The 72,089-nt window shown below is 45.0% G+C and overlaps 2 long non-coding RNA genes across 2 annotated transcripts; both read right to left on the reverse strand.

Moving 5' to 3' along the window:
- Window positions 1-45,796: 45,796 nt before the first annotated feature.
- LOC121079838 lies at window positions 45,797-56,387 on the reverse strand. Its single transcript, XR_005825188.1, has 3 exons — window positions 56,166-56,387; window positions 52,059-52,151; window positions 45,797-47,838 (listed from the first exon to the last, which is right to left on the reverse strand). It is a non-coding gene; the product is annotated as an uncharacterized LOC121079838 (long non-coding RNA).
- A 6,688-nt stretch (window positions 56,388-63,075) lies between these two features.
- On the reverse strand, window positions 63,076-66,358 carry LOC121079781. Its single transcript, XR_005825178.1, has 3 exons — window positions 65,950-66,358; window positions 64,203-64,351; window positions 63,076-63,642 (listed from the first exon to the last, which is right to left on the reverse strand). It is a non-coding gene; the product is annotated as an uncharacterized LOC121079781 (long non-coding RNA).
- Between the last annotated feature and the right edge of the window lie 5,731 nt (window positions 66,359-72,089).

The raw sequence follows: 72,089 nt of genomic DNA on the forward strand, positions 1-72,089 counted from the left end.
CCTGTTTTTCAAGGGTGCGGGAAAGAGAATTAAGCAGCGCAAGCACAAGGCATGCCCTCGGCATTGGAAAACAGGCACTGGTTTGTTTTTATTTGCTACTGTATAGATGTGACCTCGAGCACTGCTTAGACAACTCAGCTCTGCTCCAGTCTTTCTGTGGATCTAGTCTGTTCTGCCCGGGCACCTCCCAGCAATACTCATTTGGGTACAACCTTCAGGCATTTTTAAAACTTCCTCTAATGCTGCTGTGCCAAAACACCAGCACCCTCATTAGGAGCAGGAGCAAGTCTTGATTTTTTTCTTTCTCTTTTTATTTTCTAAAAGAGGCTGGAAAGACTTCTGGCATTCTTTAACACTTGAAGCTCAAAGAACAGCTAGCATGCATTCACAAAGCCGAAGTGGCTGCAACAAAGACCTGAGATGTCTGTGCCTGTTTCTGATCCCATTGCTACGGACAGGCACATCACTGTTGGCTTTTCTAGGGGCAGATGGGCTACACAGCGAGCTGGCGGCCAAAAGACCTGCTCCAGCTGTGTGCTCACACAGGTTCAGGGGGAAAAATGAGTTTTCCTACTATTTCACCTCAAATCATCCCCAAACCTCCCCAAATCCACTGGGGAAGGCCCCAGTCACCACCCACAGTGGGGTCCCAGGAGAGGCAGTAATTGCTTATATGGTCAGGATGCCCACTCTCTGGGCAAAATTTAAACAGCTGGAATGAATGATTGTGAAATTATGGTAAGCCAAGTGAGGAAAACACCCACAGCGAGCAGCAGCAGCATTAAGTGTACCCTTTAATGGTTCTGTGGGTGACCACAATTATTCTTCCATCTTCTCTAGAAACAAATAGTCCAGCAAAGCCACACAGCCACAGATCAGTTCATTCAGAGAGCAGCACCAAAACATTACAAAGTAATGCACACGAGACTTCCTTTTCTCCACCTAACACCATGACCCCACCATGTTGCTGCGGCTCATGGTTCCTAGGTGGTGGACATTTAGGGACTTGTCCCAGTGGTGGTGCGCACTGCCCTAACATTTGACCCCCTCCACCAACCCACAGATGGGAGCACTCAGCACCAGCATCCTTCTGGTCCCTGGCACTGGACTGCCTGAAAATGCCTCATTGCCGCATCCCGGTGGTGCCAATCCAACCACTTAATATTGGTTCCTGTACGCAAACCACGAACTGTGGAAATACTGTGTTACCTCCAGTCCCAGAATTATATCAGTGTGAATAACATATACTTCCTAATTAATAATTGTGGCATTGCCAAGAAAATCATGAAAGCTCAAGTTTTGTCTAATCATGGCCTGATATTTTCACAAGTTTTAATAAGTCACATTTCAGTAAATAGCACCACTTCTCTTGAACTCCTGAATCTGTTCTGGAATAATTTAGGGTAAAGATCTGTAACTTGTAATTCTGACTTCTTCATTCTATTTCCATGCTAGGTCTATCCAAGGATAACCTGTCAGTAAATTGAAGAGACACAATATTAAACTTCCAGTGAACTGAAGAAATACGGAAGAGGGAAGAGAAAACCTGCTTGCAACAACAACAGCAACAACAAAATGTAATTGTTTGGATTAATTAATGGCTTAATGTAGCCCAAACCTACTTAAAAATAGGAGTCGTCAATTTGAAGATGAAATACAGAAATTTAGTGTTATAAAACAGTCTAGGTTGAGATTGTTTAATACAAATACATGGGGGACATGCTCCAGCTCAGACTGAAGCAGTTCACAAGTTGGATTTTGGTTTTAGAGGCCATGTGCAAGGCGCCGTAAATTACAGGCTAGCCACTTTCCCAAGTGCTGCCATCACTGCCGCCAAGGGAAACAGCAGTGGTGCTACAAATAAACCCTGTAAAATGACAAGGTAGGTAAACGCTGGCAAGATGGAGGTAAGCGTTATGGAAATAGGTCAGTTGTCTGCAGCTTCTCTCAGGGGAAAGCTGAAAAATCACTCCGGCCCCTGCAGAGATCGTCTGAACCCCCCTGATTTCAGAGCAGTGTTTCCATGCTTACAGATCAGAGATTGCTTTGGAATATGGTACAATATATGCTGCCTAAGGCCTTGGTATCAGAGGTGAATATCTTGTTATAGGTAATTGAATATCTTATTAGAGCTAATTGCATGACTGCTAATCAATAGAAGATGTGCTCTGAAAAGACAACGGAGGTCTTAAAGCTCCTTCTGAATCCTCAGCACCCTGCTCCTTTCTCAAATGCTGTCACTGAGTGACATTGCCACTTTCAAAAATATCGCCCACTTACTTCCTCGGCAAGAATTGAGAATCATGTTCGCACTTATCTTCAGGGATCACAGACGAGGTAATTCGAGAGAAAACGCAGTGACAAAAAGTGAAACTTGAATTTCTGAACCGAGAAGTTACTTTTTCTCTCAGGACAGCCTGAAGTTTCACCAGGGCATGCTGCATGGCAAGAAGACAACCTTCGGTTTCACCTTTTGTAAATGTCTATTTGTACCTCGTTGGCAACGGAGCGCCTCCTAAGGCTCGACATATGGTATCATCTGAAGCACAAAATAAAAATATTTCCCCCATCTGTACTCCTACATGGTTTTGCTTGCCAATTTCCACACTCATGAAGGCAGATTATTTTAATCTTACATTAAAAAAAAAAAGCCTCAAAACAGTGTTCCAAATCTACTTTCAATTCTGTTTATCTAAAGTACTTGATCAGAAGAAATACTTCCAGAGAGAATCACATTTACTCTTGGGCTATTATCCAAGACGTTGTTAGGATGAATAGTCTCTAACATGGAATTAAATGCAATTAATGCCTATGGCAAGGTTCATTTACATTCCCATGAAATAAAGAAATCATTCCTCCTGTAATAAACCTACTCAAGATCATTAACCGCATCAGTTACTCATATTCTCAGTCCAGTAGCATCTGTCAGCTCTTTTAATGGTCCAGAGTCCAGGCCAATTAGAGAATGAGACTGCAACAACCAGAGATAACTTCCTTTGAAAGTCCCAGTTTCTATCTGCTGTCGCCTTACCATCAGAAAGCACTTAAGTGGAGCAGGCATGCAGCCAAATGCTATCTGGGGAAATTCCCCCTCTCACAAGTTATCAGCTATTTAATTCCAATGGCACTCTTTTACATCGGCCCTCCCTGGTTGGTTCCCTTTACTTCTCAACCTGGCCGTGCCAAAAAAGTTCCAGCTTTTTTGTTTTGATTTATTTATCTTTTTTTTATTTTTTTCCCAATTCACTAGACAGTCCCCTAGTCTTTGAAAACCCAGGGCTATTTCTAGATGTGTTAGTCAACAAGGACTTCTAGGGGAAGGCTTATCTCATCAGCTATAAGCACTATTCCTACCTGCCTCTCTTGAGAACAAGACACATTGGCTGCTCATAACTCACACAAATGTCCAATGTTTCGTGGCAAAGAGAAACACTCTGAATTATTTTTATCTCCTCTCCCGGAATAAATCCCTGCACAGTTCATTTCCAGACATCCATCACATCGCACCAGAGGCAGAGCCCTGCCAAGAGGGGAAGATCTGAGGGGGGTGGCCTCCGGAGCATTAACCTGCAAACTGCACCGTGGCCGGCGTGCCCCGAGTGGGGCAGAAGCAAAGTAGGGCTGGTTCCCCCTCCAGAAGCCAGGCTTTGCCATGCATCTGTAAAGGGACAATTTACCAACACGTGCTCGCACCTATCTGCGTAATTAAAAAGGGCTGGTAGCAGTGTTGTTCTCTGAGCTGGAGTGGGTCTGCTTGGAAGTGTTGGATATCAAGGATGGATATGAAACATAGCACGTGTCAAGGAGGGCTACGGGGATGACTTGAAATGAATGTTTGAAACGCAACAAATTTTGTCTCTATTTGCTCAGGAGTGTCCACAAACTGAATTGCAGTTTTGCTTCATATTATCTGCCTTTTAATCATTTTTTTTAATCATTTATCATCACCTTAAACGATTTTTGGTCTGCAAACTACGCAAACTCAGGTAAATAATGGTTATCTGGTCTGTGCTGATCAGCTCCACATCAAACACATCAGGAAGTGGTGTGTTTGCAGCTTCCCTCAATGTGCTGTTGCTGCAGCCCTCCAAAATGAAAGCTTAATCTCTTAAAAGCTTTAAGAAAGTGTCCCTATAAAATATAAAAGCTTTTTTTTGATTGCTGTAGAGCCAGTGTTCAATACTTGGCATAGGTGTAGGGGTAGGGGATACGTCCATTTGCCTGGCTCACATTTGTGTGTGCCAATGGCACAAGCCAGGGAAACAGTAAAAAATTAGCACGTGTTTGGCCTAAGAAACCAGAGCAAGGAGCGAGACTTGAAGTAGTCTCACTGGTGCTAAACCTTGAGCTATCAGGCACGGGGAAAGGAGTTTTAACAAAGTGTGATTCAAACTGCACCTCTTCACAGAAACAGAGCATGACAAGGGTGTATTTCTTGGCTATTAGTGCACCCATTAGCCTTCTTATTAATGTCTCTCAAAGAAGTGGAGGCAAAATTTGATAACATAATAACATGTGAGATAGCTTGTTAAAGTGTTAATAAGCCAATCAAACAGGAAAAGTGTCTTCAGCTAGAACTGCAGGCTCAGTTTGGGTGGTTAAAGCTTGGTACAGTGTTAGATTACAGAGGCTAACACACTGCTGCCAAAATGCCATGAGATTTTAGCTGTTTTTATATAAAGGCATTTGCTCCTATCTGTTGCAAGTTCCCAGGCAGAAAGAGCAGTTAATACAATTGGTTAGGAAAGCAAAAATCTTTTCCAATGCTGAAATAAGGGCACCGATTAGGGGGGAACCTCTCCTGCCCTCTCAAAGTGTTATAATTAAGGCAAAAGCAAGGTGAGAGAGGAAAATGAGGTGTTAACAAAAGATTGTTCCTGCAGCCTTTCCTGTAGTCAAAAACAGGGCTTCCTTGGGTAGCATGGTGAGGCGTCATCCAGGCCTTGAGAGTCCAAAGATGTTCACTGGATGTAGCACAGATTTGGGATACCCGGTGCTGGGTGCCAGCAGGACACTGCCCCTTGCTTAAAAGCAGTGGTGATCAAGGCAAGGGAAGGTGGCCTTGCACCAGATGTGTGACTTGTCCTTCAGGGACCAAGACCTGGGGCAATTAGACACACCAGGACCACCACACTCTGTCATCACACGCCAAACCCCCCAAGAAAGATCTGTATCTGCTTAGAGCTTGACTTGGCGATCTGGAAATCCTTCACTTTCAAGGTAGAGCCAGGGCTTTGAGAGCTCCTGGGCTCCCTGCCTGCTCCAGGGCCATAGATCTCTCTAGTCCTGGCAGGTCTTTGTGAAATTGGCACTGTCCATGGCTTCCCAGCTGCTGTTATTTATTTCTTTAGTAAACAGCCTGTTTCGGTACTATTAAAAAGTTAATTCCCAGTTTCTGGGAAATAGGAATAAAATTAAATTAAATTAAACCAAAACTTTCACAAGATTTCCCATGAACCAGAAATTCTATTTGCTTGTCATTTTTCATTAGGAAAAAAATAGGTCTTCTGTGCTGAGCTTCAGCAAATGGGAGTGGAGCTTGTGACTTCAGTGGCTATAGCTGAAAATTTAGATCTGGATTTGAACTTCACTCTGAATCCCTCCATCTTCTTAAATATCTCATAGATAACTTTTATAAAAATGAGAAGTCAAGCCCCGTGGGCCTTTCAGACTTTTAGTGTATGCATATTTTTGAAGCAGCACATATACATACGTATATATATTATTGCTCTGTGGATTCATCCTACCATCCATCACAAGTATCATATCAAGTGTCTGTAAGGGACTTCAGAGATTTAGCACAAACAGGTATGAAGTTACTCCCTGGTGGACATTGTCTGCTCCTCAAATACAGGATTTGCAAATCCCATGGAAATATGAAAGAAAGGGGAAAAAGATTAAATGAGCAATTAGTTGTGTTTTAAAGAAAAACAGAGCTTGTCTCAAGTACTGGAACTGGGAAGTCTCAGCCCTGCAAGGATGGATTGCCCCGGTGAGAATTGGGCAGTGAGAGTAGAAGGACAACGGGGACCAGACAGGGGAGTGATACAGGGCATTTAGCCAGCTGGTCATCCTGCTTTCACCCGCTGTATTTGAAAATTGTGATTAATAAGCACACTAAGTATAGAAACAAAGCAGATGCCAAAACAAAAGAAAGGGATGGGCTGATGAAATTCATGGAGTGGGCAGCTCATCCTTGTGCTCAATGTTCCCACTCAGAGGGCAATTGGGCTCTTCCCATCAGCCTTGTAACAGAAATTCCAAGAGTAACCCTGAACTGGGCTTTTACCCAAACACAGATTGATGTACCCTTTGGTTCTGGTGTCCCCATGTTGGCAGGGACAGCGAAAGAGTGAAGATACAGAAAACCAGTTCCCACATCATAAATACCCACCAGAACAGAACTATATCACCCATGGCTCTTGGCATACAGCAACAGCATGGCTGGGATGGCATTTGCACAAGCCATGCCATAAGCATGTGGCAGATGCTGTCAGCAATCAGATCTGCTGGAACCAGCAATCAGATCTGCTGCAACCATCCACACAGGTTTGGATAAAGCTACACAGTCTATACCCATCAGTCTCATGGAGGCAAGTTTAAGCCTAATTTAAGCTCTGACAACTTTCAATGCTCAAGTGTGGTAACATCAGCTTTGGTCTTGTATCTTGCACATGAGATGGTCGTATGGAGTCTCCAGAATCCCCCTTTTAAGATGTTATTCCATTATCACCACCATACTGTCTATTTTTTAAGAGGGGTTAGTGATCATAACTCACACCTCAGAAAAGTTGGAGCCTAACTTCTAAAATTTTCTCTGAAAAGAAGAGCCCTGAAATATGTACCTGTATGCTTATTAGCTCTTGAGAGTTTCCTTCCTAGTTTTCCCCTCCACGTTAGTCTATCTAGACAGAAATTTATGGTTTTTGGACATTCTGCACTATGTAGTCCATTATACAGACAGCTACATTCACACCAGACTGACCTGTCAAGACAGGAAATGAAACGCACCAGGCCCAGCCCCATTTTAACTTGTCTCATAACGCATTTTTCCCTTTTTGTTTCTCAGAGTCAACAATTCATGACCTTTGGAAGAAAATGAATGCAAGAAAAAGTGGTAGTATAGCATTTTGCTTTCCCAATAGTCAGGAATATGTCTTCAGAAGCATAAAAAACAATAGCAGCACAACTTTCCTTGGTGAGCTCCAGAGTAAATGGCCCTGAGAGGAGCAGCTGGGGAAGGGAAGACCAAACATCTCACAATATGGGGAGCACCATTGGGTGGAGCACGCACAGGAGGTGTTAAAATGCTGATTTTAATTCCTAATGAAGCTTAAAAGAACAGCCAGTTAATGAAGAGGGCTGGCAGAGGTCTCTTCCATAAATCAATTGTCTCAGGAGAAAAAAAAAAAAAAAAAAAAGATACCCCTCCACAAAGAAACTCAGCAATAACTCATGATCAAGATTTTTCCCACAGTTAATAATGTTTTATAGAATTACAATACAGAATCTCCAGGGAGCACGGTTGCTTTGTAAAGCAAAATATGTACTTGAAGAGGATCTACACTAAATTGTAATAGAACTCTAACTTTTGTACACTGGAAAAAAAATATATCTCTAAGAGAAGATTTTAAAGAAACATTGCTTTAAAGAAAGAAAGAGGAGAAACAGAAGAGAAAAACTATCTTCAAGCACCAATGGCAACCCACTGAGAAGTCTAGTATGAAAGTATCTAGTTATTTACATTATTACTTGATTAAACATTGTGATGAGGAAGGAAAAAAAGGGAAGGGAAGGGAAGGGAAGGGAAGGGAAGGGAAGGGAAGGGGAAGGGAAGGGAAAGGGGGGAAGGGAAAAGGGAAGGGAAGGGAAGGAAGGGAAGGGAAGTGAGGAAGGGAAGGGAAGGGAAGGGAAGGGAAGGGAAAGGGAAGGGAAGGGGAAGAGAAGGGAGGGAAGAGAAGGGAGGGAAGGGGAGGGAAGGGGAGGGAAGGGGGGGGAGGGAAGGGAGGGAAGGGAAATGGAAGGGAAGGGGAAGGGAAGGGAAGGGAAGGGAGAGGAAGGGAAGGGAAGTGAAGGAAGGGAAGGAAGGAAGGAAGGGAGGGAAGGAAGGGGAAGGGGAGGGAGGGGAGGGAAGGGGAGGTAAGGGGAGGAAGGGGAGGAAGGGAAGGGAGAAAGGAAAGGAAAAAGGAGGAAAGGAAAGGAAAGGAAGGAAAGGAAAAAGGAAAGGAAAGAAAGGAAAAAGGAAAGGAAAGGAAAGAAAAAGGAAAGAAAAGAGAAGAAGAGAAAGAAGAAAAGAAAAGAAAGAAGAAAGAAGAAGAAAGAAAAAGAAGAAAGAAGAAAGAAAGAAGAAGAAAGAAAGAAAGAAAGAAAGAAAGAAAGAAGAAGAAAGAAAGAAAGAAAAGAAAGAAAGAAAGAAAAAAGAAAAAAGAAAGAAAGAAAAAGAAAGAAAGAAAGAAGAAAGAAAGAAAGAAAGAAAGAAAGAAAGAAAGAAGAAGAAGGAAGGAAGAAGAAGAAGGAAGGAAGAAATATTAAAAGATTCAATATCTAGAGCAAGCTTTCTTGGGTAGACACACAAACAAGTGCCTGCCTGCAGTGGATAAGGCTGGGGAGAAAGTGTGACAAATAGATATAGCTCCAGACTTCAGAATTTTGTAGTAGTCCAAGCAAAGTCTTGAAGTTAGGACCCAAATATTCAACTGACTGTGTTTTGAGTAAGCCACCCTTTAATTTTATAGGTGTATAAGAAATGATTTTGATTAATATTTAATAGCCAGGATTTCACTTGAAACTGGAGGGGGTTGTTTCTTCAGTTGCCTGGCTCTGAGACACACTTTTGGTGTAAGCAGTATCTCTGAGGCTTGCTTTTTCTTTGATAAAATGGTGATAATAATATCTCTTTGTCTATTTTGTATTTAAGCTTCCGACAAGTGTTTTCTTCCTGTGCACCTGTAACACTAGGTACTGTAAATATTCATCCTTATTAACAGTATAGAGTTCTAACAATTAAAGATAACTCATTAATGCACTCCATAAGAATTCCGTATTATTTAGACAGTAAAACAATAATATAAACCCAAACTGATGCCCCACCACCACCACCTTGCCACTGGCAGATGCAGGGCACAGGGAAGAAGGAACCAGATGATATCCAGGCCAGCCAGGGTTTTGGAGACCGGAGTCAACACTCCTTAAATTTCAGTCTTTAATATAGCTGAGAAGCCAGTCGACAACAACTACCGCCGATCACTGAGCGCCGTGTCCTCTTTGTAAAGCAGAGAGTCTTGCTGAGAGTGTACACTGGGTATGAGCTCCCCTCTGTAATTGAATTTATGGCAGAGCATCTTGCAGACACTCCAGACAGGGAACTGTGTCTTATTTGCATTTGTTTCTCTCCTGTAAAAGGGATTAAGGGTGACTAGTTCAGAGGAATCCTGTCCTGATAACCTCCCAATGCTTGCTGCCTGGAAAAACATAGCCACTCTCCTTCGGCGTAAGAATTGGGCAGGTTGCTGGCCCTGTGGGAAGCGGACTAACAAACAAACAAAACCCACCACATTGACTTTCTTAGTGCTAGGATTTCATCCCTTGCTCTCTTATTTCGATTTCTAAGACACCAGTAACACACTTGGTCATAGCCATGGCATGGGAAACTTCTCTCTTGGTTGTGCAATGTCACTGCTCTCCTGCATCGTGATCTTACGAAATCCAGAAGTGTCATTAAACTGAAACAACACCGTGTTTTCAAAAGACCATCTTATATTATGTAAACAAAGAGCTTTTAGTCCCAGAACAAGAGATCGTTGTGTAAGATTATGCATCACAGTTGCATAGTTCAGACACCACTGATCTGATACCGTAGAATTCCTGAGGAAGAAACGATGTTCTAATAATGCTGCTTTTTATTTTTTTTTTTTAAAGGGGGAAATTGGTCTGATTTTTACAGAGAACTCGTGTGAGTTCCCACAGTCTCTCACTGAAGTGGGCCATGAGAAATGGATTCAGGCTTGGGTTACTTCCCATTCTTTGAATGACATTCGAGGCAAGCGTAGTGCAACAATGCCTGTTTGGTACAAGTCCCCTTGCACTTCCTGACACCTCCATGACCTCTGATGCTGTGTCCTTCAGTCAGGTTCATCCTTAAAGGACCCATTTTTCAGAGTGATGCCTTGATTTATCCTTAAGACACAACCTTCTTTTTGCTGGAATGAGTTTCTTCTCTCCGGAGTAAACTAGGGGTAAGGAGAGAGGCAATGGCACCGGCATTCACCTCCGGCAATGAGGTGGCCCTGCTTTCCTGGTGGCTGGGCTGTGGTGCAGACAGAGGAGAAGAGCTGCAGCTTCCTCTGGATTCCCACAGCCCCGTTGGCACAGGCTGTACAGAAGGCCTGCCAAGGAAATGTCACCCTCTGGGTGTACCTGCCAGCTCTCTCCACCTTGGGGGCTGTTGCTCAGCTCTTGGGTACAGCCAAAGAAAGGTTGCTCCAGGTGCCAGCAGATTCCAGGCAGTGAACCCAGCACAGAGGGCTGCCTTCACCCACCGGCTGGAGGGGAACACAGCCGTCATTGAAACTTATTATAAAGTATGTAGTATTTACCCAGAAAGCCTTTATGGCCTCTTGCTCAAACACATGCACTATTTTGTCTCATGTTAATACACAAAGATACAGGTCTCTTGAGACCTGCACATAATTTAAATAGCTGGCTCTAATTTCTCTTTCTAGAACACGAAAGTCCCCAGTTCTACCCTGGGGACAAACATCTGTAGTTTCAATTCAAAAGGCAAAGTGTCTTCCATCTCCAGCAGCAGCATCTAGCACTGCTGGCAGATGGGGAGGGGAGGTGCTCTCACTTCCAGTCTGGGATTCAGGCCAATTACCAACTGGGGAGAAGGATGGGGGAGCTGGAAGGGATATGCGTTGGGGAACCGTGATTGCAGACTTGCAGACCTCTACCAGGCTCTATTTCCAGCCAGAATACCCATTCATCCACAGGTCCCTCCTGGTTACAGAGCAGGCACACAGCTCTGCACACTTTCCCCCGCTGTCTCACCCTGCTCTGACCTTCCTTCCAGAGGCTGTGTCTCCACTCCTTCATCCTTCACCAATGCACTATTCCTGGCCCTCCACCTACATCCCTTCTTCAGTCTCCTTCATCTCCCCTTGCCATCACATTTGCAGTCAGCCTATCCTTGGCTCCACTACCCCACTCAACCAAAAGGCTGGTCTCCACTTCACCCTTTCCTATCTCCTTCCCCAGATCAGCAGCTTTCAGTCGATTTCCCAGTTTCTCTATATATCATCTTTCAATCTTTGTCTTCACACCCAGTCACTGTGCATATGCATTTTTGCAGTTCCCATCCTGTCATCACTGACTACTTGTATTTTGCTGGAACCTGCTCTGAGCTCCTTCCTCCCTTTAATCCATTGGCACAGCTATGTTTCTTTCACACTTTCCTCCAAACCATACTCTTGTTGGCTTCTCCTTCCCACCATGAGGTCTACCCTGCCCACTACCAGCCCTTGCTCACATTTGTCTCTCTTTTTTTTTCTGTTCCCTTTCCCTTAGCACTGATGGTTTTGCTAGGTCCCTTGACTCAGCTGACTTCCTTCCACTGTCACCCTGTCCTACCCTCCAGCTGTCCTGCTGCTTTCTAAGAGAACACATCTCTAACTCCAGATCCCCACACAGAAAGCCCAGCTTTCTCTCATCGCCTCTGACTCATCATTGCATTCCTCCTTCTGCCTCCACGTCTCTCTACAGAGAAGTAGACCTCTTGTCCAAAACAGAAGAATGACAAGAAGCTTGCATACCCTTCTGCCATCATTTGTTCCACTTTTCTATGACTTCACCATGAGACAGAGTACAAGGGAGGTGGAGTTTTGTTGTTCACTTAGCTGCATGTGACCCCTTCCCTTATATTACCTGCTGATACCCTTGAATACAGCCATGTCCATTTCAACATTCTTATTTTCTCATTTAAATGCCCTTTAGTCTTTTCCATTAATAATTTTTGTTTCAAACTTAAACTCCCTATTCAAATACTGACTTGTCTCCCTTTTCTTCCTCCATCTCCAAGTCTAACAGATTCATTGTTTTCAGTGGTTATCATAGAATCACAGAACAGTTTGGGTGGAAGGGACCTTAAAGACCATCCAGTTCCACCCCCCTGCCATGGTCAGGGACACCTCCCACCAGGCCAGGTTGCCCAAAGCCCCATCCAGCCTGGCCTTGAACACCTCCAGGGATGGGGCATCCACAGCTTCTCTGGGCAGCCTGTCCCAGTGCCTCACCACCCTCACAGTGAAGAATTTCTTCCTTATATCTAATCTAAATCTTCCCTTTCTTAGTTTAAAACCATTACTCCTTGTCCTATCACTACACTCCCTGACAAAGAGTCCCTCCCCAGCTTTCCTGTAGGCCCCCTTTAGGTACCGGAAGGCTGCTGTAAGGTCTCCCTGGAACCTTCTCTTCTCCAGGCTGAACAACCCCAACTCTCCCAGCCTGTCTTCACAGGAGAGGTGCTCCAGGAGAGATTCTTTTCTTCTAATCTCATTTAGATGCTCTTTAACAATTTCCTGTCATAATAACTCACTGAATATGCTTCTCGGTCTTTAACGAGCTCTTCCAAATCTTCATCCAGCCATTGATTTTCTTATATCACTCTTTTGCTCCAGCTTTAGCTCTCCCTTGGCTCTCTCCCTAGATATCAAATTTCTTTTAGCATATGAAAGGAGGACCCTTCCCATATGTAGCCTTGTCATTAATCCTTTATTTTAATTCTGCGGGCAATCTCATCTTCAGGAAGCAGAATCAGGGCTGGAAGAGATCTCAGGCAGAGAACTCTGTCTGGGAACAGGGAAGGCCCAGCTGTCGGTTTCTGAAAAGGTTTTGACCACCTAGGCATAAACAAACTCCAGCGATGGGGACTGCAGATGTTCCCCAGCTAATTTATGCCTGATTTTGCTATTCTGATTCTTAGAGAGTGTTTCCTGATGTTTGTCTCAAGTTGATCTTGCCACAGTTTAAGCCTGGGACTTCTTGTCCTAATGACTACAGAAAAGGAGAATGGATTATTCCTTTCGTCCCTGCAGCAACCCTTTACATTACAATATCTCTCTCTTCCTTCTCTTCTCTAGCCTAAGTAACCCCATATATATGGGACCATTTATTCTAATCTCCATTCACCCTTGTTGCTTTCTGCTGCTCTCCATTCAAGCAGCCTAATTTTCTTGAACCACACCAGATACAACTCTACTAGCGCTCCACAGAGCAAAGGGATTAGTTAACGTGTCCGGCAGACTACCTTCTGATCTGTGTAGCCAGTAGGATGCTTGCCTGTTCCAGAACATCACATTGCCCCACTTCCTTCTGCTTTAAATTCCAGAGCCATTTTCTGAAGAAATGTCAGAGAACAATGGTAATCTACATCTGATTTATTCTCAGTTAAATCCAGGATTTTACTTTAGACCTTGTTGTATAGCATCCCATTTTTTTCATCTGTCTTCTCCAATGTTTTTATATCACTTGGGATTTAACCAGTGTGCCCACAAGCCTCTGTAGCTTGCTGAGACCTCTTGCTATGCTCAGCTCATCCAGAATCTCTCTCCATTGTCTCTAAATTATGAACTCTCCAACCCATCCAGGCAGCTAAAAATCTTCTGTGTGGGTTTTCAATACTTCATGTCTTTGTTCATACACCACCTTTTTCTTTACCCTTAATAAATGAAAGCTTCTTCTACTTTTGCACATCCCAAATATTTCCAAAGAGATGCTTTTCCTCACAGCCACTCCCATTTTGGCACCCCTTGTCCCTAGTGAGTTCCCCCCACTTTCTCTGCCATACTAAGCCACCAGCAGCTTGTCACCATCATCTCTCATTTGCTGCAAGCTTCCAGACTACACTATGTTAGGCCAGCAATGTCCCTTCCATCTTCAGCTTGCCACTTAGAACAAGCACTACTGGGTTTTCTCCAAAGTCCCCGTTATGTTTCCTGCAACTACAAAGAGACTCCCAGGAACTTCATTATATTTCAAGCGGCTTCTAAAAATGTCTCCTTTATCAGGAAGGCTACAAAAGTAAGTACATAAATTAATATGAAAAGAAATTCTAGGTGTTGCTGAGAACACCACAATGCGCTCCTGACCAGCACAGTCTTATTGTATCCTTATTCCACCCTCAAACTCTCTCCTCTCCCAGTGGGTTCTGTCTTGCACTTCTGTCACAACTTTTTGGGGAAAGGAGCCTCTCTCCAAAATGTATTTGTATAGACATAGTCCTGTTGTGTCGCAGTTTGTGACTGGTGTCCTAGACATTCACTGACAAGAGTCAGCTAATTCATGGCAGGCTATACTATAACTTTAACCCTGATAGCAAGTGGCTGTGAGTTGTTTGCATTTGAACCACAACTTGGCACTCCCTGGGCTAGCAAATTGAGCAAATCTGTTAAAAAGACACCCAAAATCTACATCTGTTAATACTTTTCAAATTTCTGAAACTGTAAATAACCTTCCCTCTTCTGGAAGGAGGTGTACCAGCCCTGCACACCTATACCGCTCAACAGAGGGCAAAAAAAACAAACTTGTTTTGAAGAAAGGTGCAGTGAGTAAGAAAAAAGGCCCTCTGTATCTTAGCAGGCAGCTCGTAGCAGTAGCAGCGCTGGTGAAGCTCAGAAGGGGATTGCTCTGTATTCGTGTTTACATATTGATTGTTTTGAAGCCTCTTTCAGTTCCAGGAATGGTAGACTATAAAAAATGATATATATTTGTGGTTTGGCACCCAAGAGAGCTCCAACTCAGGCATCATTGCCTGCTGCCAACATCTGCAAATTATTACATGTTGGTTTCTTGTTTTTTTTTTAAGCCTCAAACTGCAAAACTAACGTCAGTCGCTGGTTGCACCTACTGCCGAGTAACAGGGTGGAATTTTGGTATGGGAGCTTTGCCAACACAGGTCACCAAGTTACTAATAAATAGTTTTTTTATAATACTTGCGCTCCTTGCTGCTGTGCTACATAGTCAATTCTAGCTAAAATAAATAAATAAACAAACAAATAATAAATAAATAAAACTCAGAAATTTTAGTTTCTTTTCAAAACAGACTGGTGAATAAAGAGCATTGAGATTTATTTTTAAAACAATCTTCCACCAAAAATGTACCAGTAAGTACATGGTATAATGACACTTGGAATTTGTCAAAGGAGGAAAACAATCTGCACAGATGATTTTGGAACCATATGTGTGAGCAATGGGGAACAGTCTGTCAAAGTGCAGAGTCCTCATTCTTGCTGAATACTTGGCAATGATCTGTGCACAGAAAATCCAGTGCCAGGAGAGCTCACCACATGTTTACACAAGCCCAAGAGATCTCGTGACCAACATGCAGCAGTGCAGATGTGTATACAAGGAACCATCCTTCACCAGCAATCGGTCTCAGACACAAATGAGAAAGCATCATCCTGGACAATTGAGCCACACCCTGCCAGGCAGCCACACTTACTTGCTCAAAATACAACGTATGACAATAAGTTACCGGGGGCAAACACAGCAGTGGCAGTGTACACTTACTCTTGCTTGTAAAAGGCAAAGAGGTAGGCGAACAGGAGCACCATGATACTAACTTTTCCCCTCTTCTTCCCGGTCTCTTTTCAACACCACAGCAGCAAAATTTGCCGCTGTGTACTTCATGGAAAAACTGAACTTCGTGGGGTCTCAACGCTTGTCCAAAGGGAGAATAGGCATGCTTATAATGCAGATAGATAGCCAAAGCTTATTTGAATTTCAGTAATAAGAAGAGGAAAGATTGAACTGGTTGAGCTCAGTCCCTTTAACTGCTAAGTTTCAGGCTACTTTGCCTACTCTGACGTTTCAGCTTTACTTAAAACTGAAGCTGTCCACAGCTTTGATGTGTTACTCTGACATAGGCATGCATGCTGTGGTACACAGAAGCAAAAGCACTGTTGTATTTTAAATTTATGCCCTGATTGAAATATGCAATTGCTTTCCAGTACAAATTAACCCTAAAACATCAGCATTTCACACCAGTGAAAGATATTTTCTCTGTACGGCCTGCATGCAACTTTTCTATGGGAAACACCCAAACCACAATAAAAGGTTAAACAAACAAATAAAAAGGAATGTAATCTTGAAAAAACCCTTGCATTGTAAGCCACAGTGAAAAAGTCAAATCTGCAGTGGATGAAGCCAGATCTGCTAAAAATGAATATGCCTGCATGGCCATGACCTCATCATTGTCACCACTTAAGACCACAGAAGCCCTTACAGGCCTAAGTATCAAGACTCAAATCTTCCATTCAGTAGCATCAATTAATTAAACAGAGACCAGGACAGTGAAGAAGTGGCTCTCACTACAACATACTTTGCAACTGATATTTTGTCCATTCAGTTTCAAATAGATTGCTATTTTTCTCTCATATACAGAATAAGTCACAAGTCAGCATGAACACTGTCAGGTGCCTTCAGAGCTCCCAATTTCTGACTGCTATTTTTAATGCTAACACAATAATTTTACGTAACAGTTCTAAGCTACTATTGGCTGTTCCTGCTGAAGGTGAAGCCTTTTTCTTAGCCCACCAGTTACTGGGGATACAACTAGCTTTCATGCACAGGGCTCTGGCTTTACATGTGTTGGTCTCTCCACTAAGTTAGCACCACTATAACACAGCTGGCAGAGACAAACATGCTTTTCTCTCAGCTGCCACAGGCCAGGTATATTATTTAATACATCAGACCATAAGCTTGAATGGATGCGTCATGAGCCCACATGCTTTTCTGTTATGGGAATAGTAACTGCTGGTGAAAGAGCAAACAGCTTCCCAGAGTGCTGCAGCTGGACTGAATGGAGCCCTTCACGTTTCAAGCTCACCAGTCAGGAATACACACTCACGCTGAAGTCCCATGTGAGATGGACTGAGGGCACAGTCTGGTCCAAAACATCTTCCTCTCTTAGAAGAGAAGGGAGAAGAAAATACAAGCTCTCAGACCTGTTGATCCATTTTCCTGCTCTCACACTCATATATTTCTCAGTGGACTTGTTCATCTTCTGAGGCCTTCTGTTGTCCTTTTCTCTTCTTTATCTGTGATCTTAGTTTAAAAAGCCACAGAAACATTTTCCTCTCATAATTCCCCCACCATTTAAATTCTCCCTCCCCCATATGGTCATTGTAAACAGATTGTAAAATAACTTTGTGTGAGGCTGTGTACAGCAAAATTACCCTTTTGTTGTTCAGCCAAAGCCTACTGAGGGTCCCCGCTGTTGGGCATGGCTATGGGTGACAACCCGACCAAAAGGGAATGGAGTGGGCAAACGGGAGGACTCCCAGCATGGCTACAGAGGTGGAGAAGGGGATGTTATGCCATCCCCCTGCCTGATGATGCACCCCAAACAGTGAGAGGGGTCCTGGACAAATCCTGGCTTTGCCTGCCGAGGGGCTGCTGGCTCTGCCTTTGTGCAGAGAAGGGAAAAGGTTGCTCTGGGCAGTGTTTGGGACAGATGCAGAGAGCTGGGAAATCCTGATTTTCCTGCTGAGACAGCTCGAAGCAGGAACAGCATGCTCCCAAAGAATGGGAGACACGAGAAAAAAATAAAAATAAATAAATAATAAGTAAATACATAAATAAATAAAACAAAACCAAAACAAATATGTACAAAAAATAGCCCTACACACATCTGATACAATATTTTTCCTGTTCTTCATCGGACCCAATAAAGAATGGGTATTCTGCAAATCTGGCCTGCTCTGAAGCACTTTGCAGTTCATTCTTCCCTCACACCATTTTCAGACTAAATGCTTGGTTACCTGCATCCCTTGCCTCTTTGCTCTCAAAAGTGCTTCCATCCCTTTGCTAGAAGCAGTCTGTCCGGGTGTCTTGGCCTACCCCACATCATGTTTCATTAAGAGGGTGTTTGGGGAGACTTCTGTTCCTGAAAGCCTGAAAGAGCCCTGTTTTCAAGGCAGGGTCCCATTTGCTCTTTGCAGATCTCAGCTGGCTTGCTTTGGTTTCTGCCCGTGCAGAGCAACCCCAACTTGAAGCACCTAGAGGGCAAGAGAGCCAGCAGAGCAGATGGTGAACACGTTATCCACATAACATGTTTCCCAATAAAGCATGTGCAATTTGGTGGTCATCCTTTCTGTCTGAAGGCCCATGGTAAGCAAGTCTCCAGCACTGCCCTCCTCCTCCCCAGGCAGCTCTGGAAGCCAGGCTTGCTCGCGTGGTGCCCATCGAGAGGAAGCCCCTCGAAAACTGGGTCGCTGGGGTTCAAGCCTGGATCCCAGCCCCAGGGAAGGAGGCCAAAAGCACCTCGCCGAGCCTCTTGCAGCGTGCAGGCAAGCGCTGACCCAGGTCATGCTGCGGCACCCACATGGTGACCTGACTCCCGGCACCTAAGGATGGACCCCGAGCATGGCCAGACCTCATGGGGAGCACGTGAGGGCAGCTGAAGAAGTAGATCCTGTCTTCTGCTTCTTTTGGTTGTAGACAAATAAGTGCCTTTCCCTCAAAGAGCTCCTGCAAGCAGGGTTTGGGTCACTCCTGTCTCACTGGAGTGCCGGTCAGCTTTGGATCACCGTGCACTAGGATCGAGGAAGATATGAAGCCATGGAGAAGACCGAGATGCTGAAATAGAGCAAAAGAGATAGAGAAAGAAAGTGAAAAGAGAAGGGAACCAGCAGATGGACAGAAAACAGGCTAGATGCAGTCCCCAAAGGGAAAGAAATCAAGAGTTTAGAGCCCTTCCTCTGCTTCCTGTCCAACAGATGTGTTGCTGGGATCAGGTGGGATAATCCTGCTCCTATGCTCATTTCTGTCAGATGTGCCTATCCAGTGTACCTCCTTCAAGCAAGCACTAAATAAATTTTCACATTTCCCCCACGCAGCTTTTACACATACACTTCATTTCGTTTTTCCCCACAGGCATTTTCCATTGGATCTGTTTTGTGGTGAAGAAAACAAATTGTTGCCAATCACATCTCCTCCCAACCCCCTCCCCCACCCCCCCCCCAAAAAAAAAACAAAAAAAACACACCCAAAACAAACAAACAAAAACTCCAATGATGATCTGCATGGATGCAGTTCCTGCAGTTCAAGTGTAGGGCAATGCAGTTCTTTGACCTCTCTATCATTGCCTGTCATTACTGGGAAATTATTTAATCCGTTATCAAGGAAAATGCCTTAAACATTCAATCATCTGTTGCTTATCTCATGTTCTAAAAGTGCGTGGTCATGTCAAATATGTCCTAAATTCTTACATTTTAGCTGCCCATTTGTGCATAGACAGCAGCAGAAACAAACACCAGCTACGCACACCTACAGGTAATGTAATGGATTCAATCCACTTCTGACACTTCTCTTCTGTCTTCAAGGTAAGAGAAGAGGAAAAAATACTGCTGCAGTTTAGAAGGGATCTTTTGGAAGATGCTTTGCACTTTTGGTTTTGCTCTACCTTTGCTCCAGCTGTCCCCCGACCAGGGCTCCATCTGCCCTGGCCCAACCCCACCACATCTGAGGCAGGGGTCCTGAGCTCTGTGGATCTGGCACGGGTTTTGGCACACATTTGCTGAGCCTTCAGAGCGACCTTAATGACCAAAGGGCTCTCATGTACTTGGAAGGATGAGTTTGCAACTGAGAAAGTTTGCAGGGAAATTACTTGTCCAGCTGTGTCACGAGTAATCTAATACAGACAGTATTAGACTCTCCTTGTGTTCAGGCTGGTTTTTCTCCTCCCTGTCTACTCCGAGCTGGTGTCAACAGCTTGAGGTAGATGTCTTCCTAAGCAGCAGGCATTGCTAGCACCTGGGAGCGGCTCCCAAGTGCTCCACCATTTGAAATCATCACCTTGCTTGAAAAGTTTAATGGACTGGCTGGTTTCCAAGTGGGAAGATTTGTCCATAAGTGGGTTAGCAAGAGGGCGGGGAGGAGGACAGGCCCTTGGAAAAACAAAAAATTCACTTACCCAGCAGTTATAACTGGGCAAGGTCACTCACAGCACACAAGAGGTAAAGCCAACATAACAGGCGTTCATTTAATGTGGGGAAGTGGACCAGGTCACTTGTCTCCAGCGAGGATCTACTGCCCAGGCATGGCGCTGTCACCCATCCTGCAGCACGGGGGACACATGCTAATTTGGGGGGGAGGGACACGCTGTGCCCCACATTGTCCCAGCTGCCTGTGGGAGTCCCGACATACCCCAAGACATCTTTTTTACCCCCTCTTTTATTCATTCTCATTTGGTTGCATCAGATCTTCCCTATGGCGCCACGAAGCAAGCATGCACACTCTGCGGGCTGATCCCCAGGAAGGAACTGGAGGAAAGAAAAAAAACACCAGTTCTTGGAAAATGAGAACTGAAACTTTTCTTTTTCTACATGGACTAGTTTGGTGACTTGCACTATATATAAAACAAAACATAAAATGTGTTTCTCTCTTTTGACAACCACTGCTGCACATGTCTCCTCAGATCTATTTCAGGCATTGGTACTTATTTGAGGCAAATCACAGCTCTGTGTAGGTGTGTCAGGGATGATTCAGCAGAGAAACACGCATGATTGAAAATGTACCTTGCCTTTGGAAAACAGAAATGTTATATACTCCTTTCAGACCAGCTCACGGAAATCTCCCGTTTCTTGCTTACCCCAAACAAAAGCATGGCTTTGCTCAGTGCTGTGACGAGCTGCTCCTGTCACTTGGTCCGTCATGCAGTGTGCATTAAGCAAAACCACTGCACAACAGCATGAAAACATTGATGTCTATATGTGCTATATTACTTCCATTGAATGGCATCAAATTTTTCCACAGCTAAGAACTGGGACAAGCAATTTGATGGACATATACATCACAGCTAATGCTTACATAAGCATATAGATATTTATACAAAGGACATCTAATAGCAATAGGCAAATATACATAAGTAATGCCTTTCACACTAGGAAACCAACATATGAGTTTGATCAATCTGTTAGATTTTTACAGCTTGATTATTAAACCAAATTAACTCCTACTGTTACCCATGGTTCTTGCATGACACACTGCACACACCCACTTACATACAAATATTTACTCTCAAGAAGAGCTGACCTCTCACAACATATTCTGTACACACATATTCTGTACTGCTTCAATTTAGATGTAAAATATCACATTTAAAAAGAAGAGCCTTGGGAGAACATACTGAAAATAGCCATTATGTCCATGGAAACATCTCATTATCCAAAATGGAGTTATGTTTAAAAGTCCTATTTATTTAAAGCTCAAGTTCTAAAAATACATTCCGCATTTCTCGTTCTGTTCAGATAAATACTCAATTACTCAACATGTTTATGGCACTTAAATGAACATTGGCATTCTTTAAAAAAAAATGTTTGTAATGACAACCAAAGATTTAGAAGCCATTTTAATTGCTGAAGCTGACCTTGTATGAAGGTGATTTAATATAGTGATTTAATATAGTGGGTTTACTGTGAGATAGATAACCAACAGTGCTACAATTTCCCAGTCTTCTGCCTCCGTGAAATATCCATGAGAAGCATCATTAAATCAAGAAGCATGCAGCTGACTTGTCACAGGGCACTGTAAGAGAATTATGCTCCCTCGGTTCAGTCCTCATTCGGAGATGCAGAGGGATGATGGTGGCAGTTTTCGGATGGAGTTGCAAGAGAAAGTTGCTTTTGCCATTTCCAAGATTAATTTCATGGGGTCCAGATGTGGAGAGAGTAGAAGCAGTCTCCTTGACACACTGGAGATCTGGCAGAGGTTTCCAGCTGACAAAAGGTCTGAAAGCAAGCAGCGATGTTTCCAGTGTTTTGGATCTATAACAACAGGAACTTTACCAAACAGCCTCTTGGGTCTTCTGGTCAAACTGGCGGGGAAGCTGCTGCCATCTTATCTGCCAGATCATTTTCTGGAGGACAGATACCATGACACAATCTTTTTCAGACTTATAAAAGGGATGCTTCCCTGCCTTAGATACTGACCTGCTGTAGATATCTACCCGTGCTTAATACAGACGTTGTACCTTCCCTCAGGGACTAAGGGTGAAATATATATGCATCAGTCTGGGCTGTAGAGCAGAGCACTCCCAGAAGGGAGCAGAGAGGCTGCTGAAGCCTGTAGTATGGCTCATGCCTGAATCTGATGACCACAGCTCTGGGCAAGCAGCTCTACTACAAAATGATGGATTTTTCAGATCCATTTAGAAACAAAGATGAGCAAAACCAACCAAAAAAAAAACACATTCAGGAAGTGAAATTGGCACCGAAGGAGTCGTGGAGCCTGGTCGGTGGCTCCAGCGCACACATGTTCACGATCACCCACCAGAAGTGCCATGGCAAGCCACACTGCCAGCTGCAGGAAGAAGCAGCATGTGCGCAGAAACTCTCTGTGGCACCCTTCTCCTCCCTTAAAATTCCAGACTAATAAGCACTCCCCACAGAAGGGAGAATTCTTAGTGGCGAGTCACAGGATTATTATTTTTTGTTTATAAGACACACCTACTAATTTTACTCTGGATAGAGGCACACATCATGAACCATGGGCATGTGACCGATATTAGAAAAACTAATGTTGCACATAACACAACTTGATTTTCAATCACATCTTTCCTTGGCTTTCACAGGGAAAACCCCTTTAGCATGTTATTAAATGGTTACTCAATGCAGGAGGGTGCTGGAAGGGTCCCTGGTGGTGCCTGGTCACAGTACCGATGCAGAATGGGACTGCCAGAAAGCTGCTGAGAACCTGGAGGTGGGCGCTCAGCCGGTGCCCACCAGCACTGACACCAATGGGAGCCCCTCAGCAGACAGAAGCAGTCAGTGGGACAGCAAAAAAATAAATCCCAGATGATATTTTCATCCAGCATGATCAAGGAATGCTCCACAAGCAGATTTGGGACCGGAGAGCATACAGACTCATAAGATGGTGCAGACTGCCTCCAGGATCCATCTCTCACAGAGACAAAGTGCTCCAGCAAAGTAAAAGGACCCCCGAGTGGGTGGGAAGGCGCCTGCTGCCAGAGTGTGGATGGGAATCAGGCCTGACAGCCTTTACACAGCACAGCCACCCTGCACAGTGGTGCAGAGCCAAATGAGAAGGCGATCCAACCAAAATAACAGGAATTTAGGCAACCAGAAAGTTTGGAAGCAGCAACGCAACCAGTTGGACTACGGCGAGGACTAATGTTGACAGATCTACCAGCTCCAAAACACAGGAAAAATATGCTGTAATAACACAAAAACCATGACCCACAGCTCAAGCTTTGAGTTTTGTAAAACGTAATGCTATTCTGATAATTCAGTTTAATTCTGCAGGCATATTGTGGCCACCAGTTTGAGCTTTCTCCCACAAACACATGATCTAGAAACATGCCATGGTGCAAAGAGCATCAAGTCTGGACCTCTGTGCAGCCGGTCACCTGCTTCTGCACCCTGCAAACAGCACCGTCTGCTCCGTGACTCCCAGAACGATGTGAGAGTTGGGCACCTGGCCCTGGGACTCGTGAAAAGCCTCTCCCAAGCCCCTTCACAAACCCGCTTGCCCATGTTCGTACTGATAGTCGGAGGGCAGACTGCCACCTAGTGAACCTCTCTTCCTCCCTGTCCTCCTCCTCCTCTGAGATGAATGAGAAAAAATTGGCCAAGGAAAGTCCCCATGGCTGGTGTGGGGCAACCTGAACATGTTTAATGGAGGGAGCTCAACGGGCAAAGATCATCCAAGTCCCCTGCCATGGGCAGGGACACCTCCCACCAGACCAGGCTGCCCAAAGCCCCATCCAGCCTGGCCTTGAGCACCTCCAGGGATGGGGCATCCACAGCTTCTCTGGGCAGCCTGGTCAAGTGCCTCACCGTCCTCACTGTGAAGAATTTCCTTCTAATGTCTAGTCTAGATCTATCTTCTTTTAGTTTAAGACCATTCCACCTTGTCCTATGATTATCTACCAGAGTAAAGAGCTGCTCCCCATCTTTTTTATAAGATGGAAATATAGGTGACCTTTAAATATTGAAAGGTCACAATGAGATCTCCCCAGAGACCTCTCTTCTCCAGGCTGAACATCCCCAGCTCTCTCAGCTTTTCTTCACAGGAGAGGTGCTCCAGCCCTCTGAAAGTCCTATGAAAGGGCATGAGCTACTTGACAAAGCCTCATCTAACAGAACTGCTGCATTCTCTATGTGGAAAAAAAGTCCAATAGAGAAAAATAGTATTCAAGCAAAACAGAGGAGTCAGAGTGGCACACAGATAAGCACAGGGAAACCTGCACATCCCAGAGACTAACACCTTCTCAGCAGACACCTGCAAGAAAGTGTCTTGTGAGTTTCTTGCCAGCTTCTCCCCTTGGCCCTCCCCTCCTCTCCAGAAGGGAAATCAGTTGCCCATATTCCTCTGCTAATGCCAGGGCTTAGGAGCTCCCGCTCACCACATACCCACATTTCCCTGAGTCCAGAGAACGGGAGAGACAAGGCCCCAGGTGATGACAAGGCCCCAGGTGATGACAAGACACAATGGAAACTTCGTGTAGCTGAGAACCATAAGAGTCAAAGGCAAGACACCAGGCAGAGCTCACCAGTCAGGGTAGCAGAGCCCTGCTGAAGCTCTGGGCATGCCCTATGGGAACTGCTGCATGGGGTTCAGCAGCCTCTGCAGGTCATTTCCACCCACCACCTTGGATTTGCATTACCCAGCATAAACCTCAACTGATGTAGCTTCAACATAAGAGATGTGCTTAAGGGTCCACATGTAGGTGTCTTAGTCACAGGCTGGCTACACTTGCAATAAATTGTGGTTGCCCAGAACCAAATCCCTGCTGGCAATCCAGTGATCTCTCCATATATATATATATATATATATATATATATATATATATATATATGTGTGTGTGTGTTTTTTTGCCAAATCTGGCATAAAGAGAGCAAGTCTCACTGTGCTTTATTTCTGGAACTCGGAGAGATTTTTGACGTCATCGTTCATTGGGAAGAAACAAGTTCAGCCAAATTATACATATCCTTCCTCTCCTTAGAGGCCAAAGTATAATAGGAATGCAAAAAAACACCTCATTAAATATGTCTGGATATAACAAGCATCTTTTAACCAGTTGTTCAACCTTGTTCATTCTGTGGCATCCTAACGGAGTAAATAATAACATGCCAGGGGAGGTAAAAACACCTCTGAACACCATTTAACATAGTGATTGGGTGTTACTGCTATGAAATATGCTGGCTAAGCGGAGAAGAGTGGCAGGGTGGAAGCTGTTGGAAACCCAAGGACAGCCAAAGCAACAGGTCCATGCTCAGCTGGCCTTGGTCCTGTTGTTGTAAAATAGGAGTGACACGTTGCACACTGCATAGGTAATTACAGCCATTTAGCACTCATTTGCATTCCACACAATGCAGCCAAGGTATAAATATAATTACGTCCTTGTCTGGAGCTGTTCTTCAGGTTAACCTCCCACCGGCCAAGCAGCCAACTCCCCAGTTAAAAAGATTAATATTTAAAAGTGCTAAATCCACAGCTAAACCCAGGGCTCAGACCTCTGGAGCAGCTCTGAGGCAGACCCCCTGGGTGCCAGGTCCTGTCACAGAGGGCCAGCAGAACATACCACCCCAAAACATCCAAACACCACCAGCAACTGAGAAAAACAGGGTCAAACTAAGAGCAAAGCAGGATTAAGTACAGGAAAACATGGGATGGATATAAGAAAAAGCTTCCTGAAAGGAAACTAACATGTGCCTGCAGCTCATTAAGAGAAAGCAAGTTTCCCATTTCGCTTGGGATAGCTGTGTAACTCTTCCCAGCTCTAGCACAGTAAGAGGCTAGCTGGCCGTGGCAGGGACAGAGACTGGGCAAACTGATGGGAACTTTCCACCCCAAGTTTCTGGTGCTGATGTAAGTCGGTGCAAGACCACTGGGGCTGGCGGAAGCTGTGTCTATTTATATCACCTGAGGATCTGGCTGATGAATCAGTGCACTGCTGTGGTTGGAAAATACTGCCTCACCGGGAAAATCCCACTTTCAGTGACACAAAATCTGAATGGCAATGGAGAGAGTTCCCTGCCAGCTTCATAGCAAATGTACTTAAAATTAGGTGGGGCAACGTCCCCATAACAATGAGAACTCACACCAGTTCCTCAATGGCTGTTCAGCTCAATTGATGCTGTCAAAACACTTCTTATTAAGTCTTTCCTATGGCCTTTCCTTTTTTCCAAGATACCCTATGCCTCTCCTTCCTCCAGGCTCTTATCTCCTTGCACATGCTCTGCCTCTCAAGAGAATAACCATAACAAACCGTGATTTATGTCCAGCTTGGAAAATGTGATGACGTCCAGGGTTGCATTTGAATTCCTTCATGTTTGCAAAGTTTAGACGCTGCCCTCGAAGCTGCCAAAGCATTCAGAGCAGGAAGTCAGCAGAAAAAGAAAGATAAGAGAACTGCTGGGGCTAGGACAAATCCCCTACCACGTGTTTTGTTTTCTTGTCTTTTCATGCTTTAAAACTGAAGAAGAAGAAAGGATCTTCCTCAGCTTCTCTTCCCTTTTCCCTTAACCCCTCCTGCTCCCTACCCCCCCCAAAAAAAAAAAAAAAAAAAAAAAAAAAACAATAACAAAAGCAGAATTTATTATGTTTTCTTAATGAAAATTAGGCCAGGGAAGGGAGGCATCTGGAGAGCAAAGACAGTTTTTATTTGATATAAAATATATTTCTTGAAGCAATCATTAAACTCTTAAATGACCCGGGATCCCTGAGCTTCACGGAGCCAGCCTGTGTCCATGTCACTTCACCAGTACTAGTCTGCTCCTGCCATTTCCCCACTTTCAGCCTTTCCCTCCTGTTCCCAGTTCTGCTTTCTGGTCATATCAGGTTTCCAGCAGTGAACACAATATGTGGACACTGGGGCTTTTTGCAGTGCAAACCAAACAATAGCTGGACCTGGGATATTCATTGAACTCATACTGAAAGGGCCTACAGGCCTGACACTGTATGACCCCAAACTTCCCACGTCTTGCAGCCCACAGCAAGGCCACCTGAAAACCTGTATGCCAGGGTCAGGGCAGGGCAGGGCAGGGCTGCGGCAACCCCAAGGGCAGAGACCCCTCAGGAGACCAAGGCCATAGCAGGAGAGTGCATTGCTCAGGCTAAAGGCACGTCCGCAGTAACAGGGGACAACGACAGATGCGCCTTGTGATGGAGGCCCAGGCAATTGTCTCAGGGGGCCAACACAGGAACATACAAAGGTTGTATCAGGTTGTACCCGCTGTCATACACACCCTTCTGCCCTTGTCTGGCCACTTGCCAGCTTGCTCAATAGAAGGCATTATCAGAGAGATTCAGACAGAGGTAATTGGCTTCAAGAAGTTTCCAACAACCATTTCCAATCCAAAAGTTCCTAATTACAGGGTACTTTTTTGCACAAACAAAGTTTTCTTCAGAAATACGATTGTTTGCAGGGAGATGAAAAGCATCACAAACATGCTTACAATCTGTGAATGTGCTTTCCTATACATATTTCTAGTAATGCTCACGCAGCCCTCCTTAGAGCTCCTTGCAGGTCTGGTGAATCACACCCCATAAACAACAAACACTCAAGCAATAGTCATGCTGAATAGGGCATGACTAATGCACAAGCAGAAGTTTATTCACAAAGTGTATGCAAATAGCAAACACATCTGTAAGCAACAGCACTTACTTCAGGATAATTTGCAAACAAAAAAAGGGGTTAAGTCTGTCACGCTGATTGCTTACAGAAAGTAGATCACTCAGCCTTAGTCATTTGCATCTCTTTCTGGATTGCAAATCCTACTGGCACAGAACACAGCAGGCCCTTTCATTTATTTTTCTACTCCTCATCCTCCAGATGTTCAAGTCAGACTTGTTTTCTGCAGGGTATTTTATCTTTTTTTTTCTTTTTTTTTTATTTTTTATATGACTTCTCAGCCATATAATGAAACCTACTAAGGTCATTACTTCGCAGTTGGATAACTATCCAGGCTCTGAAAACTCACAGATATACCTTATTTATTTTTTTCCAGCATTTAAATTGCATGGAGCTTTTTCCAAAGAAGAAGTTACCCCATCAATATTCTGCTTCAGCAGCAATGCAAGGTAAATACTGGGATTCAGCTGCAGAATGAAACAACAAAGCAAACCATTTGTGTCTCAGACACACGAGTAGAGCAGTGCTATTCAACAAGCTTGCATTGAGTGGACTCAGTGAAAAAGCCTATTCTCATACTCGAGAAAAAGAAATCATAAAACTAAGTTTGCAAAGGTTCAGAAGAAAAACAGAGATACATCCCTCTCCCCTTCAGTGAATATGTATTCAAATAACTTTTTATGTCCTATTGCCCAGACCACTCCACAACTGGACACGAAAATTCCAAAAACACCAACTCTAATTTAACTTTCCCAAAAGACAAACCCCCAAGTACCTCTTTCATTTGAGACTGGAACAGTAACATCTGCAGTCCATCAATAAGAGCTTAATTTAGGCATCAATTCAGCTCATTGCCACTCTGCTGAGCTCCTGGCTCAGAATAGCTAGAAAGTGCAGCAGGTGAGTTTTGTTGTATTTTCCCTCAGCAGGGGAGCGGGTGAGTGGGGAACAGACACTAAATTTGTACTGGCTGTGGGTAGAATTGATAAACCGTGAGTTAGCAAGCTGAATAGACTGAATGTGTCTATTTCTTAGAGTTTTGGTTGCCTATCAGGACTACTTAGTTGCTTTCTCTTTGTTTTATAGCTTACTTAAACGCAATAGTCTTCAAATTATGTCATGTAATCTCTGACTGGTAAGCATGCTAGTGTTGTTGCTATATTACATCTTCTATGATATTTTCTTGATGCTTATCTTAAGCACTGACTGAAGTACAGGCTGCATACATGCTAACCAAGTTAAGTCTCCGTGTTCTCTTCCACACTGCAGAAGATAATTTTTAGGAACAGACTCACACTTTACTCTTTGATTTAAACCTGTTACCCAGGGACATTATTACCTAAAGGATGCCTCCCAATACTGCTGTAAATCCCACCATTTACTCTGCAGGAACTTGTCCCTTTCCTTGGATTTTGGCTGTTACTCTAGATTGCCCTTTCATCAGAAAAGAAGTGAACAGCTTTTAAAAGCAGCTGCTCTGAATACTGTGTACCTCTTATTACCAGCTCCTCAGAGTGCAAACAAAACCCTACAGCTTGCCCATGTCACAAATGAATAGCTATAAACTTCCTTTGAAGTTGACTTGGTTAACAAGCCTAAAACAGGATGGGATAAATAGGCAGCACTCTCAAGGCCTGTTGTCTCCAGGCGTTAGTGGTGAGCTGTGCTGCTGCTCAACATCTCACCCTCACCATCCAAGGATTTGCTGGGGCCAGGATCTCCAGAAGCTTCTCCAACTGGAAGAGGAGAGTGGAAAATCTGTATTGCTCATCCCTAGCATTGGATTTCCTTTATATCCACCACTGGAACTGGTGGGCTTCACTGTAACAGGCAGATTGACCTGGTTTTCAGCATCACTGTGGTTCTCATTAGCTGACTTCAACGTCTATGTGTCTTCAATGTGTACCTCAAAACATTACAGCTGGTGTTAGCAAGGCCTGCTGCCTCACCTCGCTGAGCATTTCGTAGCTGCGTCTTTAAAAATAAGCAATGGTGCTCAAGCGAAGCCTTTCTGCCCAAAGAAAGACTCACTTTTAATTACCAACTATTAAATAAAGCTGCTCTCACTCCTTTAAGCTACCAGAACGGTACCTAATTAGGTAGTCACCACATACTGATAAATAACCTGGTAATGGAGACACAGGGAGAGGGAGATGCTGAGTGTGGACACAGATGTATTCTTCTGGGAAAGATACTACATCCTTACACATGAAGTAAATGTTACTTTATATAGGCCAAAAGTAGTAATAAAAGGACTGTGTGTGTACTAAATGTTTTTGTTTATGATGGGTTTATAAAAAAACAGCAGTAGCAGTGCTGGGGGTGTGAGCCCCAGTCACCAGGGCTTGGCTGGTGCCACCTCGGGTGACGGAAGTGGGAGAAGAGGTTTGTGTCTCTGAGTGCCCAGCCGTGTTGGGCCACCACAGGACATCTTGGCACAGCTAGTCATCTGCACCAGAAAGCACTTGTCAGCATTGCCAGGACCTCAGACAAGGCAGGTTACACCCTATGTAGCTAGTTCTACCTTGTGCAGCTAGCACAGCTGAACTTACACCTCAGCTGGCCTTTCACAGCTAATACTTCGTTAATGGAGAGTGACTTTTCTCCATGCTCCTGACAGCTACGTCAATGCATTTTTTCTCCACTGACCACAGCTTAACACTACTCACTCTCTGTAAAGGGTAAAGCCATTCATAACTTGCCTGGCTGGGCAGGAAGGGCCTGGCATGCACCCAGAAAATAAGTGCAACAAAAAGACCTACAGCACTGCCATCCCTGCACCAGACCCACCAGGGATGTCCACAGGCTTTCTCCCAGTGTGCAGTCCAACACAAAGCCAGTGCAGCCACCATCCAGATGACATCTCCACCCAGAGGATGCAAGCTTACTGTCTGACCAGGACCACCTGTGACACGGGGTTGTGCTATGGGGATGAGAGGGAAGATGCAGGACCCACCAGCTCCAAACCCTTACGTGATCTCAGCCAGCCTGCCAGGAAGCTTCCTGGGTCATCCAGTGTCTGCATGCTGGAAAATAGGTCTGGGAAAGGTTAAGTCTGTCCTTGCAGAATCACAAAACAAATGGGAGAGAACATCAGGATGGCTGTGCTGCCAGTGGGAGGAGATCTGTGCCCTAGATGCTGCAACATTAAATTAAGTAATCAAGTGTCAGAAGGAGATTTGCAATGTGCTTGTTTGTTCCAGGTTACAGTGAAGGCTGAGGCTGGGGGGTGGTTTGGGCTTCTTTTTTCTTTTTAATCAACAGAATTCTTTGAGTAAATTTCCTCAGATTCTTCACTTGGTGGATTGCTTGTGATTAAAATTGGCACAACTAAATCCCTGTGTGGGATGTTACCTGAAAAAGTTATGGCTGTCTGCTTTCTGTGTCTTCTAGGAAATAATTGGCAGTTATTGGCCTAAAATGTCTCATTCCTGCTTGTTTTTTAAATGTCAGCTCTTACCTGAAGTTTTCTTAGAAGAATGTCAACACTGAAGGGGAAACTGGGAGGTTTGTGGCATCAGAGGCAAAGAGCAGCTTCACCAAGCACTGCTGAAGCTCTGGGCATTTCAGTCAGGTCCCCTCCCATTGTGACCATGACCCTGAGCACAGGTCACAATGGTGGCAGGAGGCCGACACCCGGGCTGTTCCCCACTCTCCCTACCAGGTAAAAACACACATCTGTCCAGCTGTCAGCCTGCTGGCCTGATCTTCACGGAAGCCAGTTCCCTGCATGTGTTTTAAATGAGGAAACTAAAGGCATAGCCAAAGGCAGAGGTGAGTGCAGTAAGGTGCAGGACCAGTTCACCACAGGGGAAATCACGCTTTTCAGATCCGGTAACTGATTGTCAGGATAGCAGATTTGCAGTAAATCTTTCCTCCTGGGTTCCAAAAAGGCTGCAGGGGAAGGTATGGATGTACCTAGAGAAGGCGGAGGTTGGTTCATGAATTTTGAGAGGGGTGAAGCCCTGGATAAGGGGATGAGGCCCTAGGCAGTGGTGAAAGGAGAAAAGCCAGAGCGATAGGGGCACTTCCTCAGGACTGTTTCCAAGACTGATCTTACTCATTTTTTAATTTTTTTTTCATAACTTTGGCTCAGAACATCGGTGTGTGCTAATAAAACTTGCTGATGACACAAAAGTGGGAAGCAACATCAATTCGGAGGGTTAGACTATGACGCAGGAGAACTTTGTGAACCAAACTATCAGAAGCAAGAGGAAAATCAGTAGCACAAAAGACAAGGCCACACGCTTGGGGACTACTTACTTTTTTCTGTAAGCAAGGAATTCATCAGCTAGCAACAATAGAGCCTTTTCCCCTGAGTAAAGGGCAGATATGAGCAATAACACAATGCAGCTGGAAGAGGGAACTTCAGCCTTAAAATGCTTTCAAAGAGGTACCTCTGTTAGCGATAGCTCAGAAAGGGAAATGCGAATAACACTGTACAAGGTTTTGGTTAGCTCTCACTTGCAATAGTAGGTACAATTCTTGCTCCCCATTCGCAAGGGACACAAAGTAGGGATGGAGATGTGTTATCAGATAATCACAATGAAAAAAAAAAAGTCTGTATTACCAGAATACATTTGTTAAAAGCTTTTGCTTGGGAACCTAGCAAAACAAAATCCCAGAAGAAAGACACTTGCACAAGAACAATTTTATCCTAGGAACAGATGGATACACACCAGCCATCAACACATTTAGACTGTAAGTTAGATGAAATGTCTAAACCACTGGAATAATCAGATTCTGGAAAAGACTTCCCATGGGATGACGGAGTCAAACAACCCACCTACTCTTAATGTGGAGTTTGATGAATTGTGAAAGGGAGCATATGACAAGGTTACCTGGACTGGGTAACGCAGAACGTCCTTTCTCATTGCTTGTCCTATTCTAGCATGCTTCCGAAGTGCTATCCATCACAATCATAAGTGGAAAATATAGAGATGTCTGGGTAGTTTTGAAGCTTCAACATTTTCTCAAGTTTCAAAAGATTTTTGAAGGCATTCACAAGCCTAGTCTACACCCTGTCTGCAAAGGATTCCAGTTAAAGAACGTAGACTCATATTTGTAAGTAAAAAGTAGCACACATGAAAGTGAGATTTCAAAGATACGTTCAAAACATTTATTCTGAAGAAAAAGAAAAATTTGACCACATCAAAGACTTTTAAAAACCCATAGGAAGAACTAGAACTATTTTGCACACTTTCCTTTGTCTTATTTCACAGCAAATTCTGAGCATGGCAGCTTTTTCCTGTTTCCTATGCCCCTTTGAGACACCTGCAAGAGATTTAGATATCCTCCATGTTTTCCATCTATTTGGTCACTGTTCCAAATGTTTGGTCACTCTGGTTCCTCAGAGCTCTATAGGTGTATGGTGGTGATAATAAATATATAACCCATTAGATTTTATGATACTTTTCCCCAACTGAACTCACAAAAGTTGAGGTTCTTGGGCTGGTAGGCTTGGGAGGGAAGACATTTCTCCCTGTGCAGCATTTGGGTTTTGATGAGGAGATTGCACAGCTTTGTAGAGTACCATGTCTTTCTTTCACAGGGTTCTATTTAAAGCAAAAGATCACAAAATCTGTCAATTATTTGTATTTAACAAACAGAACTTGTTGCCTTAATAGCTTTTTGTTTATAAGTCATCTCTCATTTCTCTATTAGTGAATTTTCAAGTAACCCAGCGTGCCTGGGGACTACTACCTGGAAGGTATCACCAATGCCTCCCTGACTGCATTTTCCCCCTTTCAAGGGAAGCAGGAATCAGAAGGATCCAGAGCACCTCCATCCAAGCACTGTTCACCTCATGGGCTCCTCTTCACTATCACATTTTCTGCATATGGTTCTGCATCACTGCGCACCCTGCGCCTCTGCAGCCTTGCAGCTCAGAAAGGCCAGCTGGTGGGTTTTGCACTGACCCTGGACAAGGGCTGCTTCTGCGTAACAGGTTCGGCCATATGACTTTCATATCCGAGTCCCATTTGCTGACCTACCCCAGAAACATGCTTCCCATTACCTAGGTCTATTCCCATGCAAGCTATTTCGCCCTTCAGTCATCCCCAGTCACCCAGCTCACGTTTCTTTCCCTCCCCCAAGACATCCTCTCCTTCACCTGGGGTTGTCTGTGTCCAGTCCTAGCACGTCATGCCAGGAGCCTTCCCTACAGCCCTACAGCAGCCTTCAGGCCCAGCTTCTCACCACAAGCTCGCTAGGCGAGCAGCGTGCCAACCCTTTGGTGCTACTAGAGCTCTTCAACAGGTATGTCAATGAGTTCTTGAAGCGTGCTCTTATTTCTGCTCCTCACCAAGCTTCCTTGGAAGCCAGCCCTTCCTTATCTGCACCGATCTTGTTGCTAGAGATCAGAGCCGAGAACAATAAACAATTATCAAGCTCCCGGGGAATACCTTGGGTGTATTTTCACACACCAGCATGCCTGCGCATGTCCGTGACTCTCAGTTGTGAGCTCAAACACACACTTTCCCAAAAGATTTAATCCAGGTCCTCTTTTTTCTGCCATGACCCATCCACACCATATGCAACCACCACTTTGCTGATCTTGTTGATTTTGCTTGAAAAACAGTTCTATGTTACGCTGAGAGCCAGGGCTTGTATGCATAGACAGAAGGATCCAAAAATTTTTAGATATTAAATCATTTTTTCTACCCATTCCAATGCACTGCAGAACAGTAACTGTCCTCGCTGTTTTCCCCCCTTTGAAACAAGCCCCTGTCTTTCTGCCACCGAAGTGAAGAGAAATTTGCCCTAGGTGAGACCAGCCAGGAAAGCAAGAGTGTGCTGCAGTGACAGTGCCAACAGGAGCACTGCCGGAGGTGTAAAGCTGTCTCATCCTTTGTGATCCGCTGCACAGATGGCTTTTGTGCCAGGGAAACAACACCTCAAGCTTCTCTGAAATACCATGGTGTGGGAAGGGCGGCGGGCAGACTTTTCTTGACTGGTTCTTCAGCAGAGCTGCGAAGGAGACCCACCTTACAAATACTTTCCTTAAATATCACACAGCGGCATCCGAAAAACACCTTTTATTCCACACATAGCTTTCTTCAAAGAAAGATGGTTTGTGAGAAGAGGAAATGGCTTTTCTTAGGTTTCCTAACATAGCTGGAAAACACGCGTGAGGTTTTGGGCACACAGCCCTTTTTATGGGTTCTTTCTCTTATAATTGCTTTAGGATGTGTAACGGAGGTACAGCACACACAGGGCAAAAAGAATTCAATTCGACAGTATTAGCATGAATGTGAACTTTCCAGCAGGACCGCCCTTTTCACTCCTAGGGCACTCTTCTGCCAAAATTGGGAGCTGCTTAATTATAGCTTGAAGGCTGCTGGTCTTTTGGGCTGTGCGAAGGTGGGAGCAGGCAGGCAGGCTGCTGCAGCCCGGCCTGCAGAGCAAAGGCTAATGGGCAGAAAGGGGACACCATTTCCCCTCTGACTGCCCCAATCTCCTAATAGCCTTGCGAGGTTAAAATCACTAATGAATCATTTTCAGACACATTTTACTACGCAAACAAATTAGTCTAGAAAGTTTTCAAACGTGGTTTCTAACCCAGGCAGCAAAACAGACTTAGTATCTTAGCACTCTCCTATCTGAAATATCCTGAAAACAAATAAATCCATTGAATTTGGCAGAGGAAATAAACACATTAAAGCCTTCGAAAACACTCGGGGAAAACAATGGCATTTGCAGTGACTTTCCTCCAGCACATCAAGGGGGAAAGAACAAAGGTCCAATGGATCAGACATGCGAAGAATGGAGTTATTGTTCTTCTGTCGGCTGCAAACCACCTCCCAAACAGGCACGAGCCCTCCCCAAAGCAGTGCCACGCCGCAGACGCTCGGTGCCCGTCCCATCCGACCCATCCCAGCAGCAAAGTGCAGTGCTGCACTGGGCTGAGCAGGCAGCTACTACCCCTGGGAAGTATCTTGGGGATTTCTGAAGCTAAATTTACATACAGGTGGAACGAAGCAGCTCTGACTTGTCTCCACCTTTGAAACCTCATTAATTTTTCTGTTGATTCATTTGTTCAGTTACCTAGTTAGCATGTAACATACTGCATGCCGAAACTTGACCTCCAAGTGTATGAAAAGCCCAGAGAGAAGTACCGGTTTGATTAGCATCTCCATAAACAAGTATTTTCCAGTAAGAAGAAACATTTCTGCAGGATGACTGCAGCAGGAGCTGCTGTGACGTCTGCCACATGTTCCAGCGATGGCTGTGCAAACTCAGGGCTATAAATTACTGCCCAGAAAATGTTCTTTCCCATGTCAGGGCTTCATGCCTGGCCCCACTGGCTGCTTACTGGCGAAAGCTGCTGAACCTCAAGGAGCTGCCAGGAGAAAAATATCAAACATATGACGACCACCAGCAACAGCTACTGCTTCTGTGATGAATGAGATAGGAACTGTCTGCACGCTGCCTGACATGGTGGTGTCCTAACTCAGGCCTACTGGAGACTGGCTGCAGCAACGTAAGCATGGATGCCAAGCTCATTTCTTTCTGTTATATGTAGGACTTCCAGCCTGATTTTTAAAGCTAGCAGAAAAGTAAAAGCAAGTGAAAGCGCACAAGAGGCAGCTACCTCTTAAGTAAAGTCCTTCACTTTGCTTTGTGCTTTTATGATTCACTACGAAAATCCTTCCATCAAAATACTTGAAGAATCTTTTAAGTGCAAAATCAGATTTACAGGAGAAAGCATGACAGCGTTGTTCTCAGCACAGCTGGCCTTTGTTTTTCTGAGCCACTGAATTTCTGCTCTCTTCACACTGAAATAAAAAAGAAGTTACCATAACTCCGGGAGTACTTACAAGTTTTCTTACATTATGAGTAAAGCTAAGTGAAATCACTTTACGTTTGCCAGGGCTAAAGAGGAAAATCTAGGGCTATTCACCTTACCCTGAGACAGAAAGCAAAAACAGACCAGCTTTTGCTAACGCCCGAAACACACCCATTTCGCCTGTAAACCATAAAGGTGTTGATGTAGGCAGCCATAGCATAGATATGTAGAGGTGGGTGAGTCGAATCCCACCCTGGCATGGGAACCCTCAGCCTCGGGTGCCTTGTCCAGTTCCTGCCACCACAGAGACAAGGATGAGACCAATCTCTTCTCTCCTCACATCCCATACAAAGCAGTCAAAGGGCATTCGTTTCAGAAAGAGAGCATTTCTGTCACTTCCAGGAGTCGTGTGGAGAGATGTTTCCTATCCAGATCTTGCTACTCATAACCCAGACCACCGTTGCCCTTCACCACTGAAGAAGACCCATTTGGCTGCAGGGTTTGCTGAGGTGCTTTCCAGTGGTGGCAACAGGTGCCCTGGAGCGCCAATCTCACCTCAGGGATTTTGGGTGCATGTGCATGACATGGCTGCCAGCACACACTGCCACGTCTCCAAACTGGCCAGGGACCTTTTGGTACCCTCACTTGAGCACCACTGGAGCTTTTGGTACCCTCTCCTGAGCCCATGTGCTTGGTCTCCTCAGCTTTCTGTGCCAATGTCCCATTGAGCAGAGCGATTACACCTCATTGCTATCACAACTGTCATTAGGCTTAACAGTGACCCTTGTACCTCAGATAAGCCAGCATAGATGCTGGGCACCCTTGGGCCCATGTAGCTCAGAGGAGGGCAGGGGGTGGCCCCTCCACCGTGGCCACCAGCACCTGCTCCCACAACAGACCACAGAGAGAAGGCCTCCAAGGGACAGCAGGACCAGAAAGGTCCCAGAGGTGCCATGGGATCCCCAGGCTCAGCCTAGGGGCCATCAAGCAGCAGCCAGTAACAAACCCCAGCTCTTGGAAGGACGCAGTAACCCAGGGACAGTGCCCATGCTCTCCTCTCGGACGTCCCAGCTCTGATGGGAAGGGCCTGGCGGATACTGGGGTGAGGGATGAATTGTACACACTGATGGTATTAATTAATACGCACGGTAGGGAAATGAATGTTACACGTGTGCACAGAGATGTGCATTCACTCAGAGAGTGTAAAAGTTCTTCAGGCGGATTTCAGCTAAGAGAAAACCAGAGGAAAGCAAAGGGATCTCGCCCGCTAAGCAAACGTACCACAACGAGAATTTAGCCTGCAAAAGCGAAAAATAACTGCTGCATAGTTCGGAAATACAAAAATAGTTTGGCTGCTCCCTGCCCCTTTCCCTTCAGTCATGCCTTCCCTGCAGCTCTCAGTTTGTTTGCCTGAGTTGCCATGGGGAGGCCGCGCCGCGAGCCCTGCGCCACGGCACAGGCGCTGCAGTCACGCACCTACCCAGGGCTGGCGGCTCTCTGAAACCATTAACACACGCGTTCTCGCTCTCCTTTTGAGCATCCGAATCCAACGTATCTTGATGCAATAAGGCATCACTGCACCTTCCTTGCAAACTGTTTTCGGAGGAGAGCATGCCCGTAGCCATGCCCAGCAAAACCGAGCAGGACAGATTCTGCTTTCTCTTTCACGCCGTGCCCATGCCGCTGTGCCAGCACCAAAACGTGGGGGCTTTGAATCCTCCCAAATCCAGGGGTGTCAGCGGTGCCCCGGGCTGCTGCAGCTCTTGGGGAGGTTTGGGGAGGGGGATACATACGGGGTCTGCCCAGGGCAGGGTGCCCAGCAGTGCCATGGTTGTGCTTCCAGTGCACATCACCCTGCAGGGAAATAAACGCCTCTGGCGTGTGCCCAACAGCAGCGCTGACAAATATTTGCAGGCAGGGGCTTGCAGCGCTTGCTTTTATCACCCTCACTGTATTCATAGGCTGCTTGTGGGAAACTTCAGCCTCCTTCGTGCCCTCCTTCACCTCTGCCTGTGCCCTTCCAGACGTTCGGTGCCTGGGATCACCCAGGCTGTGGATGCGGCGATTCGCCTTTTGGTGTCTGCTGCCTGGTGCCGCCCGTGCTTCATGGGGTGCCTGCAGTCCATCACCTCCTAATAAATGCATTTTGGCACCTCCTTTATTTGTGAGTTTAAGCACTCCTGTCTGCAATAAACCTGCCTTGCTAGACCCACAACTGTCTGAAGGTCGTATTTCCCTTTCCTGCGGTGTTCAAACACACTGCTTGGCACCTGAATGACACACATTCATATAACACCTTCTATGTTCGCTGCACTGTGCAGACATTCATTGCCTCTCCCACCACCCCAGCGAGGTCGGCAAGCAAATATTATTCTCTTTTCTCACACGGAAGGACTGGGATGGAGTGCAAGGGGCTTGCCCGAGCCACCACGGCTCAGTTTCTGCAGGCACCCCAGGGCTCTGGAGCCTGCTGTCCCTGTGCAGGAGCGCTGTGATCACACTCGGCCCGCAGAGTTGCTCACACCTGGAGCCCATCCGCATGGCTGGCAGAGGCATTTGTTCTTCATGAGCTTGGCTGCCGGCACAGGGCATCATGTGAGAGTAGCATGAGTAAGAAACATTTCCTGCCGGAGACTTGACTCGGGGCTGCTTTTTCACATCCACCAAGCACGCCGTGGAAACACCCAGCTCCTGAGAGCGTGCCCAGCTTTCTCTGGCCAGCCAGCCTGCAACTGACGGAGCGCAGAGTTGCAAAGGCAAGCGTGAAAAATGTGCAGGCACTTTCCAGAGCTCGTGGGTGGTTTCGCTGCCATGCGGACGCAGACAGCTGAGCAGGACAGTAGGAGGGGGGCTGTGTAACCCCCCAAATCCTGGTCCTGTGCTAGCCCCAAATGTCAGACCAACAACGGTTTGCTTCTACACAGAACAGAGAGGGGTTTTGCACATCAAGCTGCCTGCCCGTTTGAGCCGTTGATTCTTATTTACGTAAGGATCAGCAGCCACGTGGCTCCAAGAAATGAGGAGAAAGCTGCTGTGGCTGCCCTGCCAACACTTACTCAGTCTTACTCCCTCGCCTTGCAGTGGTGAAGGCAGAGCCCTGAACACGAAGCATCGGGCACAGGCAGTCCCCCGGCAGCACAGCCACCACAGGGCAAGTGGCTGCAGAAAGAGGGCTCTGCCCTCACACCGAGGACAACTCGGCTCCCAGACTGCCGCAGCCAGCACCTGCACACTGGTGGAGGACCCGGGCTCTTCTTCCCCGTGCTCCCCAGCAGGTGGGGAGAGCCCCCAGGAGGAGTGGTTTGCATCTGGAAAGCCTGAACGGGCCACCCCTCATTGATTTTCTAGGGATTGTTTTTTTTCTCTCTTGGTGTGAGTTTTGACTCAACACCTGCACTGAGTTCACTTTCAATTCAGAAACTTGCTCTGTTTGTACATTCAAGGGACAGGGCTTTTTAAAGTGCTTTATGGGCAACACTCACACTTCACCCCCTTGCCACACCTTTCAGACACATTGCTGCAGCACTGCAACAGCCCGTGCTATTAAAACAAAAATAAAAGGGAGAAAGAGGGGGATGCACCCAAGTATTAGAAAGTTTTTAAGGAGCATTTCAGGCATGTTGGTGGTTCAGCAGAAAATTGGTAGCACATCTATGCCAGCTACAAATTTACCTGGCATTCGCTGTTCCAGATTCCAGGGCATTATCCAGGCTAGGGCACCGCTTCAAGTTATTAGTTTTACAGCCTGCTAGTAACTACAGAGAGCAATTTATATTATTAAGTCCTTGCCACAAAAGAGCTTGAAAGCTGGGTGAAAGGAGAATGGGAAGGTATGACAACACTCTTGGAAAAGAGATCAGCTGGTGCAGTGGGACAGAAGTGGGTCAGAGACACCTTTGTTGAGAGATGCTCAGCTAAACGGACACCTCGCTTCATCCCTGATCGCAGCAGCCCCCCAGATACCTCCCCTCTGGTACCACCAGCATCCAGGCACCATACGGGCACATCGAGCATGCTGCCCAAGGAGCAGCCCCTGCTTCCTCTCTAGGAAATGCTCTCGGGGCTCAGAAGGAGAGCTCCTGGGCGCTGAGGAGGGGCCCCTGGGGTGTCACTGGGGACAGGTCGGAGACCCCCACGTGGCCCTGGTCACCCACATCGCGCCTCCGGGTACCACGCCTGCCAACCAAAAGCACCAGGGGAAATGATGAGGGTTTACACTACAGATCTCTGTTTAGGGCAGCGTTAGTCATCTGCTGTGGGTGTGATTCAGGACCAAAGTTAGCTGACCAAATTCCCTATATAGTCAAGAAAGAGACCAAGAAAGACGGGGGTGTGATCCAAAGTGCCTACGCTACATGCCTAAAGTAAAACAGCGTCAATGCTGCCATTGTATACACAGAGGTATTTTAGTTTCTGGCTGTATTGAATTTTCTGTGGCATCTGCAAAAGTAAAGCAGTCTTTTAATACTTCATCAAAGTGGTTTTCCTTTTTTTGCCACCAGCAGGAGGTATCACATGTGTTTTGCTGGTATGCACTCACCGCCAATAAACAGCACCACTTTGGCTGCACTTACCAGGTGTTTGTGAAGGTTTTGTGCAGAACCAATCCAAAAACCAGCCCAAAAACGGCACTGCTCTTCACCACCTCCAAAGCAGGGCTGGCAAAGAGTGCTGCAAGGCAGATCACAACAAGAAGTTTTTAAAAGACCTTAGAAATCCAATGCAAATACACTGAAGTGAAAAAAGTGAGGGCAAAGACAAAGGTGCAAGACCCCTGCAAGTTCCTGTGAGCTCAGGTCATGGTAAATAATGGAAACAAGGGAAACCCTGAGTAGCTACAGTTACCACGCAGGTGATGGCAGCAGGAGCCTGCAAGACAAATGCATCCAGGAAATAAAGAGTTAGGATTAGTGAAATACAAATGACAGAACAACTGAATCATAAATACATCTGCAGAGACACAGGTCACTTACTGCCAGCTGTCAAGGAACTGCATAAGAAAGAGCTACTATCTTTAGTTATCCATCATCTGTGGAGGCAGAGAAAATGATGCAGTGATGCAGCAGAGATAGAAAAAAGTAAGTAAGCATCATAGAAAGTTCATCCACCAGGGAGGAAGGGGCAGGCTGTCTAACCTAACACTAATATTGGCAAAATAACAAGCCATTCAATTTCTGAGCATTTCTGAAGTTAAAAAGAGCACAGCCAAAACTTTGGTGCCGGTGTTCTTATCAGTTTTCCTAATTCCCTTGTTTCTCCCTCCATCAATCATTTTCCTTCAGGCTGTGTTACAGATTCTGGTTCTCCATCCCTCCCCATCCCGTTAAGCCCGCTTCCTGCTGATCGAAGATGCTTGGATGTTTGTATCAGACAGCTTACCCAGCAACACCACGACTTTCTATCTTTGGAACAACTGAGCCCATATCTATTTCCAAGCACACTTTCATGACTCGAAGTGATGCAATCTTCCAGTTAGCATCCATCAATTGTTCTTAAACAGTTCACTGGGAGTATTTGTTATTGGCAATTAAGCTGTGTTGCTCACATAAAATTGCATGCCATTGTTTCCATTTCCTGACCGGAGGACAAGGTGAATAAATTCAGTGCTAATATTAACAGTGTGATTTTCCATTTGTTTCTGCAAGTACTTGTACCTGGAGCTTTGAGCTAATCACTCTCTGAGCCATCATGATAACGTGGTCCAGCTGGCCTAATGGTAGTGACAGGAACATGCAAATGGAAGGCAAGAACAGTTAAGCAAATTTCCTTAGCCACATGCACAAGTACGAGTGGGTTTTCACTTTACTGCTAGCTACCCAGTTCTCCATCCCTACAGTTAGCTTGATTTCTCGTGTGTTCTCTTCCTAGTTCTTTTCTTGGTACAACTTCATCTCATGGCCATTTCCCCTTCTTCCCAGATTCATTCCCAGATTCTGCTACTAACAGAAAGACAGCAAACCTGCTGCTTTACCCATGCTGCTCTCATGTGGTCTGAGGCAGGGCAGAAGGGATGCCTGCCATGTAAGCAGATGATCTGCATGGCCACCAGAGAACTTCTGCACCGCTTGGCTGGCTTGGCAGCGGGCTCAGCATCTGTCCTCATACCATCAGCAGCAGTAACGCTGAGTTTTTGATGCCTAGAAGTTGCTTATCTGATGTGTCCACACCTAGGATCATTTTGTCCTTTCCACAGGGGACAGTTGTAAAGATAAGCCTGGCAAATTTTCCTGGATGCTTTCAATAAAAAAACACGGAGGGGAATTTTCAGAGTTGAGTGTTACTATAAAGGAAATGTCCTTTTTTCTTAGGGGAAGAGGTGTGACTTGCAGAACGAATGCCCTTCAGCTAAACGTCAGCACCATGAGCTATCGGCAGGCACCGCGTATTTTCCAGGCATGCCCCACCCCGCCAGGATTCCATCTTCTGCCCATGCAACAAGCAGGAGCTCGTCTTTGTTCAGACGGGATGCTCTCAAAATAAACTTTGTGAGGCAAGCACGCCTCTGGTGCCGCTCCATCAAAGCAGAAGGATCTGCACACACACCAATTAAAAAAAAAAAAAAGTGTTGAGAAATACTCAATGTTGGTGTGCAGGTAAGGGAGCACACACCCGCAAAATGAAAGGAAATAAAAATTAAGCTACCCAACAGTATTTATCTCCCTATTCATTCAGGCATGCTCCTACCCAATTTTCTACCAATTCAGTTAGAGTGAATCTCCATGCAGATCACAGGATCACAGGGTGGGTGAGGTGGGAAGGGACCCCTGGAGGCCACCTGCTTCAAGCCCTGCCCAAGCAGGGCCACCCAGAGCAGGCTGCCCAGGGCCATGCCCAGGCGGCTTTTGGAGATCCCCAAGGAGGAGACCCCACAGCTCTCTGGGCAGCCTGTGCCAGGGCTCCTCACCCACACAGCACAAAAGCATTTCCAGATGTGCCATAACCTTTCTAGTTTTATCTCCTTTCTGGATTTCAGAGCTTGGCAAGGTAGATGTATTAAAATAATAGTCTAGTTTTCATAGCCCTGCTGTCACAAGCACATCTAAATAGTGTCTGGGGATACAATACTATCTCTTTATATCTTTTATGATCTCTTACTACAGCAAACACAACACGCAGAGATATATAATAGGCCTAATAATAGAAATCAGGAACTTGAGCCAGCGATGCAAATCCCTAATGTCAGGAACAGCCCGGGCACTTCAGAAGATGCAAATTTGCCTCTTGTTCCTGCAGCCAGGCAGTTGGCTGATGACTGGGGAGCCAGGCGAGGGTTTGGAGGCCTGCGCTGAAATTTCCAGCGCAACCACAGCTTCCTGCATGACCTTAATCTAGTCACTTAATTAATCCTGTCGATCTGTTTACAGTTGGTAAAACAAGAATGCATGCTTTCCCTATCAGAGGGTGATTACGAAGGTAAAATCCCTTAATTGCTGTATGGAATGAAAGGTTTTGAGGGCTCTGGCAGCCTCTGGCAGGACCGTAAACACAGATTTCACCCCTGAGTCTGCAGGCACAGGTCAGACAAACAGGCTCACAGCCAGGCAGTGATGCCTGTTTTGGGGCAGTCGGACACTGTTTTGGTTGGAGCTGCCACGGATTTAGAGGCAGCCTTACACCCCAGCTGTTCATTGCTGTTTCTAAATCAGCATAGCTGTGCCTGTGCAGACATTCAGTTTTAGGAGAGCTGTAGAGCTACAGCCTTAGAATTAACAGTGTAAAGATTAGTTAAACTGTTGCGCCATCTATGTTTGGACAAGTCCCCTGTGAGTATGCTCAGTCACCCCTGATGGGGCACAGCTCTCACCAAAGCTTGTTCCCAGCCACCAGCTCGTAGCAATGAGCTCTGGGGGCTGACGTGGGTTTGGGGCACCATCCTTGTATTACAGGGGCATTCACATTTGGGTCGGCAAACCTGCAAGTCCCCAGTGACGCTGTGATGTTCCTTCAGCTGCCAGGAGCGACATCAGGGAAGGTCCACGAGGCTCCGTGCTTGGCTATCTGCAAGGGATAAATAAAACAGCCTAGTCAATAAAAGCAAAGCTTGTCACAGACACTGAGGGAGTTCTGGCTGCTGCAGGCAGGAGAATCAGCTCGTCATTCCTCAAAAACAAGAGACACCCAAACACATTTTTTCCTCAAACGACTGCCCTTTTCACCACTTGCTTTTTAAAGCTCTGTGGTTTCATGCTCCATTTTCTAAAGTGCCAGGCGTTGCACTGCCAGGCATCCCTATTTTATAAGTCTGCTTCTTTTCCTTATTGCCCCGTCTGCACTGTCCTCCTCACAGCTGAACTAATATCACTGCAATAAAGCCATACTGGAGATAACAGAATCACTGCCATCGGCCATCACAGCCATCCAACAGGATGGTTTAGGCGGGAAAAGGGTTTCAGAATGAACATTTGGGATATTTCTTTCTTACGAAAGCTTCCCACTGGATTTTCACCCTAAAAAGAGGTGATTCAGGTCATGGTACCTGTAAATGCCTCATTTTAAACACGCACAGAGTCTCTTAGAGGCTCATACCACGCAAACACCAGGCTAACCATTTGCAAACATAGTCGCTGCATTTGCACTCAGCAGAGGAGCTCTTTGTCTCAGCCAAATGAAGGGCTCTGCACATACCCTGCACGTACCTGTGAACAGCACCCATGCAGCCAGCTACCCTTCTGCGTGCACATTAGCAGCCTGAGTGTGAACCTGGCTCTGAATTCAGCAATTTGTCTGCTTTGCTTCTGTTGTTCTTCCTTCAGTGCTTTCCTCTTCACCTTCTCCCAAAGGAGGGTATGCAGTCTATTCACCAGCTTGTGTCCAAAACCGGCACCTCTTAAACGAGCAGAAAAGGGCCAAACTGAACCAGCCTCTCTGCTCCAAGCTCCATTCCCTCTCCTCCACTTCCCTATCTCACTCCCATGGCAAATCCTCAATTCCCAGTCACTTTTGTTTTTGCAAAAGTGTTCTTTGATCCCACTCCTTCTGTTCCTTCCTCCTTTTCCCAGCGGTTATGACAGTCATGTAGTCTGTAGTGGGCCATGGAGACCCACTTGCAGATCTCAGCAGCCTCTCTGCTTTACACACAATAACCTCTGGAAAGAGCACAGAAGAAGATTTTGGGTCAGCAAAGAGATTCCTGGACCATGCGCAGACAGAAGCTGTGGTGGCTCCCAAGCAGGGCTCTGCCCCATTCCTCCAGCCCCATGAACAGTGAGCTCCAGGTGCCTTCAGGCTGAGAAAGAAGTTGAAAAGATATTTTCAAGACCACAGCTTCAAACTTCATCCTTAACTGGATCTGGGCTCGTCCTCACACTTACCTCTCTGCTTCATAGGCCCCTGACAAAGGAGTGCCCCTGCAGCTGAGCTCTGGAGTTGCAAACAAGGCAGATTTTCCAGGGGGGTTTCCCAGAGGTCCAAACAGCAGCAAGATATCCAACCCTCAGTGGCTTTCAGCTCTGCCCATTACTCGAGCGTGGTGCATTTCAAAGCATATTTCAAAGAAGGTTATCTTTCTGGAAAGGTACTAAGCTGTTAACTATCCGAAGTTAGTTGCAGAGTGCGGGGTGGTGGTGGAGGGAGTTTGCAATCCATTAATGACTCCAGAATCACTCAGCAGCAACACATCCAAGGGAGGCTGGGAGATATATAAGCTGCTTGTGAAAACTATTTTATTGTGAAAAGCGTTAAAGGCATCCTTTAAACTGCTCCTCCTTGGCACGTTTTATTAGCAATTCATTTCTGTCGCACCTCAGGTCAAGCTACTGTGGATCTTGCAGCGATTTTTTTTTAAACGTGTTTGTATTTAATTGGTGTCTCAAAGAGTGTTTTGAATCCTGTGCATGCCCAATGAGCAGCTGTCTGGCTCCTCTTCCAAGTCGGCCTCCACAGGGAAGAGTGAAACTTAACAGTGTTTTGCTTCATGTGACTGCAGTTACTAAAGGACCACTGCCACACACTGGCAAACTTTGAAATCTGTATTTTCTTAACATCCCACTGACATTTTTCTCCATCCATCATCTCAGCTTCCCAAAGGATTTGAGTGGAAACAAAAATTTCTCTTTTCTTAGCCAGATTCCTGCCTTTGCCTGATTAAATTAGAGATGCTGCACAATCTGCTCCGCAGGTGGCACCAAGCTTCATCACCACAAAACCTGCTGGTGTGTCCTTGCGGGAGGAATGGCAGGAGGAGAGGGCTGGCTATAGCACAACAAACTGAGCATCTGCACACAAACACTCTTGCAACAAATCAGCAACGACTGGGAAAGTCTTAAAGGAAATGCTGACTGCAGTGAGGTTCTGAATTTAAGCAGGTCTCTGGGAAAGCAGGTGAGGGTCTTCTGGGACTCGTCAGCTCCTGAGAAAGTCCTGGTGCCATACCACAAGGACGGTCCCAGTCCAAGGGTAGCTTGCTACCGAAATCTCCCTCAGGCTTTCAGTGCTCTCTCTGCACAACTGTTCCTGAGAATATGACTGAACTTGTCCTGAAGGAGACGTTAACATAGGGTGGCAAGAAAAACATCACTCAGGCTTTGGGTTCAGCTTGTGCCGACACTTCTCAGGCATCAGGGAAGGCTGAATCCTGCCACGACTCCTGGCCCAGATGGATGGGGCTATGGTTTCTCTTCAGAGTCTCAGCTCCATCATTTTGTTCTTCCTCCAGCTGGGTGTTATCAGTGACACTGGCCTAACACACAGATCTAAACAGATAACTCTGCTCTCGCTTTTATTAGCTTTGGCAAATGGCTTACAGTCGTGATTACAGAAGTTTGTTTTAATTGCTTTTGATATCCCGGTGTGTTCTGTTTCCATGAGACTATTTTGCTTTATCAGTTTTCTAGCTGGACTTTTTCCTTCCCCAAAACAAACATTCACTACCTTTTGTCTTGCTGATAAGAGTTCCTCAGAGCTATCTGCTGGGTGCTATGGTCTGCAGCAAAAGCTTGGCCAAAACCTAATGGAAGTTAACAGGACTGCAATGGAACTGAGACCCACTTTGAAATATTATCACTTTGACTTCTATTTTAAAACAGTTTCAGTTGCATTCTGTAGCTATCCTGGAATTATTTTTGTTAACCTCAGATGACTTGTTTGAGGCTGGCATCACTTCTTTGACCTGGTTGGGAGCTTCTTGCTGTCTCTGCCAACATTGGTCAAACAGAACTGCTTAGAGCAGCACCCCAAATCTGCTTAAAACTGCTTCTCAGGTAGAAAACCTCTCTCCTTCTTCAGTAGCCATACATCAACGACTATTCAAGGAAGTGACTGAGGAGGAGGAAAGCTGATGAGAAGAATGGTTTCAGAAGCTGTTATGCCCCAAGAACTCCAGCCCAGCTGGGAGGCCTCCTCGTGCATCTATCTTCCTGGTTCAGTACAAAATGCACTGAACTGAAAAAGGAATGACCACCTAAAAAAAAAAAACAAAAAAACACTATGAGGTAATACTTCCATTAATCACTCCTAAAGTCTTGTGATGCTGGAAATTTATTTCGTTTGACTAAAAAGTTGGTGCTACTAACACGGTTCCAACCTTTCTGCTTTTCAACATTTCTTACCTCAAACACCCGAGCACTGAAACACTGACTCGCAACTCACCTGCCACAACTCCTTCATGTACAGATCCCCAAAACTGAAGCTGATGCTGTAAGACATGTTTGTTGGTTGTTTTTAAGCTAAATGGTCACATGAAACTTTTGTCTAATAATTGTGGTCAGTTATAGCTGCTGTGACTTTGTTGTTGTTGTTCCAACATTTTTATGACAGCAAAAGCCTTAATATAGAATCAGCCCTTTAAACACAGAAAAGATTTGCTTTTGTACATCTTATATTGCTCACCATGCCTGCAGTACATATTGTCAAAGCATTTTTGCCAGCGTGTACTGCCTGCAGCCAGGGGTTTGGCTAGGGTGGTTACCCTGGCAGAACTTTTTACAGCTAAACGATGTCCAAAAGCCCTAGCCCCCATAATTACTTTGTGGAGGCAATGGGATTTGCATGCCTGAACTCTGTGTGGGTGTTTTAGGGAACATGAGTAGAATACAGGCTTCTTTTTCCCCTCTGAATTTAGTGATTTCAAGTGGATACCCAATATTTTTCTATAGTATGTATAAAGACTCTTTTGCTGAAGACTGTAATTTTTCCTGTTTGATTTTTTTTTTTCATGGAGGTGGAAAGTAGCAGGTTCTTCTTTTCTGAAATGCCTAGCCTTCAGGGTTTGTTGCATCATGTGTCAGAAACGCTATAAGCCTTTCAAAGGAGAGGCTGCTGCATGCTTTTTTTGCTACATTGTTTCTACTATGTTTTCTCGTTCTTTTTCCTTTCATACCAAGTATTCCTTATTTCTTTTTAGAAGAATTTTAGCTGAAAGACTTTCTTTCATTTTTCGCCAGGTTGTGATACAATCACAATGTAAACAGGTTGCTCAATAATGAATTAGATCTGCCTAGTAATTTAAGTAGGCATTATATGGAAAGCCCATTTACTTTAGAAACCCCTTAAAACTCAACAGCCAATGGATCAGCAAGCAGCTTGTCATGGAGTATTGGTATGATGGGGCCCAGTTTCCCTCAGTAGCTCAGACTTCATTCAGAGCACTCAGGATAGCAATGAGAGATGTCCATGAAGACCTAAAACACTCTCAGACCAAACCCAAACAGCCTGACTGGGAAAAGTGGTGAGACTGCCTGTCCTTTCCTTGCACTGGGAGAGACAGTGATCAGTACCACTGGACCGTCCAGGACAAGCAGTGGCTGAGGAGGTTTCTTGATGAGGAGAACATTTAAGTGTCTGAGAAATCTTCTGGTTTGGGTTTTTCAGGTGACATTCACTGGGAAGCGTTTTTAATACTTATCTACATGTCAAAATGTCTAGACTCTTTTTGCAGGCCGAGGGACCCAATGTAGGCTTTCCCAGTGGCTTTACTGCTTGGCCTGTTGTTGTTACTGTCTTCTGTACTCCTCAATAAACTGTTCAAAATTTATGAGTGCTGATGGATGGGTGCCTGCCAAAGATGTTTGTGCGTTCATCTTTTCCTAAACAGCAGCAGGGCATAGGCACAGCTCGCCGAACTGCCACAGGTGTCATCTTCACCCAGTAACCATGCCATGTGGCAAGAATGACCTCCTGTTTATCTTCTTGTGTAAAGAGCCAATCTCCTCAGGTCCACACAGTATGCACGTTACTGATACAGCCCAGCTTCCCCTGGCTTGGATTAACTCTGCATTCCTCAGAGCAGGAGCCCTCTGTCTCCCAGTACCACCCACCCACACAGGGACAGAAGGGTGACCACTGCATCCTACCCAGTACATCCAGTTTTTCCACATCCCGTGTAGCAACCTGAGGCTGCCTACCCTGCTCAAGCTTCTCCTGAACACCTTCACCTCTGTCTTTTACTCTGTTGTACTCTGTTTTACTTCAGGATCTCTTCTTGCTCTGTCCTTGAAACTATCTGAAGTCATTTATCAGAGGATGGTGCTGGAATAAGTGTTCTGACCCGGCAAGTGCTCTTGCAATATTGTTATTGAACTTAGCAGCCAGTAAATCCTGCCACAGTCCTGCTCTGTGTTTCTGCTGTCCGCTTGCCTGCTGTGCTAATTTCTAGCCCTTTTTGTAGTTTCACCATCTTACAGCATCCAGTTTTCCTACAAAGCTCAGAAACCCTCCTGCCTGTCTGTGGAGAAGACACTAAAATACCAAACAACAAATTATTGTAGCTATGTGCTGTGCTAAGACCGTCCTCGGCATTTCCTGGGGTGTTTTTATGTCTGAATTTTAATTCACTATATTGAAAGCTGCTTGAAGCAGAAAGCGTGTTTGCCCTCATTTCTCACCCCAGCACCAAACGCAGCATGAGCCCTTGTGTAACTGTGAGGGGCTGCGCGGGCTGGAAGCAGGAGCTCTCATCTCCTTATTCGCAGCTCCAGCTCTCCGTACCCCTCCGGAGAAGAGGCCCCCAGAGCTGGCTGCAGCTCTGGCAGCTTGGCCAGACCGCCCTCGTGTGTTTTCCAGCTCTGCTTCTTCTCTCTGGCCTCTGTGGCCTCACTCCAACCTCATAGGTTCTCACCCCTGTCAGGGCAGCCTCGAGCTCCCCCCAGGACAGAAACCAACATGTAGATGCGAGCCTCATGCTTCATCCCAGGAGTCTGTCTACATGAGGGAGGAGGTATTTGCATAAAGCTCTTCTTGGGAGGGGGTTTCTTTCTTCAGTGCTTTTTAAATTTTTGATGCTTTGTAATGAGATGCAGTTTTCTGGAGGGCGATGTGACCGCGGGACCACCTTTCATCCCAGCGTGCTGTTGTGCAGTGTTTGGAGGAGCCGCTTGCTTTTATTAGCCTACTATTCATAGCTCTTCTACAAAAGTGAGCCCTGCGCAGCCAAACTCAACAGAAAATATTCTCTTCTGGAAACAGAACCATTCTCCAGGCTTTGTGTCTATTTACAGCCAAAAGATCAAATGCATAAATTAAAAGGGTAGGTAGAGGCTCCGAAGAGTTTGATCCAGCCAGGGCACTCGCACGCTATGTACATTTATTAAGGATAGGGTTTTTTGGACGGGAAACATTACTTTTTCATGTCTGACTTCTGCAGTTCCAGTAAGATATACGGTGGCATTTGAAGATGGTGGGAACACTGTGACACCTCCTCACTTTGACTTGCTCCCCGGTATGAAACCTTGGCATTTGGAGATGGCAGAGGGGAAATCCTGGAACAGGACTGAGAGCTGAACGAAAGCACAGCTAACAGCTGCAAGATTTAAATACTATGAATGGGAAGTATGTCTCCAGAAAGTCTCAGGGGCCTTTATCTGAAGGAGATATGCCTGGAGGTGGTGGCCATGGGGGGTCATTTGGGGATTTCATCCTCTCCTCCCAGCGTAAGCTTAGTTTCTGCGTGCAGGCACCCCAGAGGAGCACCCAGTGCTGGAGGCTGGGCAATAAACACTGCCTTCAACATTGGTGCTCACTCTGTGCCGAAGCAGGCTGGGGAGAGCGTGCCGAGCAGCTGAGGTCCCTGCGCTGGGAGCCAGCCGTGCTTCCACACGCAGCCACAGGCTAAATGGAAACCAGACGGGAACCTCTCCAGCCCCACAGGGCTCGCCTTCCACAGAGTCTGCAATTAATTAAGACTGAAGGGGAGGTTTTGAATAACCCCTTTGTGGAACAAAATACACACAGTCAAAACCCAGCTGACAAACACAACAAAACTGACTTCATGGTTTCTTATGAGAAAACCATTAATGGCTGGAGAAATGAAGAAACACTTTGTTCAAGTCACTGGTGTGAATGCAGCATATTCAGATTACAAAGCCATCCTGCCCTGCTATAATAAATATCATATAGCTTTATCCATGGGTAACCAGGTATATAAAAGCCAGTAATAACACATTAGGTTTCAAGTTAGCATACAGTACCTACTATTACATTTTCATGGAGCTCACTCACAAAGAGTCAGCATTTTGACACCAGCCGGTGCTTCCAACTCAGCAAACACCAACGGGATGGTCACCTGATACCTTCCACGGCTCTGGCCTGCTTTCAACTCTTTGTTCCTGCTCTCCTCTTCTGTCAGTGCTCAAGGGAGAGGGGGGCTAAGCGCTAAAAGGTTTAATAAAGAAATATCTCCTTTACCTCGGTGGCATGTCGTCTTCTTTTCCACTTTGGTGTACGTTAGAGCCTGCTGATGAATAGTGACAGGTTGCTCAAACAGTCAGGCGGGAAGAACTAGGAAAAAAAAAAAAAAGAGATGGTATTTGGGGAAACATTTACAGCCTCCAGACCGCAGTCAGGGTGAAGTCTGATGGTGTGTGTTATGTGGCAGGTCAGAGCAAAGGCTGTAGGAGGCTCCTCTCCCTGTACAGGCTGTGAAAGCGGTATTCACCACAAGTTTTACTTACTGCCAGCACCCAAGAGAGTCTCACAGGTGTCCAAGCCTGGCTGTTTCCTCTTGCATAGGCTGGTTAGCCATGCTCCATGATGCCTGTGAACCTGGCAGAGCACTGATGAACCCAGGGCCAACCATAAGAGTCAGCCTATGAAGCACAGACCCAGCAGGTCCCGGTCCGTTCTCATGTCGCATTCTCCCATTATGCATTAGTACCAAAAGCCCCTGAAGTCACCAAGCATCTTTTTGTCTGCACCAACCCCTCAGCTCTGTCTATGTTCCTCTCCTAAACTGCAGACGACTGAGCTGGAGATGAGACTGCAAAACTCATTGCTTTTTGAGGTCTGATATAACCTGGGAACCCAAGTCCCTTGTGGGAAAAGGCTGCCACCATGCCAAGTCAGCATTTCAGGCACAAATCTGGATAATTTTTTGTAATATCAGTGTTAGCATCCAGAAACACAGTAATTTCTAACCTTTTGTCACAGTCCTGAAAAGACAATAACTTCAAATCAAATAGGTTCAGATCAACACACAGCACTCATGAGGTTTTCAGAAAAACAGCACCTTATTTTCTTCCACAGTTCTGCAGCAGTTATCTTTGACTGTCCATGTTTGTCTCCATCATTCCAGCATGCCAAGTGGGAGAAAAAATAATTGTTTTACTTCCAGAACACAAAAAGAACCCACTACAAAAGAAATGAAGAAATCCTCTTCCACCTAATGGACAATGGAAATCTTGCTTCACGTTTGTCAGCATTCAGGAGCCTGAACAATTCAATACCTGAGGTAGTAAGTGTGCAAATTCAACAAGTTTCTATAGGCTGCATTGCAAAGTAATTAGCCACTCCATAATAAGCCCTCTTTACAGACTTACGATCTGGGTTGTTTGCTAACATTTTACACAGCTGTCACCCAATAACTTCAAACATGAATTTGGTCCTACCTCTTCACCTTTTCCTGTCATGCTACAAGACTAACTGTTCTCCTCAGGCCCATGAACAATAAGATGATCAAACAACCCTTCGGGTAAGCAAGATGTGCTGAGAGTAACCATGATCATATGTTATAAGCCTTCCAGTCACAAGAAAGTGGCTCAGCATCCCAGATTTGACCTACTGAGATCAGGAGACCACATCAGAACCGCCACCGGCCCTGCAGTTCAGTACTCACCTGCCCACAGGGTTCTGCTGTCTTTTCTAGTGGATGTACAGAGCTCTTCCCTTCACAACTGGTAGGAGGTGATTTCTCCCTCTCTCTCCCTCATTTCCAATGTGTGGTCACAAAGTCTGTGGTTTATAAACAGGTTCAGGTCAGGTCTTGCCCTCCTCCACGAAGTGTTGTAGGGATGAGGATCTTTTTCATGGACTCACCAGTCTCAAAAACAACTGCAACTGCTAATATAAGCTTTATCACCTTTGGATTTTCAGTGCTCTACTAGTCTCTCAGACTCTTCTATTGAGAGACCATGAATTTTGATTCAGAAAGATGACCTGAACAGTATGGGTGGGAATCACTGCAAGAACTGAAAGACCTGACTTTTCCCTTCCCCCAGATCATTGCAATATTACTTGGTACACAAGTGGCCTTAGAAAGACTTCTCACTACAAGCCATTCATGATTTTAGATTTACAGAAATACTAGAGATTAAGTCAAGCTTTCTCTTAAGATAAGATCTTAACTTTAAAAGGACCACTGAAAATCTGGACAAGGTAATCACCCAGACTGAAGCAGCATATATCCAAATGAACACAAAACCCCATGGTTCCCACTCCTCTCAATAATGCAGGCTTGGTCTTTAGGTCATTTAACATGGATGGTTACAGCTTCCACCTGTGGACCAGGTGGCAGGGCCATTGACACCCCTCTAAATGTGCAAGAGACCTAAATTTCAGTGACTTTTCTCCTCAAGCACTTACTCAAATTGCAATTAATGCACAAATTTCCCCCTCCTAAGGTTTCTCTCATTTCTTCATAACTGACAGGGCATTCAGCTCTCCACAGCTCCTGTCAGAGCTCCCCTTCTTCCTCCTGGTTACTTTGGGTCTTAATTTCACATTATGACTTTCTGCTTTCATCCATAGGATAAGCTACCTGTCCTTCCAGTCCAGCTACTTCCTTAGGCCCTTCAGGAAATACTAAGGAAGAGGTTGTTTCTTCGCACCCCACTTCGACCAAACCACAGGCTACTTCTTAAATATTCATTCTGGCAACCACAAGACCACAGGAGTTGTGTCCTTCCTGGCACTGACCCCAGCTCCCTTTGAGCAGATCATTGTGTCATCCTAACCTACTGAATGCAAGGACCTACTCAGCGTTTTTACCTTGTGCTGTAATTCTTGTACATGGTACGAGTCAATGGGATGCATGCATCCTTGAGAAAGACCAAAGAACCTGCCACATCTGCACATTCAAAACTTTAAAAAGTTTCTGAATAGATCTTCTTCCAGAAGTACCACATGTGTGATAATCATCAAAAAGTAAGCTATTTCTACCTAACATTTCTAAGTGATACTTGTACATGAAATTTCTCATCAAGTCCTCTTCCACACAACTGAAAGGATAAGCTGTGTTTGCTCTGCTTAATCTTCACAGAACAGAATTTCCCTTTTGCCAAGAGAGACCAGCATAGCATAGAGCAGTTTCCTCCAGAGAACAAGATGGGCAGAGCTAAGAATAGCTGGAAAAGGAGGGGTATGAATAGAAATTAAACCTCAGGCTTACTTATATCCTCCAGTAACAACATTTACTGTAATTTGGAATTTTCTCTATAACAGATTTGTTAAAACGTCAACCACTTTGTTAGAAAGATAATAAAAGTTATCACATCAGAAAGATAATACAAGATATCATTCTGTTCATATGTAGACCTTTTTTTTTCACTGAAGAGAGAATTTCTTTCTACAGCCCACTGCCCCCACAAAACAGGAGAATGAAATAAAGAAGGAAATGGAAGAACCTAGTAAAAATGTGGTAGGTAGAAAAAGAGGGGAGAAAAAGAGAGTACTCTTTCCCCGATAAATTTATCATAAGACAAAACAACCTTTGCAAAAAAATGAATAGTTGTACTCTGATCAATTATTATATATAGGTGGCTGTTGGATACTGAAACAGAATAAAAACCTTTGCGGAGAAAAGTGGCAGATAAAGCCTATTTTTAAAAGTCTCTGGTTTTGAGGTGATCAGCATAGAGCGCTTTTACAAAATAACACTAAAAAAGTGAAACGGTGATTAGAAGTTCCCAGAAGTCAGTTTTTTTTCTAGAGTCTCAAATACAAGATAATTTAAAATTAGTATCAGTACATTGAGGTCATTGCAACAGTCAAAGTTTTAGTCACCACATTGTTCTTTCTCCATGTGTCATGCTCTTTCTTCATTGTTATTTTTTTAAGACATAAGCCCACACATAGATTTTGTCCAAAGTACTACCAATAGCGCATAAATGTTGTTTACATTTCTATAAATGGAACAGTTTATTACAGCAATTTTTGCGTGATTACTGCTCTGCACAAGAATGTTTTCAATGTCAAAGCAAGAAGGCTGATGAAATTCTGCTTGAAAGCAATTCCTATTGTACATGGAGTATAAAAAGAAAAAAAAAAACACATTTCTTAGCATTTTAATGATTTGATAGTATACTAAAGCTCAGGTCTGAACACACAACAAAGTGCAATGACTCTGCCCATTTGAAGCCAAACAAAAGACCAGGGCTGTTAAGGAAACAGCTACCGAAACTCCCACTTTAAGAGAGATAACAAGGTCATGAGAGCTTCTGTTCACTCCATGGACCTGGAGACTCTGCATCATCCAAAAGGCCCTACTGAAGCTCTCATCTAGGAAGGGTATCCACTCACCAGCCTTTTGTTCTTGGATTCATTGTAGATGGCCATGGCAAACTCCTCCGCAACCTCCAGCTTCCAGACTCCAAAATGGAGAGTTTCAAAACTCAGTTGGAGAAGAGCTTGAGCAACCTGATCTGGCTTTACAGTTACTCAGATCTGGGGACATGTCCAGAGGCCTCCAGAGGTCCCTTCGCGGCCAAAACTCACCACAATTCCATCAAAACATTGTATTTTTTTTTTCTATTGAATCAGTTAATATTTGATCCCAATTCATAGAGGTCTTCCATTATGTTGAAATCACTTTTTTCTTGGCCAAATCAACACTGGAAAAAAGCTTTTCAACCCTACCAGTAAAAAAAAGAACATGACATTTGAAAATCATTGAGTTTAACTGAACACCTGCTGTCTTATTATAATGGAGGAAGAAGTACTATGAACTGCATGTAACTCTAAAAATAGGAAGGGACTGAAGAAAACCCATAAGATATCCTCTGTGTACAATTTCTGAAAAATACACTCATTATCTGGCTAGAAACTTCAGCTGTCAGCTAAATGCGACGTGGGTACAGGAAAAAACAACTCAGAACTTATTCTTTTGGGAATCTAAAGAAGAAATATCTGCATCTTTCAGAGCTGAATCATATTGTACTTCCATTAAAAAAGTTCCTATTTGCTCCAGTAGCCAAATATTCTCAGGAAATGCATATTTATTTAAGAAGAAAGGAGCTTTTGCTAGGCAGGTGAACACCAGGATGAAAGGTTATCATTTATAAGTTGCCAGTAGAGCAGGGTGAGCTGAATTGGAGACCTTAATGAACATAGCATCAAATAAAAGAGCAGCAGAGGACTTATATCTTCTTCTACTGTTTTGGTCTGGGTGTTTCAAGCTGTTTGGTTTATTTATTTATTTATTTTTATTTTTAAGGGTCCTTGCAACAGAAATGTATTCACCCATATCTTATTTTGACCAGCCTTGGTAAACTAAGCACACTATACTCTTATTTCCACATGGAGATTACAGTGGATCACGTGCTAGTTTCCACCTGTCCATAATCTGTGCCATATTAAATCAAATTCACTTCATACACACAAAAGTAAAGAGCTAAATCTCTCCCACAAGGTGTTAAACATCGGTAAGCCGTTTTTGGTTTTAGCACATCTAACCTCATTGTTTCCTCTCTGTTTGGCAGTCAGACTCCCTCTAAAGTGCTCCTTAAAGCACCGCCTTTCAGCAGACACCACCTCTGCCTTTGCTCTGCCCAAGTTGACAGCAGAGCAAGGGCCCTATTTCTGGGGTTTTCATATCTACAAATATTGTAGCAAAAAACTGCAAAAGGCTTCAAGCATAAATCTCATGGGAAAGGTTAGATGCACAGTAGACTATAAGCAAGGGGAAAGGATCTCACGCCTGAAAGCTTCTGGGCTTTACTGCCATTATCTCTCCTTTTAATGAAAGGTATTACTTCCGCTTACCAGTGTCCCCACATCGTGCCTTTGGCACTGTCATGATGACAAGGTTATCTGCCACGATTCACATTCAAGGTGGGGGTGCTGGTGCCAAGGGAGGCTACGAGCAGGGCTCAGCACCTGGCGTGCTGATTGCCCTGTGCCCACGCTGCCCGGCTGGAAAGAGGGAGAAGAGTGAGGATTTCCTGTGCAAAACACCTGTGTGTCTCTGGAATTTGAGAGCTGCCTTGAGCAGCAGCTGCTTAGCAGTCAGGTTTGAAATACTGTACTTTACAGATTCAAGTAAATCTGCTTTTATAAAATGCTCAGGGAGCAGGAATGACATATACTGTGTCACTTGCTGCAAAGGTTCTCCTTAGCAGATTAAACTAGCAGACAAGATATATGTATGTATTATCCAAATCAGTTATTAATCTATAGCACCTGATGAGAAAATTAATTCATCCACTAATCAGCAGTTTACATCCCATGTAATTTCTGAAGAAAAAATCCACCTCTAGCTGTCCCCAGGGCTGTCCCCATGTCCAGGTCAAATCGTTGGGGTTGAGGCCCCCCCGAGTTTCCAAGCTGCTCCACCACCTCCTTAAAACCTTTTGCATTTTAGCTTTGCTAAACCCATCATTAACCATCCAGCCCTCTGTCAGGAGTTGCACTGCATTTCTGAAAGTAGCCTCAAAGACGTCAGGTTTCTGACATCTTTTAAAGACATATGTCTGAGCTCTGAGTTACTTACTTATGTGTGCTCTTGTGCAAACTGGAACACTGGAGCAATGTGTCCTGTTTATATCATCTGGCTCGAAAGTAGAAAAGAGGAGAAGGAAGAGAGGGTACTGCAAAAAGAAAAACCATCTTAACACTGTCCAGGTCCTCCATCTTTCTCTGAAAGAAAGGCAGTGATGCTGGAGGGCTGTGACATGTTGTTTTACCTCTCAGATAATACTTATCAAGCTCTTGGATCAATTTTCTTCCATGTTACATGAGGGAGAGAGAGTGAAGATGTTGCCTTTTATTATCCCAAATCTCAAGGTACCCGTTTAAAACCAGGCAGAATTACTTTCATATTTCTCTATTATTATTTTTTTAAATCATTCTTTATCTCCTTACACACAAAAAAAATAAAAATCTATGTGAATTCTACCAATCTGCATGAGAAAAGGAACCCACCCTTCCCAGGTTCCTACGGTGGACTTGCTACCCATTGTAAACCCAAATGCACCCTTCTGGAGGTACCCGCTGTCTCTGTTTTCAGCGAGAATGATGGAGAAAGACAGTTACTAAGATTTTATTACTTATTCCACGAACAAGAGACTGGATTCCCTTGAAGAGACAATAATCTTCCCATTGTGCATCCCACTGTGCAAATTACAATATTGACATAAAACAGGAAAACGACTGTCTCTTAGACAGAATGAGATCTTTCTGGTTCTGTGCCTGTGGGATAAAACAACCAATCTATCTCATCTTATGTAAGCTGGAGACCTTGATGGCAGAGCCTGACTCCAAGCTAGGTTCCCTCTACCTTCCATGGATGGAGATTATAGAAGAACAAATTTTAGAAGATTAATCATCCCATCTTGAAACCAGCGTCTAAAATAGATGGGATTATTCACTCTCTGGAAGTTCCTGTCTCCCTCTATTGACTAGGGAGGGGTTTTTACAGGAAACATCATAGTAAATAACAGCCATTTGTTGTGACAGCCCAGTCCTGTTCAAGACACTACCAAAACACCCATCTAGTGCCATGGCTGCAGGGTTTCACGCAGTGTTTCCAGGCAAACTGTGGTTTTATATCACGGCCAGTCTTGAAGGAGGGGCTGGATGGCTGCACTTCTGCAGGGCTCCAGCTGAGTCAAAAAAGTAGCTCATCAACAGGTTCCCCCACATCCTGGTGCCCAAAGAAGTTGTTTTCCATCCTTTTATGGCTATAATGTGCACTTCTCCCAGGCCTTCTTTCCTAAAAGCAGGCTGTGTGGTGGTCATGCCACCCACCAGCTCAGCAGTCACACTGTCTTTCAACATTTTGGGGAGAGAGTTTACATCCTAGCATGAAGAGTTTACATGCCAACCAGAAGAGTTTCTCCGCCAGTCAGTAGAGGTGCTGATGGAAGAAAAGCAAGAGAACTACAAGAAACTTCCTTCACCCACTCCCTTCACCCACTCCCTTCACCCACTCTGCACTTGCTGCCTTTTTCAGGCACACAGAGGTAGGGTTGTAGTTATCATGAGATCCGTGCAGGAATCCCTGCCAGACATCTCCATTTGTGAAGGCAATGGGAAAACCCAGTAGGAGTAGGGGTGCAGAATGGATATTGCAGGTGCCTGAGCTGCGATGGCCGTCCTCCTCACGGAAGCCATAGTTCACTAGCAGGTACAGACAGCCTTGCAAAGAGCAACTGAGAACACACTAGGAGATGTAACATCAGGCTGCACAATCGTTTAAAGAACACATCCAGAAAGGTGCTGGTTATTTGAGATTGTTCCTAGAGAAAAATACATCTCTGCTCCTGATGCCCATGAGCTACTGAGGGCATGTCACACACAGACCAGGCACTGCACTAACACCAAGCCCTCCAAGCTGGGACCCAGGACCTGCCTTCAAGGCTGAAACCCCCTGTGGTTCAGTGGTCCACAAGGAAGGTCCTTCTCCTCCTGGAGGCACTTACCTGCACCCAACCAGTGCCAGTTGCTCAACCTGCAGAGGAAAAGCCCTGAAAGTATGAGCTCTTAAAGGGTCAAACTAGGACATGACTAAAATTTTCAGTTTATTTTTTTGTTTTTAATGCTATGATTTCTGAGGAAAAACAGTAGTGCATAATCCTGTCTTCACTTCCCTAATGGGTTTATTTTTATCCCAAAGTCATATTATCCTTTGGGGGGGATCTCTCACTCTGCAGAAGACTGTCCTGAGAGGAGAGAAATGCAGCATGAGAGAGGCCAGACCCAGACCCACCCTTAAAGGAACAGCATAGTCAGCACTTTATCAGCCTTTGAAAGTATTGCCAGTTGGAGAGGAACAGAAAATAAAAGTTTTTTTTTTGTTTTTTGTTTTTTTTTTTTTTAAGAGCTGGAAGAACTGAGCAACAATGAGGTCAAACTGGCTCCAGAAAGCATCAAAATTGGCTAAAAAAAATGGAACAAACAGACTGCTCGAACTCTAAACCCACAAACACTTGCACATCAGTAACGCGATTTGTGACAGGTCTCACTCGGGAACTTTCTAGCAAGTGTAAAATATTATGCGTGTAGATTATTCATTGTAAAATAAGTATGCTTTTAGATATCACACACTTAAACATACATTTGTAATGCAGAACACCACATCACAGAACATCCTAAGACTGTACCTGCTGACAGAGAAGCTTCCAAGTTTCACAACAGCTGTATTCTCTGAGAGAGGCAGAAATTATTTTCTTCTGATTGTTATTATGACAGCTACCCTCCCTGGAGAGGAAAGTTTGTTAAAGAAAGCTCCAAGGCCAGGCCAGGCCATGGTGAACCAAATGGAGAAGCATTCTGCAGCCTCATGCAGCTCCCAACATGGTTCCCCAGCCAGCTGGGCTCAGGACAGATCCTGAGCTATCAATAGAGCCCCACACAGGAGGATAGAGATCACTGTTCCTTTGGCTCACATAAGGTAAAGTCAGCCCCAGGCTACCAGGTTAACAGCATCCCATGGTATCCCAGGTTAACAGCATCCCATGGAGGGTACAGTATTGGCAAGCAGAAAATTGAAAGAGAAAAAAAAAAAAAAAAAAAAGAAGAAGAAAAGAAATACCAAAAGACCTCCACACAAATTGCATACAAAATGAAGTAGGCTTCAGACAAAGACAGATAGAATTGTAGTTCTGTAGTCAGATAACAGAAATTACATGAAATGGTGCTATTTGTATAACATAAAACATAAAAATAGGGTGTTAGAACAAATGGTTTCTAAAGAAAAGGATGTATAGGCTGGTTAAGTGCAAGATAAGAGTTTATCTTCTAGCCATAGCTTGCTGATAAAGATAGCAGATGCGATGGCAAGACTAGGAGTTGAATGTCACACTAATTTGGGTCTCTCCCTTTACACCTGCTCGTTATTAAATAAGGACAATAATAAAGTTTAGCTCAACACAGCCACTCAGTTCTCAGATACACAGTGACAGCCTCTGACAAATTTGGCTCCTGCATCCACAGCTTGCTGAAGAAGCATCTGAGCTGGGTGTCCATGTCAGATGTCGACCTGGTCACTGGCCTGGGCAGTGATGGACAACGAAGCAAGCCTGCACCGCTGAAAGTCAGAGACTGTGCTCCTGCTATTAATGTTGTGTCTTGCACAATGCTCCAGACAAACACACATATATATACATATTTTTAAAGTTTGTCCAGCTGTGTACAGCATAAAACTTTCCAGGGAGACATTTGGCACGGAGGAATACTGTAGCCTCATTCACTTCATTTAAGGTCTCTGTTGCTTTCCCGTCCAAATAATACATGTACAACTTCTAAATTGGTTTAAAAAAGTTAAATGGAAAAAATAAAGGAAGGAAAAAACTCACCCCACAAAACCCTGGGTGAAACTTTAGCAACCAAGCTCCAATTAAGACATGCACGAACCATTTAAGCTTGGGCCCATTGGGCTCTATGGATTACTGTAGCACCCAAATTTTTCCAGAAATATCAGACAAGTTTACCACAGCAATTAAGCTGTCTACCATCTGTAAAAGATTTACCCAAGAGTTTTCTTAATGTTTTTTTCCCCTGAATTACATTTAACTTAATTCTTTCAACATTTTGCCTATCACTCAAGTCCTTATACATTAAGTATTGCAGAGTTGGCTAGATTTTTGAGAGCAACTTTTCCTTCTAAGGATTAGCTGTGCACTGGTGTGCTGAAATTTTATATACAGAGTAACACTCTGAATATGAATTATTTCTTGAGAAACACTGTGCCTATTCTTGGGAATGGAGAAGTAAAAACTTTACTAGGAATTTCAGCCAAGGAACTGAGATTAACACCCTTTATTCTCCTCCCAAATGGTGAGTTATTTTCAGAATCCTAGACCTGCCTTGAGCTTAATGTCTCCGTCGCACTGTATTAAAAGTGCCCTATGAGTAAATAAGCGCACTCACAGAGTGACAATGAAAGACATGGATCTGAATTCTTCAGAGTGCTGGAGAGAGTTCACATTTTCTCGGCAACATTTAGTGCACCTTGCAGTCCAAGAAAAACAGTGGTTAGAGAAACTGAAGGCGATTCTTGATGTTTCTCTTCCATCTAGATTGAGCATTAAATGGTCGTTCCCAAAGGCTTAGCACTTGGGGGGCGGGGGGGTCACTTTTCTCTATGGAGACTATTTGAAGGCACTTTTTTTAGGTGACTCTCAAGATGCAGATTGCTTATATGAAAAATAACCTGTCTACACCAATTTATTTTCTCTTATTTATGCTTTTATCACAGCTTTTTTTCTCCCTTCATATGCCCAAATACCAAGTCTCCTAAAATAACCCCTGAACAATTAGCCTGTTCACAATTAAAAGGCAGCAGGGGATGACCTTCTTCTTGTCACATAGGCATGGTGTCCTGTTTGGAACCTGATTTTGACAGAATTGGGAACGAATGTATGCTGCTTCTGTGACTCTGCAGAACCGTAAGATTAGGTCAGGCCTTAGAGCAATTGAGAGTACAGACCAGAGTTTTAACAATGCCCAGTAAATGACTACATAACTGAGAAGAGTTGTAATTACAAAAAGGAAGAGCTAAACCTGGGTTTTGCAGAGCCTTTGAAATCCTTGAGTGATGAGATCTACCTGTAAAATACAAAACAATCCTTTGCTGCCCAAAGCTCATATTAAATTTTTGGATGGTGGTTTTACATGATTAAAAACAATTTGTCAGTCTCAGTGATTTTATAGCTGATGTTCTGCATTCATAAAACAACACATTCCTGGCTTCTTTCAGTTTCTTATCATGCATTGTTTTTTGTTTTCTGAATTTCATCTGGACAACTGCATCATCTGGTCACATGTCCAAGGAAAGTACCTGAAAGCACAGAGAAGATTGATCCTGCAACCCATTATGGATGAGTGATTCTGAGACCATGGCACTGTGTGGGTTCCTGGAGCTGGGGCTGAAGCCCTGCTGGCCACAGGCTGTGTGGGGCTGGAGAGAAACCTCTGGTACCCCCTCCTAACATCACCCCATTGCCCAACCTGTGCTGCCAGGGGGTGTGGGGCAGGAACCAAGTGTAAGGTGGTGGCCCCAGCCAGCCCCTGCCACCAGCCACAGGGACATGGCCCAGAGCTTAGCCACACTTGGCTGGTGCACACTGGCACCGCGTCTACAACAGGTTCAGGGCAGACAGCTTGCTCTCCTTCTGGAGCCATCACCCATCACTTCTCCATCAGGAACTGTCACCAGCCCCTCGGCTATGAGAGCTGGGAGGTCTGTGCCATGGTCGTACTGGACAGTAAGTGTCAGACTTTTTACAAGCTGCACTGCAGGGCAGCAGAGAGAGAAGCACGACTGACAATTATCTTCAGTCAGGGTGCTGAAAACCACCCTAACAGTACATTGAGCACTATTCGGTTAAGCCTTGGTACCTTCTGTGCCAAACTGACACACTTGCTGCTACGCCTCTCCGCTGCTGCTGTTTTTCTTTGGGTTATAGCAGAAGTGCTGGTGAAGGAGGAGCTGACACAGATGCCCACAGGTTTCAACCAGTAAAGTTCTTCACTGTTTGCTCTTCCCCCTGTACAGAAAGGAAAAAGTACAGCATGAAAATGAGGTGTCTGTCCACCCTGCTTCACACGTGCTTTCAAAAATATCACTGCTATTAAAAACAGTGCGTGTTAGGCACTAAAAAATAACAATCAGCAGGGTGGCGTAGATTCTTTCCATTCAATTTTATTAAAGCCCACGGGCCCAGCCCTGATCCCACAGAACAGGAGGCACAAAAACCATGGACAAACTGCCAGACAGGCTGTGTGAGGACGGCTGCCCCGGGGAGCCCGGGCAGCAGGAGGACAGGGGCAGCAGTGAGGGGTAGAAAAGAGAAAAAGGGCAGCTGTCAGGATTGGGAAGAACACAGGGCAGCAACAACAGAGAGGGGGAAATTGTGGTCAGGAACATGGGGGAAAAGGAGGAGGAGAAGGGGGAGACTGAAAGCGATGCCGTAAGAGAGGGGAGGCTGCCGGGCAGGCAGGAGCTGTGTGACAGGCATGGCATGGAGGGGAGCAGGCCTCAGGCAAAGGTCTGAGGTAAAGAGAGAGAAAACCAGGTGCGGCCAACAGCGGACTGAGGGTCTGGCACCCCTCCCTGTCACCCAGAAACTTTGGGGAAATTATTTCTGAGATAGTTTGAGCACAGCTTCCCTCAGGTCACTGCTAAAATATTCAGTCCCTGCAAAGGGGACAGGATCTGGCCTCAGGTAAATGAAGCAGGTGGATCCACAGAGCTGAGACCCCTGTGGCAGCAGCCCCTGGGCGCCCTCTTCATCCATCCATCACACACATGTCTTCCGTTCCTTGGACACTTCTCACAAGTAACTTAAAATGATCCTATAGCTCCCCAGAGCCACATCCATGATCCTAAATCCCTCCTCCTGACACACAGGACTGCCGGCACCCAACCTGCCGTGCTTCACAGCAGGTGGAAAAGCAGCCAGCCATGATCTACTGCTCCCTTTGACTCATGTGAGAAGGTGCTGCGACCAGAAGACCCGGACACACAACCAGAAACAAAACAAAGCCTTGAAAGAATAGGTTCAGAACCATTTTCTCCTGATTATCACCACTGAGAGAGGGAGAAGGAAAGTAGTGCACAGAGTCCCTCTGAGTTCAGCTTCCTCCCCATCAGGACAGGCTACCAAACATGTTATCTCCACTGAGACATCAACAGTCATCTTCCTGCTGGTTTCTGAGAACTCTGTAAATGCTGCCACCCGAAGAGGCACAATGAATACACTTCCAGCATCAGATTTACCTTGACCCAGAGGTGCCAATCCCCTCAGACACTTCCAGCAGATATCTGACACACCAGAGTGAGCCCTTCCTGGCCTCTGTGATTTCCCAAAACTTTTCACTCCCTTGGAAATGTTAGAAGGAACAATTCCAAAATTGTGTCACTGACTCATCCATTTCTTACAGTTTTGGTTCACTAACAAGAAGTGTAACTGCTACATCCTTATATCCAAAATGGTCACAGGACCCCTGAATCATTTTCCTTCCCTTGTCCTTGCTCATGTTGTTTGTTGTTGGCCAGGCTCTCATGGGAAGGAGACACACTCTCATACCTTACTCCGGTGTGCACGCTAAGGAAGGGCCATGTAAACACTGAGTTGTGAGTTACCTGCTGTACCTCAGACCAGAGCCTTTCTCACGAGACAACTCCTTCAGCTCCATGGAGTCACCCAGCTCCATGGAGTAACCCCTCATCTCCACCACAGCAAGGTCCCAGTTCAGCAGAGTATTCAGACCATGCTTATACTGAACGGCAGTCAGGCGATGAAGGGAGGTGGAGGGAGCTTATGGGAGCAAGGAACTGCTGGCTTTCCAGGAGTGCTTAAAAACAGAAGGACACAGTAAGGGGAAAATTAAAATAAACCATCTTATGCAAGGAGGTGAAGGGAAAGGTGTGTACAGCATGAATGCCCAGTGAGTAAAGGCTGAAGCTCAGCTGTCATTCCTGCCCATCCCATTAGACCTCTACATGACTCAAAGTGTCCTGGCCACAAAGCCCAACTGCTACAGCTGCCTCTCCCTGCCTCTCCTCCACTCTGTCTGCACCCTGCCAATTTTATGGACTTCTGCTCTCTCTGTATATCCCAAATATAAATTTCCCGAATCCCCCAAGAGCTACATTCTGCCACAGCTTTCAGTGGTCTCTGTAAGCACTGCCTGGCTGCCAGGCTGCAGTCGCTGCAGAGCTTCCACCACACCTGAGAGAGCAAAGACCAGAGGTCCCCAAACATGACACACACCAGAGGTGCCAACACCACTGCCATGCCTGGAGAGACAGCTTCCAAACAGTACCCATGAGGGGAAAAGCTGACGCTGAAAATCCCCCTTTGTGACATCAACTCAGAGTTCGTTCTCCATGTTCATCACAAAAATCACTCTCCAGTTGCACGGCAGCTTTGTCTGTGTGCAACGAGGACAGAGGTTATGTCCTTGGACATCAAGACACATCCTTTCGCAGAGATGGGCCCCGAAGAGGTTTGCTTGTTCAGTCTCCACTTCTGCTCAGTTTGTGCCATACACAATTGCAAGGCACTAACCTAGCTATAAGCCTTTCCCAAGTTTTACTCTTATCCCATTTGTATGCATATTTTGCTCAGCATCTAACTTTGTGGGACATTCAGGCTAGATATCAAATATATAATGGGCCCCTTTGGAAAAGAAAAATTACAGATAGAGTCAAAGTGCCTGTGAGTGACTAACCCTACATCATTTGGTACAATGCAAAATTCTTATCGGCTTCACTGGAGGGAATTCAAGCAGGAAGGCAGCAATAATAATTTAAAATATTGGGTTTCAGTTTCACTAGTATGTGAATTGCTGTAAAATTGACACTTTGCAGCAAGCAAAAAAATAACAAAAGAAATTTATAGTCAGCCTAATATGCTTTATCATAATACGTATGCACAAACACACTTAGGCATATGCTTATCCACAGGCTGGAGGCTGGCTATTTGAAGTCAGTGCATATATTATTTTTAGCATGAGTTAAAATGCTGTCATTGAGGGACAGGTTGTTTATTTTTTTTCCTCCGAATGAAACCTCTGGCAAAAGCATATAAATAAAGCAGGTCCTATTTAATTTTTTTCTCTTTTAAATATAACTTCCATGGGAACTCACCAAATTCATTTTGGGAAGGATTAGAAATAGCGTACTTATGCTAACAGCAGCATTGTTCAAAAGCATAATGTGTAAAACCAAAAATTCAATGTGAAAGAAGTTGTTGGTTAAAACATCATTACATACTATAGGGGGGGGGGGGGGAAATCTTTGACTTACAGATGTGCATTGAAAACCACAATCCCATTTTCCTACCAGTTCAGGCCATTTCCACAAAGAACATGTATCAGCAAAGACCCAAAGCCAAACTTAGGGCAGGGAGCAAGGATGGGGGCTTTGCTCAGCTGTGGGGTCTCCCCAACACAGAGCTCCATTTACAGAGACACAAGGGTTTAAAGCAAAGCAGCAAGTATCAGAGCACTGAAATTCATATGATGTGGCAACACTGCCATCCTGCTTCCTACTGATTCCTGCTCTTTTCTCACAGTCAGCATACCAAAAGATGTCTCGGGCAGCTTCTCCAACTACAAAAGCACTAAGGGACTTTGTGTCTCCTTCACCCTGCTACAATCTCCTTGTGCAAGCAGCAAAGAAACATCTCACTAGGGAAAAATAAATAAATAAAAATAAAAGCCCAAAACTTTAATTTCACAGTTTTCTCAGGGGCAGTTACTATATAAACTATAAGCTATAAAAACTATTTCAAAATCTGTTGTTCAGTTTCTGGGTTCAGCTTCAAGCTTTATAACTCAGGTTAACATTTTATAACTGAATTAACAACAAATAATAAAATGATAATTAGCTCATTTTATAACTGGAAATGGTTTATTCCTATTCTTTTCCTTAGACTAAACACAATGGAAAGGGCTAAAATACAGGGGAAATAGATCATTGGATCAAATTAGATTAACCCTACTCATTCTGCATTTGGTGTTTTGGTGATGGCAGAGAGGGAAACATGCAACACTCCATCCCTGGCCAGGCTCTCCCCTGCAATTAAAAATATTAATCCCAATGACCTGTTATTCCAATCCACTCGTATTGAAAAGGGTGTCTTCTGCAGATCAATGAAACAAGCATCCTGTTGATGAAAATGGGAAAAAGAATGGAAAAAAAAATCCTGTTGTCTGTTCTCAAACTCCAGGAGGCTGCCACGCAGCTTCAGCACAGGTCCTGCAACCAGGAACATCCACTAACGCTGCTCCAGGAGAGCTGTGAAGCCCGAAGTGATCAATGGGACGACCTAGTTAATGGAAGTGTATGATATAGAAGGAAAGGAAAATAAGGATGGACACTGCACCTGTTACTTTTGTGTAATACTTCATGGAAGTCTCTGCATTTTTTTTTTCTTTAAGAAACAAAAATAAGCTGGACTGTGCAAATAAACCAAAGAAAGGAGATGTAAGAAAGGAGCAGCTTGCAAGGCAATTGTGAAAAACAACTAACAGCGGTAATGAGAGAGGAACAGAAAAAGCTTCTCAAAGAGAGATCGTGGTTCAGGATTTAGAAAGGATCGGAAAGACTCAAAAGGTTCAGGAAAAAGCTTGAAAAGGCTTACCAAACACAGGAGCTGAACAAGACGGAATAGCAAAATGAGAAAAAGGATATTTACAAAGGAGAAAAAAAAAAAAAAAAGGAAAAAAAAAAAAAAACAACAACTCTTTTTCCAAGTTCCTGTAGATCAGGTGCATGGGAACTGCTGGTGAATGAGTTAAGTCTCTGGTACTCATTGGTACCTGACTGTCCCAGACCCAAAGCTAGCTTTTCAGCCCCCTCAGTTGTCACATAATTGTCCACACTGAAATGGTCTTTACCTGATGAAAATTGTCTAAGTGCTGGATGCTTCAGGAAGGACATCTCTGTTTCCAAAGACAAACAAAAAGGTAGAAAAAGCCGACGTAGGCACTGGTCTTGCCTACTTGGTTGCCTCAAGTTCCCTACAGTTTTGAAACCAAATTGTGGATTAGAACCCAATATATGATGGATTTGTTCAGACCCAAATTATCCAGTAGAGCCCTTTCTCCCTTATCTTCTTGTCTTCCCTCCTCATTGACCCAACTGGACACTTTTCTGCAATTTGCACATTCACTAATTATCACAGCCAACTTCTCCGGTGGCGCAGCACCACAGGCCCCTGACACTGGGTAGGCCACACTTGTGCCCACCCCAGAGCCTCATGGTGGTGGCACTTTGTGGCACTGTCCTCCTTCATCCCCCCCTGAGGGGACAAGGCACTTCGGGAAAAGGAGTTTTGGGGTCCAAACATGCTGCTTTCCCCATGGTCCTCACAACGTGCTCAATGGCATTTTGTGTCACGCAGCACCAGCGTGGCCAAAGGCCTGCAGGAAATGGCTGAAGCCATTTTCACTGGAGTGTTACTACTCCATCAGCATGGGTCTGCACACAGGCCTCGTGCTGCCCTGCGCCTTCCTTCCAGGCTTTCTCTGCCGGTCGGGCTTTCCTGCCATGTGGCACTGCTTTGATGCCTGTGAGCCCGGCTTTGCTCCGCAGGCAGAGGTCACGCAGAGTGCTTTTTCAAAGCATCCTCCACGCCAGCCCCCTGACAAAGACAAATCTTGGTTTATTGCCTCTCCCAAGACCTCACAGTGCTTCCTAACAGACATCCTAGCGGTATTCTCACATCCATCACTCTTGAAGCCAGATGTAAAGCAACCACGGAAAGCTGTACACAGCCATCAAACCATATGAACGGTTTTATAACTACTGGCAACCCACCGCATATTAAATATTGGATTAACATTCAGCAGCTCTGCTGGTGCTGCCTGCACTTTGGCAGCGCACTCTCCCTGGTTTGTCACACGCTCACAGAGTGACCTAAAACTCATTTTAGGAAAAAAATCCCCAAATGGAGGTATTCCTTCTGCTGTGCCAGACCTGCACCCTGCAGCCAGAAGGGAGGGGGATAATGCCGTAAGGCCCTGGGCAGGGGATAGGGATGCTGATGCTTTTTACACCCAGGTGCTGGCTGCACCATGCATGGTGCTAAAAATGCTAACACATGATGAACAAGTGATGCTAAAAGACCCCTGGGCAGGGGTGGCCACTGCCCTCAAAACACCATTTTAAGAAAGGCAACCTAGTGAGTTTGCTTACACTGCAAGGCTCAGCCCCAGAGGACTGCAGCATGTTTCCAACACATCCAACTAATTGCAGTTTACATTCGTTTCACTCTGTATTAGCGGTGCTCTGCTTTCCAGGAAAACCAATTTCATCCGCAGCGCTGGCTGGCCACTGCTTGCTGCGTGAAACCGGAGCGGCTCTTTTCCCCGAAAGGGTAACAGCCAGCGGAAAATGTGTGGCGTGTCACCCCGAGCACCGCTACATGCCGAAAATAGTCAGGGCTTCCTCCGCCCCGCACAGCCTGGAAATAAAACATATGGAGTTAGCACGGCCGCTGATTGGATTTTGATTGTCCTGAAACGCTGCCAAGTTTAAAGTGGAGAGTGCGGCCTGAAAGGAAATACAGTAGACACTAGACAATTTATTTGTTTCTAAGCAGGGACCTGGCTGACAGGCTGCGTCGAAGGTGGCTAACAAGAGCAACATGTTCCCATATGGAAACCATATGGGGAAATCAGCCAGGATCTGAAAACATGGCAGAACCTGTGTACCGTGGCAAGGGAAAAAAGCTGCGCGCTGTAAAATCGGTGCCAATCACAACAGCAAATTGCTGATGGATAGTGCTGATAAATAACTGAAATAGTTAACATGCCGGCAGGTTTCAGACAGAGCACTCTCAGGGCTGTTAAGGGAAAACGCAAACACGAGATGGACTCGAAAAGGCAGCGGCTGGCATTACCACTGGGATGCGTTCACCGTGTTCTCCCGGTTTGGCATCGCTGCTAGCCCCGCAAAAATGAGAACCTCCACAACTCTGGAACATGAAGCCAGCTGAAAGGGCAAATATTTAGATGTAGTGAGAAAGAGTACTGAGCTCCGGGGTGCTATGGGGTGCTGGGAGAGACGTGGCCGAGAGGAAAGGGGCCGAGGCCTGGCAGCGGCTGGCCGGAGCCTTGCGCTGGGCGACGTCGCCCTCCCGCGGCTGGGAAGCGCTTGGGAGCCTTCATTAAAAGGCAACTGTGCAAGGGAGAAGTGGTCTGGACTTAAAAATAAATAAATTCAATTGTAAAACCCACTAAAAACAACAACAACAAAAAGAAAACACTAAAAATGAATACTTATACTCTAAATAAATGAAACTTTTCGGTCATTAAAAATCCCTTTTTGAATATTTTTTTCTTTTCACCTTGTCGAGACAGCTGAGTTTTTTCGTGCTTTTTATAGACCCCAAAACACTCACTAGTCCAAGGTTAGTTTGGTTCAGTCACTAAAGCAGAAAAGAAGAAATACTCGCACAGTTTTAACTCCGCGTGGAGCGGGGGAAGGAAATAGCTGCAGAACCCTGGTCAATCCAGCAAGCCACTGAGGTCACATTTTGTGCTGCTAACGAGTTGCTGAAACGCTTCCAGGACAGTAGTATTTTGTACAAAAACAGTAACCAGAGCATTAAAGCACATTACTATATATATAGGTTACACTACCCTCGTCTTTCAAGAAGGAGACGCGCCGTTTTCCCATCTCATGAGTTACTAACTGACTTTTTATTTCTAAAATTTATGATTTTAAAGATATATGGAACAGATTTTTTAAACCTTTCTGTGGAAAAGGTA

This window comes from Cygnus olor, chromosome 1 (genome assembly GCF_009769625.2).
Source record: "Cygnus olor isolate bCygOlo1 chromosome 1, bCygOlo1.pri.v2, whole genome shotgun sequence".
Taxonomy (NCBI): Eukaryota; Metazoa; Chordata; class Aves; order Anseriformes; family Anatidae; genus Cygnus; species Cygnus olor.